General features: G+C 51.2%; 9 protein-coding genes across 9 annotated transcripts; 3 read left to right on the top strand and 6 right to left on the bottom strand.

The window, feature by feature from the left end:
• Nucleotides 1-4,092: 4,092 nt before the first annotated feature.
• LOC100906583 (uncharacterized) lies at nt 4,093-6,107 on the bottom strand. The gene is made up of 4 exons (XM_029110762.1): nt 5,997-6,107; nt 4,995-5,912; nt 4,346-4,875; nt 4,093-4,246 (listed from the first exon to the last, which is right to left on the bottom strand). Exons 1-4 carry the CDS (start codon nt 6,105-6,107, stop codon nt 4,093-4,095), a joined length of 1,713 nt encoding a protein of 570 aa, XP_028966595.1.
• A 4,458-nt stretch (nt 6,108-10,565) lies between these two features.
• On the top strand, nt 10,566-13,279 carry LOC100902683 (tubulin gamma-1 chain). The gene is made up of 9 exons (XM_003740863.1): nt 10,566-10,721; nt 11,078-11,216; nt 11,341-11,503; nt 11,589-11,887; nt 11,993-12,156; nt 12,257-12,435; nt 12,537-12,818; nt 12,936-13,007; nt 13,093-13,279. Exons 1-9 carry the CDS (start codon nt 10,673-10,675, stop codon nt 13,111-13,113), a joined length of 1,368 nt encoding a protein of 455 aa, XP_003740911.1. The 5' UTR covers nt 10,566-10,672; the 3' UTR covers nt 13,114-13,279.
• A 685-nt stretch (nt 13,280-13,964) lies between these two features.
• slim (scruin like at the midline) lies at nt 13,965-17,713 on the bottom strand. The gene is made up of 6 exons (XM_003740864.2): nt 17,352-17,713; nt 15,902-16,096; nt 15,609-15,781; nt 15,262-15,501; nt 14,617-14,877; nt 13,965-14,502 (listed from the first exon to the last, which is right to left on the bottom strand). The coding sequence occupies exons 1-6, from the start codon at nt 17,395-17,397 to the stop codon at nt 14,296-14,298; spliced, it is 1,122 nt and encodes a 373-aa protein (XP_003740912.1). The 5' UTR covers nt 17,398-17,713; the 3' UTR covers nt 13,965-14,295.
• Nucleotides 17,714-22,209: 4,496 nt separating this feature from the next.
• Nucleotides 22,210-26,492, bottom strand: LOC100906439 (neural Wiskott-Aldrich syndrome protein). Its single transcript, XM_029110761.1, is given in 8 exon segments — nt 22,210-22,268; nt 22,401-22,598; nt 22,682-23,054; nt 23,131-23,433; nt 23,578-23,837; nt 23,945-24,044; nt 24,163-24,402; nt 26,346-26,492. Coding segments are annotated over 8 exon segments (1,680 nt in total).
• Nucleotides 26,493-29,021: 2,529 nt separating this feature from the next.
• Nucleotides 29,022-30,969, bottom strand: BBS1 (Bardet-Biedl syndrome 1). The gene has a single exon (XM_003740886.2). The coding sequence runs from the start codon at nt 30,843-30,845 to the stop codon at nt 29,022-29,024; it is 1,824 nt and encodes a 607-aa protein (XP_003740934.1). The 5' UTR covers nt 30,846-30,969.
• Nucleotides 30,970-32,290: 1,321 nt separating this feature from the next.
• lwr (ubiquitin conjugating enzyme lesswright) lies at nt 32,291-33,868 on the bottom strand. Its single transcript, XM_003740866.3, has 3 exons — nt 33,410-33,868; nt 32,873-33,075; nt 32,291-32,693 (listed from the first exon to the last, which is right to left on the bottom strand). The coding sequence occupies exons 1-3, from the start codon at nt 33,555-33,557 to the stop codon at nt 32,565-32,567; spliced, it is 480 nt and encodes a 159-aa protein (XP_003740914.1). The 5' UTR covers nt 33,558-33,868; the 3' UTR covers nt 32,291-32,564.
• Nucleotides 33,869-35,828: 1,960 nt separating this feature from the next.
• On the top strand, nt 35,829-37,067 carry LOC100902977 (purine nucleoside phosphorylase). The gene is made up of 3 exons (XM_003740865.1): nt 35,829-36,000; nt 36,084-36,705; nt 36,803-37,067. The coding sequence occupies exons 1-3, from the start codon at nt 35,962-35,964 to the stop codon at nt 37,003-37,005; spliced, it is 864 nt and encodes a 287-aa protein (XP_003740913.1). The 5' UTR covers nt 35,829-35,961; the 3' UTR covers nt 37,006-37,067.
• Nucleotides 37,068-42,330: 5,263 nt separating this feature from the next.
• Nucleotides 42,331-46,306, top strand: LOC100902540 (tubulin polyglutamylase TTLL4). The gene is given in 10 exon segments (XM_029110765.1): nt 42,331-42,702; nt 43,115-43,313; nt 43,477-43,745; nt 43,821-44,013; nt 44,137-44,639; nt 44,722-44,779; nt 44,782-44,956; nt 45,081-45,201; nt 45,349-45,383; nt 45,647-46,306. Coding segments are annotated over 10 exon segments (1,821 nt in total). The 5' UTR covers nt 42,331-42,636; the 3' UTR covers nt 45,849-46,306.
• Nucleotides 46,307-55,770: 9,464 nt separating this feature from the next.
• On the bottom strand, nt 55,771-62,682 carry eya (eya transcriptional coactivator and phosphatase 2). The gene is made up of 10 exons (XM_029110760.1): nt 62,656-62,682; nt 60,096-60,187; nt 59,217-59,495; nt 58,964-59,090; nt 58,484-58,847; nt 58,175-58,401; nt 57,086-57,287; nt 56,784-57,000; nt 56,450-56,672; nt 55,771-56,218 (listed from the first exon to the last, which is right to left on the bottom strand). The coding sequence occupies exons 1-10, from the start codon at nt 62,680-62,682 to the stop codon at nt 56,138-56,140; spliced, it is 1,839 nt and encodes a 612-aa protein (XP_028966593.1). The 3' UTR covers nt 55,771-56,137.
• Between the last annotated feature and the right edge of the window lie 107 nt (nt 62,683-62,789).

Raw genomic sequence — 62,789 nt, 5'->3', positions numbered from 1 at the left:
GGGAACCCAATTCCGAAATCTATAGGCTCCGATAACGAACATCATTCCTGCCGGGCTGGCCCTCGTGAGCAGGTTTCCTCTCTCACAAACTCGAAAACGATATGTGAAATCGAGTCTCCGAGGTTGCGCCATGTTTCTTTTCCGAGCTCGCCGTTTTGATGATCGGTTGTCTAGAAACAATCGCTATTTCTGTAGCGGCTCTAATTCTTCGACGTCTAACGGGTATAGTAGTTGAATCGGTCGGGTAAGCGTTTGTCCGCGACCAGTTAGGATTGTGCACGAGCGCCTACGTGAGTCAGATCCGGCACCTCCGTGCATTCTGAGGATTCTCACCAGCGGCCAGAAACCGCGGGAGGATTTGTCGTCCTTTAAAATGCAAATCTCTCCGACTCTCAATGATCGTTGGTTCACCGGTTTCCTGCTGTGTGCCGATCGTAAATGGGTTAGGTACTCTGTGCGGAATCTCTTCCAGAAATCCGTCAGAATTTGTGCTGGAAACTCCATCGCTTGGAGAACACAACCGCTCCTATGTCTAGCTTACGCTTCGGCTCGAATGACATTTCCGGAAAAAATGTATTCCCCTCATAACCGTACATCAAATTTGCCGGTGACAGCGCTTTGATCTCGCTCGGATCAATCGTCGCCGGAGTTAATGGTCTCTGGTTGATGATTGACTCCACACCGCACAGAATAACCTCCAGGTCTCTGAGGTAAGGCTTTGAACTCCCGATTACCCGGTAGAGACATCGCTTAGTGGCCCCCACCATTCTCTCCCAAAATCCGCCAACCCATGGTGCTGCCGGGGTTATGAATTTCCACGACATGTGGGATTTCACGATCCAGTTTGCGATATCGCCGTTCGCTATGTGTTGGTAGATCAGCTTGATTTCCCTGTCTGCCCGACGAAACGAAGCTCCGTTATCTGAGAATAAATTCTTCGCCGTTGGTCGTCTGGCGAGGAATTTCTGTAGTGCTCTGAGCACCTCATAGGTTGAGAGATCGTATGTCATCTCTAGATGCACAGCCCGGGAAACTGCGCATGTGAAAAGGAGGATGTAAGCCTTCGTTTCCGCGCCGAGTTCCGATCTGCAGTGGAGAGGCCCGGCAAAGTCTACTCCGCAAAAGAGAATGGGGGTGTTGTCAATCCTGAAGAGGGTAGCGGCGGCGTGATTTCTGCTGCCGGCATGGCGGTAAAGCGCTTGCATCTCTGACAAGATTTCAACGCGTCACTCGTGAGTTTCCTACCCTTCAGGATGAGGAATCTGCTCCGAATCTTCTGTAGGGTGAGTGCGACTCCTCCCCAATGCCAACATTGTAATGACTCTCCTCCCATTGGAGGTGAGCGATTGCCGTCAATGCTCTGCCTGACAATGATTTTCGGAGCAGATTCAGCTTTTCTATGACTGGGGCCGGAGTTTGGTCAACAAATACCGAAAATAGTTGTTGCCATTCTCGGAACTTCCGCGGGTCCCGCTGAACTTGGGAACCTCCCGGGCGTTTTTACCCAGCGAATAACCAATCGTCGGCAGAGATTGACTGGGGATTCCGATTGCCGCTGTCGTTCCCGGTGCCGGAGAGATTGGCGAGGGTACTGGGGCATCCTCCTGTATGGAGAGTTGCGGTCGTTCGTTGCCCGTCTGCGGCGGCCCCACGGCGTTTTGTGGCGGGTTTCCAGCATTCCGAATGTTGCTCTCCGCTTGCCGATCCAAACTGTCTGTATCCATGAAGCTATGTAAGAATCTTGGCGTAGATTCAGAACCGGGCGGAACCCGGCTGTTTGGGGTGCTTTCCAGAGCTAGTGCCTGGTTTGCTGTCGGTCTATCGCGAACCGGTGCTACCGAAACTGGTGCGACTGAAACCGGTGTGACCGAAGCCGGCGCGGTTGCGATATCTGCCCGATATTGCTCTATGGTCGCCTTGATGTCTTCGAAGACTTCCCCATAGAAGAGAGCCCTATCTTCGTCATCCGGGTACTCCTCACCTAGCTCTCCACACAGCCTCTGGATCGTGTTCACTACGGTGGTTAGCCGAGCCTCCAGTTCTGCTGCCAGACGTGAGACTCGCTCTAACTTTCGGGTCAGTATTAAGGGTTTACTCGTTAATGATTCGAGTTGGTGTGTGACTGCCAAAAGCTCGTCTACATTACGGTAAATCACCTTCCGCGATTTTTTACTCTCCACGAGTTCCGAGTCTAAACGGCAGTCGTCCTCTGTGAGTTCCGCCGATGTACCTTCTTCGGGTTTCATCTTCTCACCGTGGTCTGCCATGATACTGCTGCTCCGATCGGGCCGTCAACCCGAGCCTAAGCCTACCCTACTCGCTACGGTGATCTCAACACCGATCGGAGATCCTGCTCGGCCGGAAACCTGAACAGGTGAATGCGCTGTCGACGATGGAGTGGGGAACCGATTGGATGGAATAGGTCGAATAATTCCTGATTCGTTAATTGTAGAAATTGAGCAAAGCACTGAGAGCTCTGATTCACTATAGCTCCTGAACTGAAGTTTTGGAAGTCTCTCTGATGACCCAAAACCGCACTTGGCTGCCGAGCTTCGCGTCGAGCACAGCGAAAAGATGAATTTCGGAGACTTATTTCACTCGGCCGGAAACCTGAGTGAAATCCCTCAGAACCCTTTCCGTGTGATGAACGGAGAGCGGGTATGACCAGCGTCCTGCGATGCTGACGCTACGGACGCCTGGTTTTTCTGATCCCAATGATCAGAACAATTGAAAGATCACCGGACTCCTATGAAGGACGTCGGCCGTGAAATTTCCTTGAAAACCCCTTCAAGCCGAGAACTTGAGAGCGGGTATGGAGTGTGCGTGTCACGATGACCGATCGCTGACCTACGCAGATTCGCTCGAAACTTCTGACACCAAATGTTACCAACCCGCCACGATCAGATGGAAAACGACTTCTATTTCGTTTCACTGGGGTGGACACCAGGGGCAACTTTTATTTTAGAATAACCAGAGCTTGACGGAATCGACCGTGAATCGATTCTCGAGCTGACACTTTCTGACCCGGACTAGTGGCCCGAGGGCGCTGTGTGGATATCAACCTCCTCACCGTATCCTCCTTCCCCTAGAAAGCCCGCGAACGGTTTCCCTGAGTGGGCTCCTATACTTTCCGAAGTCTGTCGTACGTTATACCTAGCATCACCGAACGTGGGTTCGTGACACATGTCACAGACTAGCGATATTCTAGATCAGTGAGGAAATCCTCGAGTCGGGAGGCTGCGATGCCTCCAGGCGTCGCGGTAGAGACCCGCGCGGATGCCGAGTGCTCATCGCATAGGAAGGATCTTTCATGGATAAATAGAGTTCTCCCACGGCCAATGAGACGCCATCATCGTCGAGGAGGTTCCGAGTTCGATTCACGACGTCGCCCCATAGTTCGGGAACCGATGTTCTCAACTGACTGAGAGTGAAAGTCATACAACGCTTATGCTCAATGGGTTTCAAGAGGATTCGATAGCGACTCCGCTTGTTCACTCCCTCACCGCTCATCAGGGAGCAGTCAGAAAAATTGAGGAATCGCGAGATCATCGGACAGTCGCGAAGCACTCAGAAGGTTCCTTCCAATACGGAATCGTCAGAGTCCGCGCGTCGCTTGACGGACCGTCAGGACGGCTGCGCTGACGGCTCGATCCCGCGTCGAACGGCAGCGGATCCCCTTTGGTCCCCGTATGTATCCTTAGCACTAGCCCTTCGAGAGCTGTGGAATCCCCCATAGGATCCTCCAGCGACCCGTCGCCGTGGACCACTTCGGGAACCTCTGCTCATGACATCCCCATGTAGCCAAAGGCACATCCAAGTCGAGTCTGAAAGAAGCTATCGCCCCCCTCCCTGTACATGGTTTCGTAATGCTGAAGTATTGGAGCGGGTGGTCATTTTTGATTCCAGCCCCATAGAGATCCGAACCCGTTTTATAATAATAATTCTCCTCACGGGACTGAATGGTTGAGAATGCCTCTCGACACTTCTCTTCGTCCGCTTCCGTGGACTTGGAGCGAAGGATCCTTCATGTGTGCATATATGTATGTGCTTCTGTATGCGGGCATGATGAATGTATTGAACTCGAATGCGTACTCACTTAAAATTTGTCAGTAGTCTGACATCCATCATGTCGCATACAACGTCTCTCAGGTCTTCGAAGAATTCGAAAGGAGTGGAGTCCATATCATGGATGGTGGTCATGGAATTTCGATAAATGTTCGGACAGCTAGAAGCCTTGAGTCGATACCTGGAATGTGATCATGAAGCTAAGCTGAGTCAGTCCACGGCTGTGGCCTGTCGTGGTCGGGTCGATGAGGGAACATACACAAGAAGACAGTGACCATACCTTTTAATGTTGAGCATGGCTCCTCGATAGGTAAGAGAGCCCCGCTGCAATCTCAAGTTGCGTAGATAGGCCGCAGAGTTGGCCCTGTCTCTTGGAAGTAAGGGCAGTGGCCCAATGCTAGCCTGTCTATTCTGGCGCAAACTTGAAGATTTCTTCGTGCTCACCGTAGCACAAGCTAAACTACTCCTGACGACACCATTATTCGCTGCGCCCGGATCAAGAGAGAGAACGGTTTCTTTTCTTGCGCTGGGAATGGTAGTGGTGGCATCGCCTGGTAGCGTAGCGGAGCTTTGAGATTGCATTTCTAACGTTTCATCGAGTTTCGGGATTTTCTTCTCCCAATCATTTCGGAAGAGGGTGGAAACATCCTCCAATACCCGGTGCTCTTGGATGGTTTTGAATAACGGAGAAGACTTGACAGTCAAGTAGGGGTCGTCATTTTGGTTCAGCACGTCATGCCACAGGTTCGGATATAGCTCTAGAAGAGACTTCAAGTGACCTTTTTCTTTTGATGACATCTCCGTGAGAACCTGGAAAAAAAGTAGGGATACGGCTAACCCTCACAAGCTCGATGCTCGTGGATGATCATGATGACGCACATGGTCCATGAAGGCGATCACAATATACTATCTCGTCCGCCACGACCCACCTGCACGGGTAGTTTCGGGGACTCATTCGAGAGATAGGTAGGCAATTGCAATAAGGAATGATACATCCGTTTGCCGTCGTCCAGGTGACTGGCAGAGTTCCATTGGCTTGATACGGCGCTGTGATTGTCTTCTTCATCGTCGCTTTCGTTTTGAATATCGAGGTCCCTCATCAGGGCGCCTGAGGCAACCATATTCAGGAAGAATCCAGCGAAGATGAGCAATGTTCCCCTCCAAGTGTATTCTGCCACGAGCATGTAGGTCAGCGGGGCGAATATGAAGGTGCCAACGCCGGAGCCGCAGACTGAGAGCCCGGTCGCGAGGCAGCGCTTCTTTTCGAAGTAGTATGCGACGATCACGACCGACGTAACGTAGCAGAGAGCGAGCCCGAACCCCGCGAATGAGAACGTGACGTATAGAAGAGCGAGCGAGTTGGAAAAGTAGGAGAGCACGAATCCCAATGACGCCAAGATGGAGCCCATTATGCAGACACGCCGACATCCATAACGATCCGTGAGCCAAGAGGCAATCGGACCGGCCAAGAGTGGCATAGAGAGGAAGAGACTGGCTACCCACGCCGCATGGCCTCGTCCTACTTTGAAGTACAGTGTCAAGTCTGGCAGGAAAACTCCGAGTGATGACGAAACTCCATCTGAGATCAAATTTATAGCGAACGATGCCAACACGACCATCCAACCCCATCCTCCATCGGGTGGGAGCCGTTGTTTCTTGCGAGTTCCCGACGACGACGACCGGCTCGAAGATGAATTTTCTGAGTCGTCATGACGTATTCGCGCGAGACCAGGACTCCGAAGCGTCGACGGTGATAGCGACTTCGATCCCGTCCTGGGACCGAGGCCGGTCGCCTCTGGCCTAGATGCGGCGGATGCCCCGAGGGCTTCCGACGCGATGTTCGACTCCTGGAATCGGCCGCAGCATGAATCAACGACGTATGGCTCGTATTCAAGTTGATACTGTTGAGAACCACGACCGCCCAAACTCACATTCCGGATTGTTGCCGGAGCCTCTAGATTTCCTTCATCTTGCCTAGATAGTAGCTTGTTTAGGACAGCATGATTCGTATTTCGTCTATTTGCTCCATCGAGTTCCACCATGGTGACGATAAACTTCTGGAGGATCGACTCCGCTTAAGGTATTTTGATGAAAGGTATTCTTGACTTGTGATGCCTTTGAGAGATGGAAACATACGATTAATAATCTTTTGCGATCCCGAATGCGCTCATTGATCTTGAGCTTCACGACCTTACCGAATTGTGTGAGCAGAAAAGCGAGCCTGCTAGAATGGGCAATCCTCGCGGACCTCATCGGCAAAACTTCTCGATCCCGTTTCCTGAAGGTGACGTCGATGGATGGGTCCTGCGCGACTCCGCTCCTGGCCCGCATCAACATCCAGTGTTTCCCTCGCCCACACTCAGGTCTAGATACACTTTGATCACACGCACCATAAAATCTGCAAGAGAATGAGAAAAGTTCATTTGCATTTTCTGGCTGCCAGGATTTCGGAGCGGTAGGTCTGAAATCCCGGGAGTCATGCCTAATCCCGAGGGCGATTCTCTTCAAGATTAGTTTCCATCGGAGATGGACCGACCAGCTGAGGCTCGATGCCTGGACATCAGTCATGGTAATGCTCCCGAGCGAGGATACCGCGATCGGCGATCGCGAATTGACGGGCACAATCCAAGTCTCGATTCCGGGGCGGACATCGGATCGAGGGGCCCGGAATTCACTCGAATTCGTAGGATCAAGTGGAATGATTGATTGGATTAGACCAGAACCTCGAGGACGACGCGATTCAGAAAGAGCTCCTCTGGAACTCAGCCCCCATCTATGGATCATTCTATGCAGGGGAGCATGCTTCCATAATTGAAAGGGCACGTCCCCATATATGACGGGGATCCCTCTACTTCTGAAGGATTGGGTGCCATAACCTCCATTCAGAGGGATCACGGTATGATACTGACAGCAACTTCCGAAGCAACGCCACCTCCCACCCGAGCGACGAGGCGTCGGCGTCACTTCACGGACCGAGGCGACTTTGCACGGAGTTTGTTTGCACGAGAAGAGACAGACGTGCCAATCGATCGACCTCCCCAGACAAAAGCAGCAGCCGGAATAAGAGGACCTATGTACAACGGGATCACTTCCGAATCACATTCTTCTCCGGGGACAATCATGGACTCTAATCAAAGTCGTGTCTCCCATTCAGAGAATTATTGTTCTCGCATAATTACACTTATTGATTTGATTGACTTTTGATTGCTAGAAGCTCTCCTCATTCATTCAGCTTCTAGTAGCAGGTAAATGAGCCCATCGAAGCCCCGAGCGCCGGGAACAGAATGAAAGATCATTGAACTAGACGTTTCGTCGTTCCCGACGGTCCGATGATTATCGTTCTTCCATGCTTCCGGAACAACATCTGATCTGAGCTCAAGTGGTGATCAAGTTGCAATATACTACCACTTTTCGAGGCGGATGGCGGATGGCGGATGGCGGATGGCCGCGACCCTCGTTGAGCTCCCCCGCACGATTAGAGAACGTTGAGCTCGAGACGAGAATCTCGGGAAAACGTGCTCCATCCGGCAAGCAATGCTCTGCCGATCTATGCCGATATCTCCGACTAAGTCAAGGGTCACCAGAAGATGAATCTCAAACGCGAGCATGCTTGACGATGGAGCGTACATACGTAGCAGGCACGTCATGGGGAAGGCACCTTTCGAGCTCGGGACTCGGATGCGGACATATGCACAGTCATTCAGAGCGTTCAGATGAGCCTGTGAGAAGCGACATGCCGCACCCGATCAGAGCGGAACTGTCTCTAGTACAATGGTTTCATCTGAAGTCGCCACAAAGACAGAGCTCTCTGCGACGTAGAAGCGCTTGGCAGCCAGCGAGCATCTAGTGGGCACAGCTAAAAGTGTCTGATACCGTCGTTACAGCCCTGGTATCGTTACCTACCCTCGAATTCGACTATCGCCGGAGCTATGAATAAGAGGAACTAGAAGTTCCGAAACGACGCGCATGGGTCCATCTAGGCGTGGGCTTGACGCGGCGAAAGTTTGCAGTCAATCACTCCAAAGCTGCGGGGACATCACTCCACTAATTAATGTAACGCGCTCAATAGCCGTGACGAAGGACGACTCCTGAATGAGTGTTTCATTGGATCCTTATCATCCCGTCAGTTCGTGGTTGTAAATCGATCATATCTCGCAATATCATGTACGCACTCTCGGAAAGACGGGATCCGCGGCATTCACTATGTTCAGGTACATAGTTGGACTGGTAGTCCCCCGACTGAAACCGGGTTGCTTCCTGCGGTCTTTCCAGATGGAGGAAGCCCATCCTACAATGCGCGCTGCTCTCATCGCATCGGCGATTCATCCCGACCCGTTGAGTTGTACACTCTATCCCAGGTAGGAACTCGGGACTCGCTAGTCTTCAAATGAGGGAATCCGGTGAATTTTTTTAATTGGCCAAGAAACTTAAGCGAAAAATGGTACATGCCCCAACGCCCCCGCGAATAAAATATTAGAATATCATTTGTTCTGTCATCGATAGCCGCTCGATAAGTCAAGTGAAACTGGAACCGTAGGAGTTGATCTTTGGACCGACGGAAATCGCGACAGCGCTACGCGGAGCTCGCCGACGATGGGCTACTCCCTGAACGTGCTCTCGCCGGCACAATCTGACCATTCCTATCAGTTCCAATGTAGGCACACTCTCCTAGAGGAACGTCAATGCCATGAAGGTTCACTCTGCGGAACCATGAACTGGAAATCTCTCGGTCAGGCTTTCTACGGAAGCGGCGATCTATCGTTCTGATTGTAGATGCGTTTTATACGGAGTTTGATTTCTGAGCGAGCGTCGCCACGGAGAACGGTACCTTCGAGTCGCTTGGATGAGAGATAGCATTATTGGATACCATGAAACCCAAGGAGCGTAGAGCACGTCATCCGAGTAGCAAGGGAGGAATAGCTCCCGTAAGTCTAGGGTACAGAGATAGAGGAACTGACTGACTGGAGCAAAGATCGCGCATACGCGTCGCCGCGTGTGACTCACCTCATAACTACGTGGAGGATCAGGACATGGTGATGTCCACGAACTCGGAGATCAGCTTTTCCGTTCCCCCGGGAAATTCGCTCGAGATTCGTCTCCCGATGCCTTCGGGCACGATCGGAAACTACCGTTTCCCTCGGATCTCGCAGTTAGTAGTCGACTAGCAGGCTAGCTGGCTGTAGTAGTCAGTTAGTTGAAGTCGGAAAGCCTCCGGTCGATCAGTAATCGAGTTCACAAAACTTCCAGAGACATGAGAAATCATCCGAGAACTGGTAGATGCAGTGGTAGGAGCCGTAGAAGTAGCTGCGGCAGCGATGGCTCAGCCGCCCTACAGAGCACTGATTCTGGGAAAGGGAACCGAAGCAAAGCGAGAGAAGAGGAGAACCCACCACAACGAGAGGGAGGAACTGTCTTCACTCTATCTCGTATCTCGACCTTCCGGATACCATGCTTTCCGGAGTATGCTCTCGACTTGAATAAATTCCGACCGTCCCGATGAAGAAAAGGCAACTTGAGTGGGAGAGACGCTCTCAAAATCAAGTCGTCGTCGATCCGCAGGAGCGCCTTCCTGCATCTTAATTTTTTCTGTCCGTGAGCCGCACAGATTCGATTCCACATATTCCGCTAAAACTGCGAAAATAGTACGTAAAGTTCCCTGTGGGTACGGACGCTTTTCAGACGTACGCTTGTGGTGCTCTCCGTGGACGTTGTGCGTCCGATTCCCGAGGATAGTACTGGTCGCGAGTTTTATGTCGAAGTGCTAAGGAACGAAGACTCGCCGACAAGGGGAATTTGGACGGACAGCCCGGGAGCTTTGACGCGAGATGCATTTCGGAAGTGCATTCCACGATCCAGAAATCTTCCCATAGAGATGCAGACTTATATTTCCCCATATGTATCCATCCTGCTGGCGGGGCTTCTGTCGTAGAGGGGCTCATATTGATTTCTGTCAACCGCGAAAGCTTCTCTTGTCGACTGCTCTCAAATGTCTCACGCTGGACATATAGTCTTCTTGCCAGTAAGACCCCACTCACGCGCGACTCCACTCCGGAGATGTAATGGAATCACATCATTCGGAAGCTCCGGTCTCCCATCAGAGCCCAGCAGAATTAATCGAAACCGACTGGAGCTCAGTTGTCCACCCACATACTCAACCCCCGTCGATATTCGAATCATTCAGAGTTGAGAAGGGCAAGCCCTGCGCTTTCAACCGACTCTCATTCGATCCTCTTGGCTCTTGGTCGCCTGTGGAGCTTCACGAGGCGAGGTCTGAAGCTGGCGTAGAGACTCGAGGGTGTTTCATTTCATTCCTAAATAACTCGTTTCATAGTCGTGCATGAATTTTTCGAACCCATGTAGCAATTTCCTTTACCTTCGCTTGACGAATCCCCATCATCGGATCGGATGTAGTCGCGCGCGCGTTCGGAAGGGGAAGACTCCTAGCAGACGATATCCCGAGAGAGTTTTGGCGCGCGCTTATAAGTCGCGGCGACTTGAACTCCGGATCATAACAAAAACATCTCTTCCCCCACGAAGAGTGCGGAGAATCGAGTTTGCCCAAAAACTGAGAAACATTCGTTCTATCAGAATCTGTGACGAATAACAGATGTCACGGCAAGTCGTGACCATCCAAGCTGGCCAGTGTGGCAATCAGAGTTAGTATCGAATCGGTCAGGGGTACGAGCGCTCGAGTTCTCGAGGAGCTAATAACCCATCGACCCAAGATACGAGATATACATACAGTGAAAAGCTCTCAGGAGAGCCCCCCGAGGTATCGGACCGCTCTTCCCGGGCTTCGAACCAAAATATGTCTCATGGGTCGAAACTCAAAACCTGCCCAATGGTTCGAAATATCGGCCCGCCTTCCGGACTCATCCACAGATAATCTCATTAGACAGGTTTCACTTTATATATACGAGGGTACCTTACCCGCTTCAAATTCCTGCGTTCGGAACTTAAGATCAAATCGACGCCTATTGGGGGATGCAGCTGAATGAATAGTCCCTTTCAGTTGGATTCGAATTCTGGAAGAAATTGTGCCTGGAACACGGAATCTCTCCGCAAGGTATCGCGATCAACCCTGACGACAACATCGGAGATTGCAAGGATGTTTTCTTCTATCAGGCCGATGACAACCATTATATTCCGAGGTTAGATAGCCCGAGTCACATTAGGATATGACATTCTGGGCACTCTGAGCAACCCAGACTCGAGACGACCAAAACGCATAATACTTAACGGGCCTTTCCCCACCTTGACTTTTCCCTCCCATAGATCCGTCTTAGTAGATCTGGAGCCTCGGGTGATCAACACGATCCTCAACTCAGAGCACGAAAGACTCTATAACCGCGAGAACATATACGTGAGCAAAACAGGAGGTGGCGCGGGTAACAATTGGGCGTCGGGCTACAGTCAAGGACACCAACTCAGAGACGAAGTGAGCAAGGGGCATCGGAAGCGTGGCTGGGTGGACGTGACGCGTATGTTTGAGAACTAATTCGACTTCCTCCGCTTCTCCGAAGATCGTGGAAATCCTCGAGAGGGAAACCGAGAATGTTGATTCGCTTGATGCGTTCGTGCTGTGCCATTCCATAGCCGGCGGCACAGGATCCGGTATGGGCAGTTACATAATCGAGCAAGTGAAGGACCGTTTCCCCAAGAAGCTCATCCAAACCTATTCGGTGTTCCCGAATCAAGACGACAGTGCTGATGTCGTGGTGCAGCCCTACAACTCCATGTTGACTCTCAGACGTCTGATTGAATTCGCCGACTGTTGCATAGTTCTTGATAACACGGCATTGAACAGAATTGCTTGCGAAAGGTGAGCCTCATCGAGGATGCACTCCCCTGAGCGACCAAGTCCTGAAGCTGAGAGCTAGCTGATCATGGGAATTAGTTAGTAGAATGATTCTAATCTCCCTTCCAGACTCCATATACAGAACCCATCGTTCGCGCAGGTCAACAACATGGTGTCGAATATCATGTCGCTCTCAACTGCTACTATGCGTTTCCCGTCGGCGCTCTATACCGATATCAAATCATTATTGTTCCCGCTCATCCCGGTTCAGAGTCTACATTTTCTCATGACAGGTTGTCCCCCATACGGAGTTTGTTCGATTTGACAGCTGTTATCGGTCTCGATCGCAACCCTTCTTCGGGACTAAAGCACGGAGCTTTTAATCACCCCCAGGATTCACGCCCTTGATGATCAACGACCAGGAACAGGCTGTCCAACGAACCACGGTCCTCGACGTCATGAGAAGACTCTTGCAACAGAAGAACATGATGGTCTCGACGAACTTCAGCGGCAATCAGCACTGCTACGTGAACTTGTTGAATATCATTCAAGGCGACGTGGACACATCCGATGTGAGTGATTCTGATGACGTCATTATGTGGTCCGAACAGAAATCAGCCGCGATTTAAGGATCATGCTCCTTTTGTATTTTGCACGCTCATTTGCATTACAGTTACATTCGTCGTTAACACGCTTACGTGACCGCCGATATGCGGCTTTCATTCCCTGGGCACCAGCCGGCATCCGAGTCTGCTTGTCGAGACGGTCACCCTACGTCAAGACGCCATTCAGAGTTTCTGGGCTCATGTTGGCCAATCATACGTCGATATCGTCCCTCTTCTCGAGAACCATGTCGATGTACGACAAACTCATAAAAAGAGGCGCATTCATTGAGCAATTCAGGAAAGAAGCTGGTAACGTCGACGTCATGGGAGAGTTCGCCGCTGCGAAAGAGGTAGGTCAGATACTTATTCTCATCCATTTATCTAATGGTGGGAGTTCTCTCCGGGATGTCATTCCTATGTGGGGTGTCACCGTCTTCCTAGCAATGATTCATCCGCCTTGCTTACAGTCCGTCAATAGTGCTATCGAGGATCATCTGGCAGCAACCAAGAAGGACTTCAATGAATACTACAAGCAGAAAGTGAGATAGGTCCTCCCCCTTGATCTTCCCTGTTCATGGATCACTCCGTATGAGGGTATCTACTAACTCGTTTTCATCTCTACAGTACACGTCGAAAGCTGCTTGATGGATCAAGCCTCCGGAGAGAGTCATGCCCTATATCAACGGCAAGGAATTCGTCGTCGAAGACTCTCACTGAGGCATCAGAAAAAGGACGCAGGCACTGGGCTCCCTGATGAATGTCGATACGGAGGTAGTGCGGAACGTTGACGACCCGGATACCGATAAGAATTCCAAAAGTATAGCTTTACCCCGAAAATAAACTCGTGCGAGTTGTCAGCTCCTACGGTCAATGATTCCTTCTATCGGCGAGACACTCGTTGAGCCGGCTTCCTTAGCTTCAGAACTAGACTCCCGTGATCTATGTATCGCTAGTCTCTCGGGTACCATCCTCCACGGCCGACTCATCCGAATCCCGCTGACGTTCCCTGCGTCGAGCTCTGGATACTCGGTGGTATTCAGATGAAAATTCGCCCCCACCCTGAAAACCCGATCCCCGACGAGCCTGTCATGGATAGTACCGAATCTCACGTAATCCGGGGGGATGAGAATTCGCAAGACTTCCGTTCGCAAATCATGTTTCTCTCGCTGCTCGATGTTCTTCGCCATCTACATATCAAAGTGGCTCTGCTCTCTATTTGTCTTCAGTTGGCCCCGAATCCGGATCCAGATAACGTTCCCTGTCTCGGCCGTCCCGAGTTTCCAAACAGACTCCGTCGATTCGAGACCAGCGGTGGCCTAGAGCTCCTGAGGAAGCTTGAAGTAAGCTGGATATGGAGGATCTCGGGATTCGACCGCCTCGCTTTCGCGGCAAGTGCTGACAGAACTCGAAGTCTTCGGGTGAAACCTCATAGGGGACAATCCGTGAGACTGAGTCTTAATCATTAGTCGTCTTCGGACAATGCAAGAATCATGTCGTTCCTCTCAAAAAGTCACTTTACTGCTCTGTACAATTCTTCTTCCACCAGGGATGATGAACTCTCGCTTCTCGTCGAGTTCGAGCCTCAAGAGGCTTACTTCGAAGATACATAGAAACATCGGAAATGGCGCGACTCGTAATGACCCCTAGGCTTCTAATGACTCCGCTTGCGAGCGATTTACACATCTCGCTAACGGATGAATGTGGAGAATCAATACCGACAAAGGAGACGCGATGGTTCTCCGAATCTACGCTCGATCAACGACGAAAAAAAACAATCTCTGGTGATTCGATTGCGGTGACGATGGTATCTTCTGAACCTTCTTTCGCTCACGGGGTTATCCGACGAGCATATTTCCGAGGCACTCCCAACCTCGTCAAGTCGTCAAATTCCGTCCCGAAGAGCGAAGGCTTAGCATCCAGGAGTATTTGCACGCACATGTCTTGCAGAGAAGGTACCGTAACGTCTAACACTGATAACTTGTTGGTCCTCTCATTCGATGCCAGCACGCCTCCGAAAGTGTACATGCGATTGCCCTGGAAAATGTGGGACTGAGCTCGATGCGCCGTATACTTGAACACGCCATCTGGGGCTCTATGGCCTGTGCGAATTCGTGCCCAGTGGACTTAGTTAGTGGGATTCGGACTTACGGTGCTTATTGCCGAGGAATGGAAGAATACTCCTTCCGGTAAGGATCGGTCGAGTCGCATCCATCTCATCTCGACCAAGTTCAGCTTCCAAATGTCGTCGCAACATCTGTGATCGCCAATGCCGCCTGCGATTACAACCCAAGTGCCGCAGGTCGATTGCACCACGCTGTGGCACCGTCTTGCCCCTGGGTAACCGTTCACGGGGTCCGGGAGCGTCCCCTTCCGCGTCCACTTCCGCGTGGTCAAATTAAACACCGGTAGCTGAAAACAAAGAGTGCTTCGAATTGCGGCACTCCTAAGCATCTCGGCAAGAATCAGACAAAACAACATCGTATTGATCCGAGATGGATCGAGGTCCGTTGAGGAGCTCAAGCGAGCCGCTACCTAAGATCCCAGGCTGAACGTCCGGGTCGCATCGCGGATTTCCGCGATGAGATCGGGACCAGGACCAGCTGATGAATTTTACAGTCTGGCTCCCGGAATCAGGCTGGCTCCCGGATGAGAAAAGCCGCCGAACTCTTCCCGGAATGGAGCTCACTCTACTGGGGCGCACGTTCCTCTGACGGGGCACGAGAAGCGCTAAGCACTCGACTGCGCCTCGGTCACTCTCAGCCTATGAGGATATCGTGGATCATTCATACTCACCATTGAAAGGCCATACACCAAATCAGGGGTACCACCTCCGAAAACGAGAATTTCATCATCATGGATGATTATCTCCGCTCGATATCTGATCTCTGGGACATCATCCAGTGGATCTAGCGAATCTTCTGCCAGCTTCTCCCAGCGGAATTTTCGTAAATGCAACCGATGTACTTCAATCGAATAATTGCTGCCATCGGTTCCTCCGACTACATACAGGCAGTGCTTATTGACTGCAACCGCCTGAAAACATCATCAAACATTAGTTAGTCGTTCCCTTCGCAACCGAGATCACCGAGCGCTGTACAGCCTCGGCATACGATGGCGATGAATGGCGCGATGATAGTTACCTGCCCGTATCTGGGATTCGGAGCCTTCCCCTCGACCGGTAGTTTCCTCCACACAACGGCTCCCTTTTCATTCCTCTTCGCTAGACTACAGTAATAGACGTCCCCATTGAGACGGTGACCAAAGGGGAGGCCTGTACCACCGTAGAGGAACATGTGATTGTCGAATAACACGACTGGAAAAAAAATCGAGCGGATCACCCCACAGAGCATACTTCGGAATTCCCCGGAATATTCGACCAGAGACCGATATCGTCATCCGCGACGAGAAGCTCATCCCATCGTAGACCACGAACCTCCACTGGAAGCAACCTCCTTCGGGATTGAGCCTGCCACAGGGACCTTTGTCCACTCTTTCCTTAGGCAGTGGAATCTCCAGAGTTCTTTCACGATGGGATCATCGTTCCCCTTCGGTGAATAGCCTCCAAATGAGTAAACGCATTTGTCATCACATATAATACGATGTCCTGAAATTTCCGGCGGTAGATTTCCTGGAAAGAGAATCGAATTCGATTAAGACTAATTCGGTATCGCGACGAAATTCTCAGATCGCTCCGCAGGAAGTTTTTATACTTTCCATGGCTTAACTCATCGAGAACCTCGGGACATCGAGTTCGAGAGAACGCATCGGAAATTTTCGTGGTTCGCAACTCCGCGCGCCACATAGGTGGAGATTCCAAACTTCCGCTGGTGTCAACCGGCCACTTATTTCGCCGAGCTTAGCCCCTCGATTGCCGAAATCCGTGACCACGACTTCAATCATGCATCCGACGTCGATGCGGAATCGGCTCGTGGACTCTCGTCGACCATGGAGAGTCTTTCGGATCGAAGTATTACGAATCATGAGCGACTCACTACTAGGCTTTTCAAAAAACCGCAAATCTCATGAAAAACGCGATTATTGACTGCGGCTACTCGCTGTGTCCAATAGAGTCCCATCTTGAAGAAAAACCGCGATTGCGGTTAATAACCGCGGTTGCGAAGCCTACTCACTACCCGCAAATATATCTTACAGCATCTATGATCCACATAGCTCATCAGAAAATATACAGCTGCAATCGATTGTGAGCTTCTGAGCGACCTGAAGCCGAGCGATGGAATGTCACCATCGTGCATATTCCGGCCCGGGCAGCCATCGATCAGATTCGGAAGGCTCTGACCGGCTACTCGGCTCGCGCTTCTTCCTGGCACTGGTCATGGATCGCTAGCGGCGGAATCTCTCATTGCCGGGCTTACCAAGAAAGGTGATTCGCTCGCTTCCCTGGGGCATCTATGGATCGAATATTTTATATCCTCCATCGATCACTCCGAGCACAGTGTGTAATCGCTAACCACTCAGAAGAGTTGTGGATGGGATCCCAAGCTGAGAGACCTGGCTTAGAGATTTTGATCCCACCGAGCGGGGAAATCTCATTTTTGGACAAATGCTTATAGAATCAATGGCTACGCCTCAAAATCATCGATTGGCCGAAAATCTGCGATCGGCCGATCGGAATGACTGTCTCCGAGTGAGCTCCGATCTCGAGAAACTTCGATCGAACCCATTGAGCGTTTCCGTGCGCCTCACGTCCCTCGAGCTTCCTCAAAAACGAAGCGGACACATTGAAAAACCTCATCGCCCCTTAGTCTCCGGGACTCTTCGCTTCCCCCGGAGTCTAATTTAACAACTCAGTCCGCCTGTTGAATGTGTCGCTCGTGTTCACGTCCTGGAGAACTCTAAATTAACGAAGATCTGCAATCACATACCTGCACAGAAGATGGTTCTCGTCTTCCCGTCGGCATTGCCCATCATGTCAATCGAGAGAGATCTCGCAGATTCCTCCCCGTCAGCATAAACGCCTATTCAAGTTGTAGAAGCGCGGATCACCGAAACTTTCCCGTTGTTGTCGTTTCTGCATGTGATTGTCGAGGACGAGACTATATCGGCTTCGTCGAAAACGATGCGGTTCTCCTTCTCGGGGGGCGAACAGGGTTCCTAATTGGCTCGCAGGGCCTATCACGTCTATCCGCAGGTGCCCACGTATGCTCGCCGATGCCGCCAGAATGCGTACAGCTAAGCGTCCAGCCACCTGGTAATTTGTGCTTGTGGTGTTGCTGCTGAGAGAGCCGTATGTATTTTGTTGTCAGTCGTCGTAACAGCAGCAGACATGCAATATTTTAGTACCGGTGGGGGCACGGGCTCCTCAGGGAGGTGGAAGGTACCGCGAGCGTCCCGCAGCTAAGGAGGACAGACAGAGATAATGACAGGTCACTAATTTAGACGTAAGCGAATCGCAATTGTATTCTGGTGGACGTGGAGACGGGACTCGTTCCACGGAAATCATCTTGATGACGATGATCTTTGCTGAAAAGAGACAGAGCATGCGAGTCCTCAAAAAGCTCGCTTTCTTTCTCAAATGAAGGCTGCGGGCTGTGGCGTTGAGGTAGATGATCAAAGCTCTCTCGCAGAGATGGATCTGCGGGACCATGTGCTCGCGCTGTCTCGTCTTCCACGAATAAGCTCGGCGTTTCGGAGTTTCTCCCCATATCACCATTCAGCACGTAAAAAAAGGCACCTTTAACCAAATTATTAATACACTGCGAGTTATTATCGAAGAGGCCCCTGGCACGGGGAACATCGAATGACTTCGTGCTACCCGCAGGAAAAATGGAATGATGGGACGGCTTCAGAGGCAGCATAACGAATCTCTGACATCAAAGCTGACAATATCAACTTGGGCGAGGGCGCTTCGGCGGCATTCAGCTGGACCTGCGCCTTGCTCCCTAGGGTGGCATCGGATGCTGTATGGCGGCCGACATGGGACGGCATGCTAAGCGACCTCAATACGCCTACAGAGGGAATTCTGTGATGATGATCAATTCTGTAATCCCGCCGAGCGTCGCCACCGAGCTCGAGCTGGGCTTGCCAGGCTCGCGCCGAAACCGCCGCGCTGGCCTTGCACAGACCGCCCCATGCGTTTTTCCAGGGAAGAAGCTGTCAAGGCACCCTCGCCTCGGCAGAGCGACGGATCTTTCGTATCTCGCAAGCAGGCCCGGAGACCTCGAGCTCGCGCTGGATCGCTTGCGAAGTGTTAGTATATCGACTAAAGCGAGCCAGTCCAGACGATTCCGGATGGAGATCCTTTGCAACAGCTAGCGGTTAGTCTGTGGTTGACCGCATGATATGAGCCTCAGAGCCCGCAGCGATGTGATCCATCAATGAGAGAGACCATGGTGGATCAATCTTCCCCAGCCTGTGTGGCTATCGGACACTCTGTAGCTCACCCCCGGCAATGACTTGCCGTGGTCTCAAATCAGCCAGAACGCCGGAATCCGGGACTGACATGCGGAGGGCCTGATATTCCGAAACAGACATCAGAGCATTCCAGAATGGCGTGGCACAATCGTGCCGGACTTGGGCGCAGATAATACAAGACATATTTCGGTGTAATGCCGCCATAGAGGACTCGCTCACGAAGGACTTCGTTTATTGTGGGCCAATATCCCCGGTCATGACACCCCGACTATTTTTCGACATGGTGGACTCTCGCTCATGGAGGACGCTTTTTGCCTCTCCCTCGAGGTCTTTTTAATTCGGGAACCCACCGTACATAAAGTCAGAATTCATTGCTAGCGACGAGGATAGCTTCACATGTCCGGCGATGCGGCTTGGAGCTTGCTTTCCACTGAGCGAGCATATGTCAGCGGGTGGCTCCGGGCTCTTAAGAAAACGCTCTTTTAAGCAGACCGCGCTATGTCGAAGCTACACTCCATGCAACTCCTCAATCCAGGTAGGGGTCGCAGAGCTCTAGGAATTGGGAGTGTTCCTCGACCGCGAGCTCAAGTTTCGCACCCACACCTCCGGAAAGGCTCTGTCTTCTCGCACGATTCGCTGTCTGATTTTCCGCGCTCTCATCGTCCCAGCTCTGTTTCTCCGACACCCTCAACAAACCAAGACTGACGCACCGTGGTGGAATCTGGCGTGTGCATCTATGGGCTTGTGCATCATCCGGGAATGGTCTACAGGTGTGCCTGAAGGCGAGCACGCCCGAATGGGATCCCACCGGCTCCATATCATACACGGGACTCGGAACTCGGAACCGAAGGTGCCGTGAGCTATCCTTCCTCGTCTGTATTCATCTTGCATGATTCCCGACTTGGTTCGTATGTCGCTCCTCTCGGTCATGCTTATTTCTCGACGCGGAAGAAGTTTCGGAGTCAAGGAGGTTCCTCGCCAGCTTGCGCGTCTCATTGTAAGCCATACCCCCAGTGAAATGCTTCGCGATGGTCACGAGACTGAAATCGCAGCCCGGAGAAGTCGATTCGATCGCCCTGGCTCTCAATGAACTGACGATACCCAGCATCGACGTGTCATTTAGGCTTCGCCCATACCGTATGACTAGTGTGGTGGTCTGGTGACGGTCATACGGTCTGGACCAGAGGTGGACTGGTGGTCCGAATGACCGTCTGACGGCTCACTCTCACTGAGATCATCATGTTAACATTATTGTCCGCCTCGCCAGTGTAAATTATGGAGGCCATAATATTCTCATCGAGCAGCGGCGGTTCGGCGAGGCAGCCTTTGCTTTTGAATATTTTCCGCTTTTCCTTCATATTCCCATTATCAAGACCCACCTGTGTGTATCGTTGATCGATGACCTCAGTTTTTCGAATTGAGAGCATCGACCGATCCTGGGAATCGAAACCGGGATACCTTGATGCTGGCGACGGTGACCTTGAGAGGCGAGGTTCAGGTAACGGAAAATGCCATATTTCTCAGACTACATCCTTTGTTTTTGTTCTCTCGTTCTGTACCTTTATAGGTACATCAGTCCTGGGTCAAGTCTCACGGCGATCAAAGGGCTCTTCATCATGGGACATCGGCAATAGTTCCACTCGTTCGAGAACTTCGGAGAAGAGGACCAATGATTTCTCGCAGCGACGTCAAGTGGAATGAGCAACTGAAAGACGCGATCCGCGGAGGAAAGCTGCTAAGTTTCTTGAACTCGAGTTCCGATAAGAATCTTGTCATCGATGCAGCCCTCTCTACCGCTCCTTTCGCATCAATCGAACATGAATCATACATCGTATTTCATCGCCGAAATTCGGTGTCGACGCGACCAGAGTAGAATAACTAAATCCGTTTTCTTCAGGGTGAAACTCGAGGCAGTTCCCTTGTTCGGAACGACCACTTCTACGACCGCTTTTGAATACCAGTTTCCTCTCTCCGATCGGACACACGTATTTCGGCGTGTTATGGGTCCAGCTCATGATTGAACCTTCGTCTTTTTTTCTAGTCTGAGTTCTTGGCCCTTAAGAGCTTCCCCGAATCCTGAGCAATGATTTCCTCGAGGGAAAAACTCTTGATTAGCTCCCTCCGAATACCGCCCCTTCTTTCCCTCGTCGTATTCGGAATTCCGTGGTGGACTGAATGGATTCGTAGCTGGTCGATCGCTCGGGACTTGTTCTCATCCAGGAAAAAGAAATCGTCCCGACTTCCAGACTCTCCGGTAATTTTATTCCATTTGTAACGTCAATGAAGCACAGCTTATCCACGCAAGGAATTCGATAGCTAAAATATATTTACTTTATACACTCGGATAAGCAGGGACAGGACCCCGACAAGCTTCCCACGATCAGTCAGACGACTGGTTAGTGCTCGAAATGCAGGAGTTTGCAGGAAGGGTCGGATCACCAGGCTCGAGAACCCATTTCAAGCTCCAAATCAAAATTTTCGCTGCTGAGGCCGTGCGCGCCGTCAGGGATCTCCCCGCATAACGATTCGATGAAGCATGGCTCTGTGGAACATGAAGCGGACAGGAACAATCCTGACGCTGCATTCATCTCAAACAGATGATTCCTCCGCGCGGCGATCAGTCGCTAGTTCGATCGCCTATCTGTGTACGGATCGATCTGATTAACACATTATGTAATATATATATATATATCTCCTGCGCACATGTAAGAAGTATTGCACTCTCTCGAACGCCAACCAGCAAGGATCAACCAGAGACTCTATACACACATTGCTATCGGCAGACGCTCTGTGACACAAAGCTCTATATCGGCGCACTGTACATTTTTGGCAATGGTCAATGATGTAGCGACCGGGAACTACGATACACCAACTTCGGGAATCCGTATCGGACCGAGCACACGAATGTCAATCCATATCCTCAGCATCACGGAGTCACCAGACAACGAGGATCGGAACAGAGATGTCCGACCCGCTGTCTCTCTCAGAAAATTGGCGAACGAAAAAAGCGGCACCTCAACGATGAGGATACCGTTTATTTCCCCTTTCGGACGTCTCTCGGTGCGAGCGCCTACTGTGAGCCGCGCGTCGTCGTACCGAGTGAGCTACTTTTGATCATCCAATTACCATTGTCTCTCCGCATGTAATAAATTATTTCTGGCTCCGGGAGAGAGCCGTGGCCTGCAAGTGGGGTGTGGGCGTCGCGCCCGGCGGGATAGGAGCCGATGTCGGTCGGGAGATAGGAGAAGGAGAGCATGACGTTGAAGCAGAATGGTTAGAGGGTGAGCGAGAAGCGCCTCTCTTGCGTGTCGGGGAAACCAGCGGTACACGCACTCCTTGAAGAACCGTGAGCGTCGGGCCTGCAGCATACTAGTCGTCCCACTCCTCGTCGTCCAATGCATCGCTATCCGAAGTTTCACTGTCGTCGGCTGGCGAGGAGAATCGAAAATCATTGATTTGGTCGGAAAGTACTCTTCCCTCGCTTCGGAGGACAGGTGGCGAATAATGGCGACAGCGTATCGTTATCATCAATGATACTACTTTCAGTCAATTTCACTCACATTGAGTTGCTTTGCATCTCAACTCCATTGCTCGGGCGAGAGCATCGGTGAGAACATTGACTTCTTTCTTGAACTTCTCGTTGTTCGGGACGTCTGGTCGCTGGGCTCGGCTAGCCACGGGTCGTAGATTCTTTCCGGCACGAATTTGCTCTAACAAAGCATCTCGTCCGTCACCGCTTGCAGGTGTCGAATTGGAGGCTGCAAACGGAATCATGTTATTGACTCATCATCCGAAAGCTCTACACCGCCTAATTGAGCTTCCCGTGATTCCTGGAAATTACCTTTATCGTTTTCAACAGGTTTCAATGATCTGCCTTTACGAATCTGTTCTAGGAGCGCGTTCCTCGAATCACCACCTCCTCCACTCCCATCACTGCCACCCGAGCTCTTCACGGCACCACCTCCACCGTTCAGATTCGGCATCGGTGGGCAAGACATAATGACCGGCGGGGGCGGTGGGGGCGGTGGGGGAGGAGGTGCGGCGACCGAACCTGATGGGAGAGGTGCGACACCCGATCCAGGCGGTGGCGGAGGTGGTTGTGGAAGTCGCACCGGCTGAACCGCCTGCATCTGCTGCTGTTGCACAGGAATAGGGGGCGGAGGTTTATGTGAGACTGAGGGCGGAACCCGGCTAGGTTTCGGGGGGCCGATGACCTCCTGAAAGATGTCAGCATATCAAGAACGTTTCTACCCCGGGGAGAATCTCGATTTTCTCATACGAAAGAGAAACGGACAAGGGAGACCGGTGCTCTCACCCGTTGGCATGCGCGGGAACCGGAGGAAGCTCCCTCGTGGGCGGTCGAGTGGAAGGAAGGGGAGCCGCTGGTTTACTATCAACCCTCGCTGGCGGAGGCGGGGGTCGTCGTGTGATTGCGTTGAGCGTGTCTGTGCTAATTTTCTTGCTGTTCACAAGGTGTTCTATCACTTTCTGGACATCTCGACGAACAGCGGGGTCTTCCATTTGTTGTCTTGAAATGCCTGCACGTTCGTACTGGTTCGGCTCCAAGTCGTAGAACTTGCTGTCATCGAAGCCCTAAATTCAATGGGGGAGGAGGAGTTCATTCCACGTGCCAGCGATTCAAATACTACCAAGTGGCTTTCTGATCATATGGACTTTCTCGACGGGTATCACGAGAAGAGTTAGCGCTCCCCGAGCATTCGGATCTGATAAACGAACCCTATTTGACACAGCTCCAGGGACCATCTCCAGGCCCACATGCTCAAGATGGACGAAATTGGTTGGTTGGCTGATATCAATCTTGGAAAGCTTCTTCTTCTTCTCTCTCTTGAGCCTCTTAATTTCTTTCGTTAGTACTGGAGTGTTGTTCGCATTGTTGATCGAGTTGTTGTTATTGTTGTGGCTGAAGTTGTTGTTCATATGAGAATCGGACCGAGCCCGCGGTCCGGAGGGGAAGTTGGCATTCGCTCGCATTTTCTCTGAAAGCGGAGAGGATAATGAGACTCGAAGTGACATCGGAGTCCGCGGCGGAGATGTCGATGGCACCGTCTCCGGACAAGAGCGAGAATAGATCCGGTAGACTCACCCTCGATACGAGCCCGACGAAGGTCGATCTTGTGAACGATAGCGTCTCTGAACGCGTTTGCTTCGTCCTCATTGGAAAAGTTCAAGCCAGCCATGCAGTGCTGCAAAATAGCAAAAAATTCACTCGTACAGGAAGTTCCGCGAGCGCAGATCGTAATTCGAGCGAGATCGCGATTCTGTCGGCGAATATCAGGGATCGCTTTGTTTCTCCATACTCACGTCTGCCTCGAAGACATGAAAATAGGGCATTTTCACTTCATATTCGATCTCTATGTATAACTCTTGCTGCCAAACGAATTTCCTCTCATCCATGTCGAAGAGACGGATGAAAAACCCCTTGGCCGCATTATCTTTTATGAAACAAACAACGCCAACTTTTTTCAAATCCCAGTGATCGTGTCCGCCCCGCGGGACAGAAGGAGCGCTACAATACAGCTGAGCGACGCCCGCAGCTTTGATCTGGAAACACAGATGAGAGATTTCAATGTTAGTGACTCGAAATTTTCTCCAAATTTCGGCTCGTCTGGTGATCTCTAGCCAACGAATTGCTCATGACTAGTGATATCGCGACGAGGATCCCTTGTAGGCCGCTGACTTTCCCTGAAGCCCTGCAGACGAGTATTTTCCAATAGCAGCGACCGTTGTGTCTCCAAGTCCCCGGAGCACCGTCCGCATCTAAAGTGGCAACTCATCCATTAGGACCTCGAAATGCCGCTCAAATCGCATCAGCAGACACCAACCTTGGAGGTCTTATATTAGCGAGGGGTCAGTCAAGCCTATCGTCAGTCTACGGCACCAATTCGCAAACTTAGCGGAGCGAAGCCGAAACATATCGATGTCCAAGCTGGTGCGAATGACAGGGAGGCATGGGTCTAGATCCGAGGGTGAATACCCATCGATATCCAATTAAGCGTTGCGCGCCGACTGAATATTGGGTCTGAGGAACTGAGGACTCGATCCCAGCTCCAACCCTATGATTCCATCTCCACATCTCGACGCCCATGAGGGGCAACGCGCAGCCCAGTCGAGTTGAATTCCTTATTTTTGGCAGACCAAGCCTCGAGCCTCACGCGCTCGCCCAGACATGAGCAGAATCGTGAATGCAGGGAACTTCCTGTGTGGCGACCCAGTCCCCTGGAAGCACCGATTCCATTCAGCGCTCAAATAGAGCAGGCAACATGATTGCGAATGAAGTGACAACATCCACTAATTCCGCAGGCTCTTACGATTATTGTTCTTGATAACGCCCACTCAGAACCCGCGAAAGGCATCGACGTCGGCGATGGATTTCGCCAAAAGATCTGCGGTCTGCTTTCGAAAACGATACTACTGCTCAATCGACCGCCTGACACTTCCCGAGGGGCAACGGGTGATTCATTCCGGAGGAGACTTCATTCCGGTCTCGACTTCTCCACACCACACAAGTGTACATATATCTCTCGGAACACCTCATCGGCGAAGATGTTGGATATAAGATGAAACTGACGGGCGGTGCTGTTGGTTCGAGTCGAAATGTCTGTGGATGCGACATGACTCCGTCCGCAAGCGAGGCATGGGTGTCCCGATCGAGAATATGAAGAGCAGACCGCAATTTTTCATCTCTCTGCTTCCGACCTGCAAAGAATACTGCACAGCCGCAAGAGACGGCTCCGGCGAAAATCAAACGGGGTCGTGGTCGACCAGAGGCACGACCCCAAGTCTCAGACGCACTTATTCATCGGCTTCACTACCGAAGTCCGTCATTGGACTACTCTCGATATATCTTTATGAATGTAATAATCTGTACACATATTGGTATCGCGAGGAACCGATTTCGGAATCGTCTCTGCCATTTTGCACCGACGTTGGCGAGTCAGTGAGTGAATGGTCTACAAACAGAGTGACCGGCTCGGTGACGGTGACTGCTCGGTCATGTCACGCCACGGGAGTTGCCGCGAATTCGTCCTAGCCTCTTCAACCATCCCAATGGCAAACGAGTCCGTGGCACAAGGAAGAGACGGGGTTGGAACATTGCTTCTTAGATCAAACCGTTCACCAGCTCAATCTGTCTGCTGCGATCATGGAGCTCCTCTCGCTTCCCAACTCACGAAGAGACGTCACCGCCGTCGCCAGTCACCAAGTTTCCTCAGTCACAGTTGGCGAAAGTACTTGATCTCTGCTATAAAGCCATGTGGGAGAATCTAAGGCCCAAGGATTTCGTCGCTCGGTTCTTTGGCTGGGAACTTCGTCCAGAGCTCAAGAGTCGAGAACGTTCTCCATGATTTTCTACCACGGATCCTTGCTCGAGCCTTCCGAGCTGATGACTCTGGATCACACATGACTTCCGAGAGCTTTATGCGAAATTACGGAAGCCCTTCATAGGCTCACTCGTTCTGCACTGCGTATATAGGAAAATCTCTCACCTGATAATTGTTCGAGTCGCAGACATGTCTCAGGGTTTGATTCTCCTCATCCGTGAGAAGCTTGCAGCCTCGGAAATCGACGTTGATTTGACGCACTCTTCGGTCGTGCTGCTCATGATGGCTGTTCGACGACATGTCAAGAAGCATGGCGGCAAGCTCTCCCTGACGAGGTTCGGACGGGTGTTCTACGCCGCCAAGCCGCGAATTCCTGGATCACTTTTCCCACTTGGAGCGATTACTACACTGACATCACATCATCATCACTATCGCACTGTAACCGGACTACTGCTCTTACAGCAGTGCCCCTAGACGAGAATGATGGTAGATGTGGTACTGTGGTTCCTTTGCGGCGGACTGTGATTCGAAACGAGAGATCCTTCGGGTACCGCTATTCTTGGCGCGGGAATTCGAATATGCTGATGCGATCGCCGGTATAGTTGATGTGTATACAAGTACTATGTTCACATACACCAACCTGCAATGAGAGCGCGAGCGGGAATTCGACCGCATCGGGGGACACGGAACAAACTCTTCAAACGACTCCAAACAGCTCCGGATAGAGACGAAATTCCCATTCACCCTCAGGGAAATCTTGTTTGTACGCCAACGATAAGATTTCCCGGGTTATTTTTGAGATTCTTGCTCTCGTTGAGAGCCTACTGAACCTCAAGATAAGGAGGAGCTGGTCCGAATGAGCTCAAAGAGAAAGAGGATTACAAGCGACCCCCGTAAGTGACACTTTTGGACGATGGCTGGAGGTCATTATTCCATCGAGGGGATCTCCCCACCAGATTCGAAATCGATCCTGGCCGGAAACTCTGTTCGGGCGAAAGTAGGGCTCTGTTGGGGCACAACGCAGCAGAGTCAATCACGTGTCTGAAGCCGTTCCAGCTCTGTGAAAGGCGATGGGAAGTTGGGCTACGTGGGCCACCTAAGAAAATGGGGATCGGTAGCGCTGAAGGTCTCTCCCTCGTTGACAGAAGATCTACTCGGATATCAGAAGATGGGCTAGGTCAACAGAGCTTTTCCCCCATTGTGCATCGGAGCTTGGATGACCCCCAATCTCATATAGGTTCCGTAAGGTCCAGCGCCACTCGTCAATCATGCCCGAGGTTCCTACGGAAAGACATGAGAATTGGACGAGCTTGGACGAATTGGATACAAGCAAAGACACGTCTATTTCGGTCTCAAACCAAGTATGACGTAACTCCTTGGTGTGCATCGTGCCCATCCGTATGTTGCCCTCGGGAAGATCTTCCTCTATCGGCGATTCCCGTGGAAGGCCGCTGCTGCTGAGCCGTTTCTCACATGCCGACTTCTGGATTCCCTGAGCATTTCGAACCTGAACTTTTTTTGCAATCAGCGAAGCCTGGTACGATGCGGAGGCTCAGTGAGAAGATCTGCGACCCGACCCTGACCCGCGGAGTCTTTTATTGTAAGTCTCAGCTCATCCGCAAGCTCTTTCTCTCTTACGAAGAAATGCCGATATTGAATGCGTTTTGACCTTACAAGATACTCAAGGTCCAGAAGGCGCAGCCTGACCGCACTAGAATTTCCGACATGAAGCTCCGGCGGAGCACCTACAACCAAAGGGAATCTCCGTAGTCGACAGAATCTCCGTCCCCTGGAGCTGACAACCCCAAGAGACAGCTCTCCCGACTTCTACCAATTTCGGGTCGACTCTTTCCAGCATAGAGAGGACTCTTCGACGCTCAACGTTCTTAAACTCGCTACCATGACGTTTGCTGTATACGACAACGGTCTCATCGGTTACCTCTTACACACAGCTGCATGTGCGCTTCATACTTAAAGCCAATAAAACGTTCTTGGTTTCCCCGGAATCCTGGCAGCCCCACGCACGGCGAGGGCAACGTCGAGCCCGAAGAAATATGAGACAGCCTAAGGCCTCACGGTACGGAAGCTTCGCTGGAAAGTCCTCTACGTCCTCGGTCTCACCTGCGACAGTTGGTGTCGACGCCGTATTCGACTTCGTCATTCCGAAACGTTCGAGGATCTGCTCGGTATGAGCCTCCTGACATGACTCACGATATGCCGATAAGGATTTTGGAAGCAATCTTGAGTTCCTCAAAGGACCTGCGAATCTCCGACTCATACATACTTCCAGCCGCTCGTCCGTTAATCACAAACCTATGTACTTCTCTTTCTGAACGCGGTAGGGAAGATCTCTCCTCGCAAAACCTGCTCCCCCTAGGAATGTAACGGGTCCCGGCATCTCGGTGCTCGCTTGAGACCATGCCGACTCCTTACGGGCCGGGACACCCTATCGCTACCCTACCTGACCCACCGTGGAATCTTTCAGGCTCTCTGAGATCGACTCGTCATCGAGATCGAGCCTCCCGGGAGGGAACGTTGCCGTCAAATCGGATTGAATCTCCGGCCAATCGGTGGGATTGACGATAAGTGCTGGAGGGTTATCAAATTATCCTTCGACTGACTCGTTACTTTTCGTTGAAACAATACACATATCTCTCTATCGAGGCAGCCTCCCCTTTCTCTGGAGCTAGAGTCATGCCGCTCCGCTCTACCGAACGATAAACCGAGCGCTCTCGTCTTAAGCATTCTCCCCCGAAGTACGATGACAGTCCCGTCATCGGAAATATTCGACTCGTTTTATTAGCTTTACAATAATTACGTCAAGCACCCTCGAGTGAGGCTTCAGACCGACTGAGCGACCGGCATGCTGATGAGAGCGGTCACTATCGGGGAACTGCAGTCTTTGAGAGCCACAATCACCTTCAGTGTGTCGCTAACGCAAAGTTCGCTGACGCACGTTACGCGGATGCTCACCGAGGTAGGCAGACCGGGTGGTAGGTATGGTACACATCGGTACGCCCTTTCACAACGATAAATACTTGAGTCGTACGAGTAGGCTACCAAAAGATTCCTCAGGGGCGGAAAAGTGTTTTCCGAACAGGATAACGTGATGATCAGCGCGAATTCGGGTCCAAGACCTTGAACTCTCGCAGTAATTCTAACTTCGGGGATTTTGGTTTCGTCCGCTCCATTGAATCCCCGCACTTGTGTATTCCCCGTAGTCTGCATCGTGTTCAGATAGTGCCGCGCAGCGATGAGTCTGATGCGATGAAAATCTTGTTGGAAAACGCGATGCATGATAGAAGCGCTCTCACGTTCCCGCATGGTTTGATCGACGAAAAGTTTTGTTTTCTTCGGAATGATGAATTTGTTCCCCGCGGTGATTGCCGGAGCAGATTTGCTGCTCTCTAGCGAGCCTATAGTGTCAAATGTTTGATTCCGTCGTAAAATCTTGACTGTTAAGGCACCGGATTTGGTCACGAAAACCAGGGCGTTATCTTCACGACCGAATCTACCGAACCTTACCGCGGTGACCGGAGCGCCGGTATCCACGATGTCTACAACAGCTTTTTCTTTATGGAAGTAGATTTTCGAATCCTGACAACACACTGCGACAAGCTCAAGGCCGAGGGTTTTGATCGTAACCGACTGCATGGCCACTATAGCATGGTCCAGGGAGATCGTCCACAGCTGAGCGTATTTGTTTGGCCCTTTTCCTTGCGTTGAATAGCACCGTAGACTGCGGTCCATACAGCCGACATAGACACAGCCCAACGACGGCCGAGCGCAAATCCCGACCGCCTGACTGTGCAATTCGATGCAGAGCTTAGCGGATTTCTGACCTCGTTTCAGACTGTATATGCAGCCGTCTCGACATGCGACCAAAATGCGATAGTCGACATCGAATAGACCTGTGATGTCCATCATGACTGGTATGGAGGGCACTACCATGGATGTCAGCACGGTGAAGGCGTCCGGCTCGAGAATATAAATGTCTTTGTTCTCAGTTCCGAGGACAATACACGTGAGCGCATCTTCTTCATGCATCGATTTCTTCATGGCGGACAGCGTTGTCAGGACTGTCTGGCGCCGAAGGGGCGAATCACCGTAGGTTCGGACAAACGTCTCAGCCTCGCTCATTGTCGACGTCGTCAGGAAATGTTCCGATTTCGCTGACAGCGACTCCCCGCTCGCCAGAACGTTGACGAGCAGATCTCTGAACACGTTCAGATCGGAACCCTCTTGCAGAACCATATTCCAGGCTTCGAGCTCGGCTTCGGCCACTTTCAATGCTGGCAGCGTATACTTGTAAAAGGGCCGCATGTTACGGTACACGTAGATTGAGCTTCCAGACGCCACGGCGATCGCAGGTGTTTTGGGTCCAGGCAGATTCATGTAGAATGGGGCTATGGCGAGCGGCAGGTCCACCAATGTGTGCTCGGATAGCAGACTGGTCCCCTTGTACACTCTAAGCTGCATATTTTTCCCCCATTCCGCTCCCATATCGGCTATGAGCAATTTGTTGTCTCCATCAGCGAATAGATCGGCCGAGCAGATGTTCGGAGTCACAGTGTTGAAGCCGGCGAATCGATCGTGGTATGCTGTCAGCCAACGATCAGCTTGGAGGACCGGCTCGGAAACACCTCTAGAAGCACTTTCTTCCATTGTATCGTGCTTCTCGCTTTGCCACGGAGGCTGCGATATTTCGATGGCTGACGCTGTGCACGAGTTCAAGCCCAGACTGCGCGGACCACGCAGGAGTTTGCCAGTTAGGCTGCCCAACAGCAACCGATCCGCAGGACAGCGTTGCTATGGGGACAGCATTCACCCCCGACACAGCACTTGTGGCGGGACGAATGGCTGCACACCAACTTTCGACAATCGAGGCTAGCCCATGGAGTCGGAGCACATGATGTCGACTCGGTAGATTTCCATGATTGGACCCAAGTACCCGTCTCATTCGTCTCATTGAGGGTCACTTCGAGCCCCAGTTTTCGATCGAGAGACGGGGTTTCCTCTCGAGGCTCATGCTCGGGATTCGCGGGATGGACTACCTGACCTACGAGCGTGAATCTCCAGCGATAGATAGACAGGGACTTATGTGTCTCGGAGAAATGCCTCTTGAAAAAAAAGACAGACGCTGTTCGCATGGAGCGGCGCCGGCGGTTGGATTCTCCGAGGTCGATCGAGACTGTCTTAACTTAGCATCGGAATATCATTTGCGAAATTCGTCGTAGTGAGGGGGAATTTTCGTAGGCGGGAGTCAAGGCTTCGAATCTCTGAAGTCGTTGTCTCTCTGGGCGCTCGGTCGTGACCAGTTTTGGAATTAGGGGCTAGATGGGATTGAATCTGTGGATATAAATGGTGACTCGTTTTGATTTTGCAGCCGCCGATCTCCCGAGTCCATGGCCATCCGGTACGCCTGTGCACATAATATACCTATTCGAATTACTATCATTTTCCCACGCGCTTCAATAATAATGACCTGCTGTGGGTCGCGACTCGCGACGAATGCGGCTGGCCTTGCCGCAGCATGCCGATCATCTCGCCGTCTCCGCAGTAGGAATCCCCGGCAGTATGCTCTCCTACGAGTCCTCTTCGCCCGCGAAATTGGAGCCGAACATCATCCTTCCCCAATTATTGGAAACCGCTCATATTGATGCGGAGGAACTGCGCTCGAGGTCAATTCCTTCCTCATGGGGGTCTGTGAGTGGGGACCCAGTGGAATATTCAGAGTCAGTGGATCACAGGCTCTTCCACACACTACCTCATACCGAAGAGTCATACCTTTAGGGAGCGAGAAAGGGCAGCTTCTCCCAGCGCCTGATTGCGTTAAGATCTTGTCGCGCATTCTCTTGAGGGGAATGCGGCGGAGGGGGAATTCGGATGTCGGTGTTTCGCTAGGTAGGTATTTACGCTATTCTGCGCGTCGATAACACCCTCGGAGGGACTCAATCCGTATTGTAAAGACACGTGATCTCCATCCCCGGGGAAGGTCCTCCATTCCCTCCCCGTGGTGAGCGCTAGACAACGGCTTTCCGTCACTGAGATCAAGGAATGAAACGCATAAAAAAACTAGGACCCTCTTGGTGTTCGGTTATACTAAAATCTTCCGCTTGAGATTTACTTCAATTTCGTATACGCCATCACTTTCCGGCAGAGAGTCCCGTGACCATTTCTGAAAGTCGTAATGCTTCATTCCGAACGATGGAGGGAGGAGGGAGCTCCGGTTTTCGGCCGCCTGTATTCATAAAGTTTACAAATGTACACATCGATGTCGGTATCTCTCTGCTGGGGAACATTTCGAAGCCGTCGATTCCTCTGATTGAGCCGAGCTTATTTGGGATGTTGATTTCCAGGTTGATGCTCTCCGCTGCTTAAACCCTAAGCAGTGGGGGCCATTCTCTCCGATTGGGCTCTGACGCGGCGCTCGTACTCCATTTTATTTTGACAGAAGATGGTATAAGCCTCCGCCTGCGCAGGGTCCTTGATGTTCGGATCATTCAACAAGTCCTACGGGAATAGAACACGAGATTATCTCTGTGTTGAATCGCTCGGGTTGGAGCATTCCGTTTCGGGAACCAAAGATTCCGTGTATTTTTCAGCGATGATACGTCTTTGTGATTGGTTATGGCATGAGCATTGAGTTAAGCTCATTCTTCTTATACTCCCCAGCTTCGCCCAATACAAACCTGGATCCCGACGAGAATCTGTTTGATCGTAATGGATGGTCTCCAGTCCTTTTCTTCATCCAGGAGGGAGAGGCAGACCGTTCCAGAGGGATAAACATTGGGATGGAATAGAGGAGGGTCGAATTTGCATTTCGGGGGAGTTGAAGGATAATCATCCTTGAAAGTCATGCGGAGTTTATAGAGTCCTTTCTCCCATGGGGTTCCTGGAAGTTCAGTCGGCTCCTGATTAGGCAATGTACGCTCCTGGTAGTACAGGATCAACACGATTGCCGCGATGCCTAATTTTCCTCGACTAGTTTTTGTGAAGCAATGTTCAGACGATTCCAGGGAACTTGATCGGGCTGTAAGAATGAGCTGGGGAACAGCTTCTGGCATTGAACTGCTCGGAGCTGAGGGGGCTCGAGGAATGGGGCCGCTTCGGCCTACGAGACTGACAGCACGATGCCAGCGGGATGACAAGCTGATATATGAAGAAAGATGCCGTCGAGATCACTCAGTACCGCTCCACGATCTCATTCATTGACCGGGTAGACTTACCGGTCTTCCCAGGTATAGCGCAATCCCAAACCATCAAGTTCGGTAGGCCATCGGCGCCCTTCGACGGCTTCGCAACGAAACCAAAGGGATGTTCCTTTCGCCAAGCTTTGCGTTCTTCGGTGAGACGTTGATAAGCAATACCCGCCATCGCTGATTTCGGGGTAAATAAGCAGCTTCCAGATCAGGTCCTGCACACTCCGGAGGCAACTCTATTGATGGCTGTCGAGGGTAGATGGCGGTATACAGTTTTCTCACTGACTTAGCTGGTTTACACTTCTTGCAGACACGCACACGAGACACTCACACCAGAGCGGACACAGCCCGCTGAAGCGCGGGGCTCCTTCTCTGCTCCAGGGATCATGTCATCCCGCTGACAGTCGGCGAGCTTCGGGGATCCGGGTATCGTTTCCTCCAAGCAGCAGAGCTCAGAATACTGAGATAATTGAGTCTTGAGGCATCGATTCACGGAAATTTTGTCGACGCCTCAATCCCATATTCCGCTGCTTTAGCGTCGATCGTCCGACCCGCCGCTGGCAACCCTGACCAGGGCGCCGCCGCGCCGCCCTGAAGCCGATATTCTCTGAGACGAGCATCTTACTTCTTCGGCTTGCGATGTGTGGGTCGCTGGAACGATCCCTGTCCGAATCACGACACGGGATGCGAGCGGAGAGCTCGGAGCGAAGGATTTCGATCATGAGGGAAGTTGAAGAAAAGACACCATGATGAAGCTGATTGTGACGATGATCCCTGCCTAGCCTCTCTGTCGAGACGGGCGATCGATGCGCCCGTCTCCAGGACTCCGTGGATGACTCCCGGACCAGCGTACCGCTCACGGAAGCTTCCGGACCTCCATGGCAAGCCTCATTGACTCGGAGTGAGCCCGTTGTGTCGCCCTGAGTTGCCGGCTATCGCTCTTTCTCGATCGCTGGAGATTCCTTCGAATGGCGAAAAAGTGTCCCTCATGAATCCTTTGCGAGATCTCACTCGTATGATCCTTCCGGGACGGGGCGGGGGGTTTAACGATGGTCGGTTGCCAGGGCTTCGAGTATCTTGACTCGATGAATCGAATTCATATTGATTGAAAGTTCGCAGTAAATGCCAGATTATCGTCATTTTCCGCTTGGCACGTGACGTTCGAGCAGCTGCCTCGATGTTCACACTGCAGACCACTCTTGGCAAGATGACCCCGCTCCGAGCTCTGCTATGGATCTGCATGGTGACAACTCTGGTCGTGGCTAACTCTGATGGTAAAGCGATTCCGGTGGAACCTTCGTTCCAGTCGAGAGGATTCAAACAGCGTTCAATGATTTTTCGTCCATTACAATTGCAGTTGTGAAGAAAGGCGATCCGAATTTCTGTGAGCTTTGCTGTCGCTCGAAGCGAGCGGTTTCCCGCTATCGCACCTACGTCTGCCCCGGCTGTGACTCCTGCGTGGTGGAGGATGCAAGTGACTCGGAAGAGTCGGATGAGAGTACTGAAAAAACGAGGTCGAGGAAGAGCGAGACAAACATGTCGAAGTGAGGCTCCCTTCTGCCTCTCAAATGAACTCGAAGAATGCACTCATGGCCCGGAATCATCATGCATGTAGAGATACCATATATACAATATCTTCTTCTACGATTACTGAATTCAATATACTTTCCTTGTCCGGTGAATCATCGGCTTTGAATGAGTAATTGTAATAAATTGCTGCTCAGAGGGTATAGATAGATACCTCCAGCATTGAAGACACATCCGGAGAATGAATATTTTATACTCTGAGAATATTATATTTTTTCTCGGTCCTCGTTGATCGCATCAGCGTTTCGATAATAATTAATCGAATTCACTTGGGTGGTCGTATTGAAGTTCTGTCACCCAGATTTTGCGAGTATGTACTCTCCTCTGATCAGATTGGGTGTGTTGAATTGTCGAGGAGGAAGTACCTACACGGCAAAACCTTGGGACGGTTCTGCCTGCTTTCCCCTGTGTAGGTAGTTCAGGAAATTTCGCCGCGGAAGGTGTCGCGTGACCGTTTATAGTGGGAGCGTGCAGGAGTTTCTGGTAGGATCGTCCTCTGACCCTATTAGATCGTCGACGGTGAGTAGCAAGCGGAAAACAAGCGGAAAATCTCACTTAATCGATACTCGGGGAGAATGATCTCGGATAAAGAGAGAGCGGTGGGCAAGAGTCAACTTTCCATAGTGGTGATTCGATCCCTATCTTTGTTTACTCTCCGAAAGCGACAGGCACCTTATCGAAATTTCTGCGACGTCCGTCACGATTAGATAGGTCGATCAGGGATTACCGCAAGCTCTATATCTCGTCGCCGAGGAAGACCTTGTCATCTAGTCTGAGATGTCGCTGATTGATAGATCCGCATGATCGATAAGCTCGAGAGGCTTAGGTTCAGCTTGAAACGCGCTACTAGAAGTGCAGCATTCTAGGCCTTTATCGAGTCTCTAGGACATCGAAAGCGCACTGTGGCTTCCCCGAACGTCATCAAGGAATCCGATTCGAGTGTCTGAGGCGCAAGTGAGACAAACTTCCCGTACCAGGTCTCCGGCGAGAACATGTACGATTTCGAGAGTGAACCCCCTTATGAAGAAATGGTAAGAAGACAAGGCCGCATCGGACATTCTCAGTTCAGCGCCTTCTCGGGGCTTTTCCGTCATGAAACCAATATTCTTACCAGGAGCGGATGGCGGAGCAGCTCATGACTCGTACGAAGCATCGTCCGACGGTTGGCATCATATGCGGCTCCGGCCTGTCGTCCCTGGCGGATCTTCTGGGGGACAACGATATAATTCCATATTCTGAGATTCCAAACTTCCCCTGTAGCACAGTCAAGGGCCACAGCGGACAGTTAATCTTTGGCAAACTGTCGGGACGCTCGGTGGTTTGTATGAAGGGGCGAATTCATCCTTACGAGGGACATCCGATGTGGAAGTGCGCGATGCCCGTCAGACTGATGAAACTCTGCGGCATCAAATACCTCATAGTGACAAATGCCGCCGGAGGACTGAATCCGAGCTTCAATAATGGTGATATCATGATAATCAAAGACCACATTAACTTCCCGGGCTTGTCTGGGAACCACCCTCTCCGTGGAGTGAACGATGAAAGGTGGGGCCCGCGATTCCCAGCACTGAACGGGGCTTACTGCGTAGAATTGAGAGAATTGGTTCGGAAGATTGCTCTCGAGAAGGGGGCGGGCGACTTCTTGCGCGAAGGAGTCTATTGTATGCTCGGAGGACCGAATTTCGAGACCGTCGCGGAGGTCAGAATGCTTCAGCTCTTGGGAGGCGACTGCGCCGGTGAGTCGACAACAATAATTCTGGAACATGGATGCGGGTGGCGCTCGAATGAAGCTGAATGTTCTACAGATCGGACCTGACTGATCTCTCTTCGCAGGAATGTCCACATGCCATGAAGTCATCGTAGCGAAACACTGTGGTCTCGGAGTGATCGGACTTTCGCTCATTTCGAACAAAGCTGTCTCCGATTACGCAGCTAGAGAGTACGCAAACCACGACGAAGTACTAGCCACCGCGCTGCAGCGATCCAAACTGCTCGAGAATATCGTATCGGGAGTTGTGGCAGAGCTTACTGGCTGATCATAATAATTTGAGCGCATCATGTATATCTCTTTGGCGGGGGGGGGGCAAATAAAGTCTGCATCATCGACTCGAAAGCCTCATCGCTAGTCCCGCTAAACACGAGATTTTTCGGTCGATCGAATTCGTTTTCCCTTGAAGTATCGTGCCACAGTCCGGAATGATGGAAATAATCAAGCTCGCCAAACAACTCAAGCTAGCTGATTCGTCCTCGATATCCCAGTGTGACAGGATGCGATCCACACGAATGGGGTTCATCTCATCGAACAAGGGGGGAAGGTTGAAATTCGGGCCGATTCCAAGGTGGGCGTTATAAGTTCGCGAAACGTCGCAGTTATATTCGGTAGTGAGAGAGCAAGTATGCTTGACACACCGGCGGCTGCTAGTCTGAGGGGCATCTCCACCGTCTCACGTCTCATCACATCGATCCTTGGACATAACGGAATGTCCGGTCGCACACCATCGTCGAGTTCGAGCGTCGCGGCAGTTCCGATAGATCAAATACTATTGACGTATCGGAAACTTCTTCTACTACCTACTCGGTAGTAAATTCATCTTGGTTACTGACTCGGAGCTCGCCGATGGAGACCCTTCCACCATGGGCTATAACTCGGATGCAGCATCATCTCACCAAAGTGATAAAGGTCCAGATCGTTCCGCAGATAAACACGCGAGAATCGCAATGCTGACAAAGTGTCTGCAGTCTAGAATTTCGATCAAAATTGAGCATTGAGCAGCTACCAGAAATGAATGCAATTGATACTCTGATGATTCAGAAGATGGAAGAATCCCCACTCAATCTTGACGACATTACACGAGGGACAAAGATGTTAGAGCCTCCGCGTCTCCTCGTCAGTATGCTCACTGGGTAAGGGGAGTAGAGAATTCTCAAAGGTATTCAAAGCTGATCTGGTCGAGTTCTCTTCGCTCGAGAATTCCGACATACTACCATACATACTATGAAGCGTCAAAAAGTCATTTAGAGAACGAACGCTCTCTGGGCTGCGCGGAAAACACTCTGGATCACGAAAGGAGTGTGGGCCAGACATTCAGTCCAGAGCGTCCAGGACGGAGACCTCTTCTGTATCATCTCCTAGTCTTCCAATATTTTTTGAGGGAACTTGTCGAATCAAACATGTTAAGAAGGTCGTGCATTGCCGCGGAATCATGGCAATGATCTTTTCCCCGCTTGAATCTAGCTCGCTGGATCATCCGCGAGTTCCTAATGCGACAAAATGCAATTCCCTCGAACAGTGCTCAAAGATTACTTTGAAGTCGAATTCCCACATAGGAGTCTGATACATATGTCGAATCCATCATACGCTCACGGGCTTCCTCTTCGAGACTTGAAAGACTAGCCTCCAGCTTTCGCTTGTGGTCAATCGAGGGTGGGTGATCAAGATCGTCCATCTGGACTCCCAAAAATCCGGAAAGGGAGGAAACCCGGACTTGGGAGCCTCTTCGAAGTAGTCCGCTCGGACTTCCTTGAGGAGAGCAATGAACGCATGTGGTTCATGAATATGAATGACGTCACAGCGGAACAGCGACGCATGAGGAAATCTATCACAAGGAGAGGAAAATCAAACGTGGGAGCTCTACCAGACGAGGCGAGTTCATTCAGCGCTTCACTTCGCAATGGCCGTCAAATTGTTCAGAGATACTTTCGTCAAGTACTCGAAACTGAGTGAAGAAGTTCCATTCGAATCATCCAAGTGAGTTTGAGGCTGAAGATCTGGGATTAAGGTTTTTCCGGTATTACTGCGCAACGGTGCCGACTTAGACAGGGGACGTGGCGCCTGGTGCGAACTCCGGGGATGCCGATTTCGTCGGCGAGCGTGCATATAAACCTACGCGCATATAGCAGGAAAGAGCATGTTATAGTTCGGGAGACACCGATGGATTTTCCATCGAGCAAAGCTCGGTCCTTATCAAAAGTCATCACTTATCAACCATGAGTGATGAGTTATCGCGGGGTCGCGCACGGCGGTGTGGTGGACGGTTTTAGGAGATCGCCTCTTCGAGGTCAATCTTATTCTTCGCAGAGTGGGGCTCATCGAACGACTCGTTCTATCGACACTCCGTTTCGCTGCGCAGCCGGAAAATGTTTCCATCGTGTTGGACCTCACACAGGAGGATTTCGACAGGTGAGTGAAACGCTATCCTCATCGAGACGGAATGTGGGTGGACGCACTGATGAGGACCGAGGTCTTGGACTCCGGAAGAATCCAGGCATTACGTCAATGCCGCCCGGATTGATATGATCTTCCGTCAGACCCTTTCATGCCGACGAACAATCCCCAGAGAAGTGTCACCCGAAGAGGTCGTGGAAGCAGATGCTAACATAGCCTGGCGCGTGCTGTCCCTAGCGACGCAATCCGGCTCAGCAGAGGTGACTATTCAGCTTCTCCAGAGGTTCCCACCGAGAAATAGGAGCGAGATGCAAGAGATCTATCGGAGATTGCGGGGGGCTCTCTTGGGCTGCCTTGAGTACATGTGAGTCAGATCGTTTCCTTTGTGGGTATCCCACAATATCATGAGCTCCGAGGAAGACAGAATCCACGGTGAAGCCTTTTCCAGAGAGCGTCTGAGCATTGCCGGAGTGCGACTCCGTTTTTTCGGGGATCTCGAAAAACTTCCGGAAGAGATTCAGATGCTTATCACAGACGTGGAAACGAAAACCAGCTCCAACTCTGCGTACGTGTATACGCCCCTTTCTCGTAATTTATTCCGATCAAGCGCTTCATGGTTATCCATCATAGAATATTGCTGTTCTAGGAGAACAATCAATGTCACTCTCGGTGGAGCGGCGCTCCACACTGCTGCTTCGACCATATCGGCTCTGAGCCACGCTTTGGTCAACGAGCATCTTCGTCCCGAGTATGCGGATATTTAGCGAATGAACTCTTCTGAATTCCATATTTGCGCCCGCATTCTCAATGAAGCCTCTGGATCTTCTTTCGAATACGATTGCAGAGATTTCACGGTCGAGTTCGTCAGGTCGGCTCTGACTCGATCTTCACCTCCAGCGTCTACCATATTCATGAAGTCATCGGATATTCTATCCTCTCATCGTTTGTTGTCACGATTTCTGCCTTTGCGGATCCTCCTGAATTCAACAGTATACAAGCTATTTTTCAAAGACGCCTTGCCGGATCTCGTGTTTTGGGCGTATGGTAAGGCCCTTCTACTACATCAACCCATAACCGTGAGTATTGCGGAGATTTCTTCGGAAAGACTTCGGAAACAAGTGCATCATATGCTCGAAAGAGGCTCTCTGCCAAAGACTCATGCTGGTATAGCCTTATGATATCTCCTCTCCAGCGTGAATCGATGGGCGTCCCAAGAGCATGCCCAGATGCTCAGAAAAACATCCTTTCGGAAGTCCGGCAGGAGGACTTCCATTCTTCTCCGAATCGATCCCGTCGGCAGGTAGAGTCATTGAGCCCAATCAATTATGCAAGTATCTGGGAATGATGGTTGGAATTTTGAATATCACATGACTTCGATTTCAGATGCTGAAGGAAATGAAGATGTGTCAAGCGAGCTCCCCAGCTGAGAACAGAGTCCTGCCGCGTATCCTCTAATCTCACGTTCAAGCTCGATGAGTCTCGGAGAGAAGAGTATGCTTGGATCAGATCGAATGACGATCATGTGGCATGGATGGCGACCCGCAGAACTCAGATTACTTTCTCCGCGATATCGACCTGGCAGAATGAAGATACCGACTCAGGGGAACTCCATACCTGTCATGAGTCAAGGAAGCAGACACCTGGTGCGCTTCCTTTCGACCCTAGTTTTCGAGCCAGTACACATCCCTGGATCTCTCTAGTAGATTCCGCGAAAATCAATTGTGTAGAGCCTTCATCGAGGAATGAAGCCTGGAGAATAAAAACAAATCAGTCCACCACAGAACCCCACTGTCAGTCAGTCATTGGCCTATCTCGAGGAATGTCGCTTGAGTTCACAGACATGACACCTAATCCTCAGAACAGTCTCTAGTACCCCGAACCTTCGGGGAGGAAATCCTGTTGGGAGCGATTCCTAGATACATTATTTCTGTTCATTCCGAAAGCAGCGTGAGTTCAAGCCGGGCGGCCAGCCAGAGCCGGGACTATCCTAGCATACCGATTTGGAGTCGCGTGGAAGAGGATACTGCAAGAACACTGTTCGAAAGATATCACTTTTCCAAGGAGCGATCGAGGATCGCACTCTCCAGATTGGTGGGTATCAGTGCGCGAAACTCGCTGCGCACAGGTCTTATTCGGGCTCGGATCCAGTCCCCGCGCATAGCCTGAGGATCACTACAGAGTAGCTTTATCACAGATGATCGAACCCAATCCTCCTAAAAGCTTGATGCCTGGATGTTCCTCATCATGAGAGCCGTCCGGCACCGAACCTCACTGAAACGAGGATTTGCGCGAACTTGGGTCTAGCCGGTTCTGCCTAGGCAGTCTAGCCGGTTCTGATCCAAAGTGGATCTGACTCTTCCAGGTTGGACTACGCAGCCATACTTTGGAGTCCGGCTTCTATGGAGTGGTTCACATTCCAACACCTGAGAGCAAAGGTGCTCGGGAAGAACAAGGGCAAGTACTCGGGTATCTTGTCGGCAGCAGGGATCGAACGAACGCCGCATCACGCCTCACGCACGAGCGGTGGGACTGTATTCGCGCGCGAATAAGGCGTCAGACCCCAAATCCCTCATCAAGGGCGCTTCTTGCGTGACCGCGGGGCAATACGAGCTTCCTCTCGGATCATAGCGAATATTGCAGACGTGTTTCCCTTCTTAGAGTCTGTACACCATAGGAGGGATGTATGAGGCTCGCCGAGGACACGTGTATGTTCGCCGATTGTCCGAGCCCCTTCGAAAATTCCTCCGAGAAAACGGCACAGGAAGCCCTCCAAGGGCCCGATACACGATCGGTAGCCAGTAGAGTTAGTTTAATAGAGGAAAACGATGCTGGGAATGAGGGGGGAACCCGCCTCAACCGGGCCGGGAATTCGACAAAGATCATCAGCATCATTGGATGAACCCTTTCCCATTGATTGCTTCCACTAGGCTCAATTTTTTACCCCGTATTTTTTGAGCGGGATCTCTCGTTGACCCAAGATACGTACGACTGTCCGTAATACGAGGTGAAAAACGAGCGTGCGGAGGAGGGGCAAACAACCACCATCGCTCACGAGTCTCCATACTCCCTCCTTGAGGTCGGTGGTCGCCAAGAGCCGCGTGGTTCGTCTGTAGGTTTTTAAGTCATTGCTGCGGGGTGTGGAACGAGACAGAGTTTGTTGCAGTAGTGAGGCTGGGTGCATGTACGTTGTGCGTATGCACACATGCAGTTCAGAGCAGACTCGCTGCTGTGGCTGCTGCTACTGCCGCTGGAAGTTACCGAACCGACCCAGCGGTGACCGTTAAGTGCCTTCGTGCTGAAGTGACTTCCAGTGCCAAAGCAGATATACGGCGGTAGATCTCTCTCGTTTCCTGGTCGACTACCGCCAATCTTCGCTCGAGTTATCAACGTGATCGCTGTCGTCTGCCGTTTCAGCATCGTGGTGTGCTCAGCCGCGGTTGCAACGGAAGTGGGCTGAGCTCCTGTGGGAATCACCGAATACAAATAGAATTACGCCAGAATCATGCCCGTTCTGGAGAGCGTGTCGAGTGCGACGGGCGATGAATCTCAGGACGGCATCATATTGACTGTAAGTTGTTTTTTCACCGTGGACGCTATTGATCCGAACTTCATGGCCGCTCGCTGCGTAAATATACCGGGGAAGCGCGGAATGAGGTTCAGGTTAAACTCGGGGAGTTTTCGGCGACCACCGCTTGATCTACCACCGGAACTCGAATGCGACTCTGGAAGATTGATGGTTCCGAGAGGATGCTTACGACTCAATAGAACCGGCAAGATTATTACCGTGTTTCATTTTCGTTACGGTGTCTCTTATCTCCGTTCACGGCAAAGATCAGTTTCGGAGGAGATGCCTACATCAATCGTCACGGATCGCTCAGCGGAATACGCGAATGCGACGCAAGGCTCCGCTTGGACCGAGATACATCATTCCTTGCGACGCTCGCACCGAATGTTTTCATTGGATGGCCTTACGTTTTCAGGAGAATCAAGTGTACCCGCTCCGAAAGAGTCTCTTCCCAGTAGTCCCACCGACTATCCGGTTCTTCTCCTTGACGGAGGAGCACAATATAGTCCCACTGCCAGTGAGTGTTCGAAATCAGCTCAAATGGAAACTCACCACCATAACCCCGACTCTGGTCAGGGATATCGTCCGACGATCCGGCTTCAAAATGACCAAGGGTGAGTGCTGGACAGTCTGATTCCGATTCAGATAATTCATCTCGATGGATCCTATGGCGATTGCGCAAAGTATGACCTGTGCATGAGCGGACGAGAATAGGCCGGACGAGCATGAATCATTGTGTCCGGAGAGCTCACTCAGCTGGAATCCCTCGCGTTACAGATGAGCGAAAATGGATAGCGATGTGGGGCAAGCACATGAAGAGCATATTTTATTGTGGAATGAACCTGTACCAGAAAGTCAATCACTTCCCGGGGAGCTTTCACCTCGGCCGGAAAGATAAATTGCACATGAACATCTGTCGACTGCGGAAAGATTCGCCTATATCATTGGACTTCGTTCCTCAGACATTTTTGCTCCCCATAGAATCAAAGAGTTTCCACAGAGCCTGGAAAAAGGAAGGCTCGGTTCACCGGTGGATTGCGAAACCGGTACGCTATGACATGATTTCGCTTCGATTAAGATTACGGCTGTCGCCTGAGGATAACAAATGTTTTTCCCCATAGCCTGCGTCTTCGCGAGGGACAGGCGTCTTCATCGTCTCCCGGTGGAGCCAAATCTCGCAAAAAGTGGGAGAACCCCTGGTGATTCAAAAATATATCCATAAACCTATGTTGATCAACGGAAACAAATTCGACTTGCGCTTGTACGCCTTGGTGACATGTTGGGATCCGTTGAAAGTTTACGTATACAAGCAGGGTAAGTTTTCTCGCGATCATGCCTTTTTCATGACTCTGTGTTGGATGGGAGCGAGAATGAGCATCTACATTCGTGGATAGCTAGGCATATAACAGTATTATGTCAGAGTTTCTTATTCCTCAGGGATGGTTCGATTCGCCACAATGCCGTATTCGGACTCGGCTGATAGCCTCGGGAATACCTTCATGCACTTGACGAATTACTCCCTAAACAAAATGAGTTCCGAGTATTCAGACGAGCAGAAATGGACTCTCGATGAGCTATGGTCGTATCTAGAGAAGAATCGACCCAACGCAAAAATTGCGGACGTGTGGAGTAGTCTAGAAGACGTGATTGTCAGAACGTTGATCGCTGCAGAAGATCCCATCATGCGCATGTCACACACTTATGCCCCATCTCGTTATTCATGCTTCGAGTTATTCGGCTTCGACGTTCTCCTCGATTCAGATTTGAAACCGTGGTTACTCGAAGTGAATATCTCCCCCAGCATGAAAGCGAGCTCAGAGAATGATGCTCGTATCAAAGAACCTCTAGTCAGAGATCTGCTGAACGTGATTGGACTTCGTTTGCCTTCCATGGAAAATGTACAAATCGATCCTACCGATTACGGACTCGACGAGGATGATGTATGTGATGACAGAAATTTGGAAGATCGAGAATTGATTCCTCCCTCCCGACGTCGAAGTTTAAAATCACTTCTCTCCAAAGGTGGTTTTCATGTCCACGAGCTTCAGCCGCAAGCAATTGACCGTCGCGGAGTTGAAGAAAAAGAAGTTTTTACCTGTGATCAGCTCGAGTTGCGCGATGGAGCTATCCTGGAGAAACTGCTTCCGATCGACTTGACGACGTTGACGGAATACGAAGACGAGTTGGAAAGGGTCTCGGAGAGTAATTTCATACAAGTGATCCCGTCTCGCGAATATGAACACTTGGTGCCCGATAGGTTTGTGGAATCTTCCGGCTCGGGGGTCAACAATAACGAGCGAGTTTCATGTTACCCTTCATATGGATCCTCACAGTCCGAAGTGCCGGTCACGAGCTCCACATAGAAAAATCCAATTTTCCAGATACATGAATAAGCTGCTCAATGCTTGGGAAGCCCGCTACGGAGAGAATCGTTCGAAAGGGAGAGCGCTCCTGCAAGACTTGTGTCGCAACCGAGCCCATCTTCTACCCTCTGACGCCGAGGTAAGTCAACTATCTAGTCGAAAAGAGCGAATGGCCCTCCCGAAGAACTTTTGCAAGAAGGCAGTAGCTCCGGGAGGGACTGGATCCGTCGGATCAGGACTTCGCGGTAGTTGGGCTCAAATTGATGGTTCTTGTTCAACTTCTCAGGGAAGAAGGGTGGCAGCGATGGTCGAAAAGAAGCGGTGAGTAGCTTTGCTCGCTTTGAACACTGTTGCTTCGAGCAGGCCGAATCCCGAATCTAGCTATAGCTGCCCGAGTTCGTAGTGTGCAACCCTCTTGACAATTTGAATCTTCTCTCCCAGCGATGTCACCCTAGAATCCTTGAGCCCTGAACGAGAAGTGACAGCTCTCTAGCTCTTCACGCTGGAGGCCTCTCCATCAGTTTGCCATGGACGGGGAATCCATGACGACTCCTGGATTGAAGTAATCGCTTTTTCCTTTCCAGGCAGACACAATGGAAGAATAATCCCACGAGGCTGACATCGGCGCGCAAACTCCGAACCAACATAAAGACGATAATAAATCAGAGACGTCAAGCGCGGGTAGTCTCTCGCTCGATCAGCAGCGACTCTTTCGTCAGCCAAGACTCATCTGTCGACGGAATTGCGGCTCAGCAACTGTGCGATGATGAGAAGTCTCTCTTGTGAAGTTCTGTACATACTGTACGCGATTCAAGCGTGTAAAATCTGATGATCTGTTAAAGCCTCATTTTTGAGGGTCTCGGATTTCCCTGCTCTCGGAATATTGTGTTTTGAATAGCGTAGTTTTTTCCAATTCCCCATCAAACGGACGCACAGGGGTTTTCCTAGACAACCGCAGTTTTATACGAATCCCGCGAGTCAATTCCTTTCCGCGGCGAGCATATCGAAGTTGCGTTGGATCAATGGTTCTCTCAACGCTACAGCTCACGATATCAAAGAAACCGTGGCGCCAGAGACTGGAAAAAGGAGGGGGGAGTATTACCCATTACGAATGTTCACGAGTCGTTTTGCCACGTGAAACGCTCAAATCACGTCTACTTGTTAGGCACGCATTGCTAGGTATGTACATAGGGGTGGCATAATTGGTGCAGAACTGCGAGAGCTGTTTGTGAATAAATGCCTCTCACGCTCGAAATGCTGATATCTCTCTTCATTCACTCCGGAGCGATGCATACATCTGTTATGCCTCGCCGCAATCCGTTTAGCGGAACACAACATCTAGTGCGGAAGAATGAGGAGCTCTCGTCGTGTCGGCAAACGAAGATCATATGGTTTTCATTTCAGCTCACACTTCCCCATCCCGGTTCTGATCGGAAAGGCCTGGGGCTCAGTCAGAGTTCGTCGCGTTGAGATGTGATATCGCTCCCAGGTCATCTTGAATGACCAGAACCGCTTCCCTGTACGTCACGGGTAAACGTACTCTCCAAGCGGTGGTGTATGTACGTCTTATGTGCATGCCCGGTGATCGTATGATGAATAGTGCATCCGTCCACTGTAAGGGGAACAGACACGGGAAAGTCGAAGAAGAATCCGGAACCAATTGTTTGTAATGCGATGTTTCACTCCGAGAGCCGGCGCCGGAGAGCGAGCTCGAATGGCTGATACGCAGAAATGATGTCTCTGACGGAACGCTCTTGAAGCCTCGACACGCGTGGAAGCGGGCCGTCTTAGAATCTCCATCAGTGGAGACTGAGCGAGCCGTTTGCGCTGAAACTTGCGGTGGGGTTAGGATACATGCTGTCCCTCACCATGGGGAAGAGCCATCATGTTCGGTGTCGATTTTCGTCACGAACACTGGTCGATTTCACTGGAGGGGTAATTTGACACCAAGTTCCCTCACGAAGATGCTGACAGCTTGGGACTGTGACGTGATTCTCATAAGCTATGACGGAACGACGAAATTGCTCGTTTTCGAGAAATTGAAAGATATATGCATGTCTTCCGAACAGAAATCAATTTGTGACATCAAAACCGAGCCTGCTCTTCCTGGGTGAGACATTAGCTGTGATAACTCGAGGGCTCGGGAAAAAAGCTCTCATCGCCACCGAGCCCATCTATCTGACAAGTAAACATTCTCTTCCTTCAATCCGGGTTTAGGACGATGGGTATGTTTTTCGAAAGTCCCAAGCTTAACTGAGAATAGTATGAAGTATTAGCGTCAGTCAGCTTATGGTTCGCGGAAAACCGAATTTTGAACTTTTCCATGGAGAGGAGTCGTCGAAGTTGGGGATGTCGTGAGTCCAATTATTCCTGCTGATGATCTATGACGAGCAGAAACGTCTATAAAATCAGGAGAAAAGGGAAGTATAGCTTTCTCACGGTCCGAATCCTGACCCGAAGGAGTTTCATCAGCAGTACGCCGAGAGGCGGGCTCTCTTATCATGCCGTTCCAAGCTCGAGGCCAACATACGGGAAGGTTTGAAAATTCCCAACTTCGACGACTCCTCCCCCATGGAAAAGTTCGAAATTCGATTTTTCGCGAACCATCAGCTGACTGACGCTAATACTTCATACTATCCTCAGTTAGGCTTGGGACTCTCGAAAAACATACCGATCTCCGTAAACGCGGATTGAAGAAAGAGAATTTTCACTTGTGACGCTTCCTCCCATGAGAGGTTCTTTTTAGAACTCACGTCGCAGAGTCACGGAAGATGACCTCACAGACTGTCGGGCTCTAATGAGGCATAAGATTCCGTCGTTCTCTGGAATGTGCTCCTATCGGGGTCAGCCACACTGAATTCGATACCGTATAATTAAGAATTCGTACCCAGGCGCTGACGAAGAAAAGCCTCGTTCTCTCTGTTATCCGTCGATTCGGTTGATCTGCGATTCTCCACAATAAAACCTCGATGACCTCGGGAAAAAAATACCTATCTTCTTCCGATAATATCTCCTTCGGGACTCTTTGGGAACATCGGATGGGGTGCATTTTTTCAACGCGGAATCGAAGGAAGACGAAAGCAGGAGGAAGGACACCTCAATTCGATCCCGACGACTCTGCAGATATCAACGTGGACCGACTCGTTGGAGATCTATAAACCAACTATTGCACTGAGAGTGAGCAATGATTCACTTAAGACCATCATCTGCATTATCGTCACTCGAGCACGGGACGATGACGAATTCAATGAGGGTACCATCCCCAGTCTCTGGCACTTGAGATTGAAGAACGTGGGACTGAAATGTGCGGAACATGCGAGAAGCCCGGAATCCCTCTAAGGCCTGAGGTGGACAAGAAGCAGCGATCATGCCTGTTGCTGGAATATACGGAAACCGCTCGTCAATTTTCGTGCTGAAGAGTTGATTCGTGCGAGGGAGCGGAGAGACCCCCCGCTTCGGCGGTCCTGCGAGGATCACCCTGGATCCCACATCCCGAGTGCGAGATGAAAATTGAAAAATACGGGACCTTTTCTTTCAGTGTCTACGTCCCTCGGGGAATAGTCAGCAGCACCCTGACTCCTTCTCCCTGCGTCGAGTCGTTGACGAATATGTAGTCCCTGCTCCACTTATATTGCAATTTGCGAAGCTGAAGCCGCGACGCTGCTCTGAAGAGGCGTCGGGACATAAGACAATGAGAAGCTCCCCTGCTGATACGGCTGGAGCTTTTCTAAAATTCATAATGGTGGCTATCGCGCGTACTCATGCAGCCCGTCGGAGCAAAGTGGCTAGTGGCAGCTAGCAAAGATGAGATAATTCGTGCAAAGCCTCTCAAGCTGGGACAAAAACCTAATAAGAAGTTCCTAAGCGAGTGTGTGGGCCCTCTTGGAAGGAATAATTCTTTCCGGAGGAAAAGTAATTTAAAAAAAAATACTTCCCTCTTCCGGAAGCCCTGCTGCACCTGAGCAGCCAAGCGGTCCGTCAATGTTCTTATGGTTCGCTCGGCTAAACCATTACACTGCGGATGGCCCGCCGACGTTCGAATTTGCGAAGTTCCAACGCTCTGAAGATAATCAAGGAGTACGGATCCCCGAATGCAGGTCGCGCTGTCCGTGACGATCGTCCCAATCTGCCCGACAGTGTTAATCATTGTTTGGAGAGATTGCACCACGAAGCGAGCTGAGACCCGACCCGCGGCGAACAATAATTTGACCACTTTACCTTCCCGGATCTGCACGAGGACTGCTCCAAGGCCAGTACCGCTCGCGTCCGTTTGAAGCCGGGTCTCTAAATCGTTACGGAAATGAGAGAGGATCGGTTCCCTCGTGATTCGTGATACGGTCTTCGATCTCAACGAACGCCCTGTGTTGAACGTCCCCCAAACTCTTTGTTCAAAACATCGTAGAGCGGGGACGGGAGGCTCGCGAAGTTGCTACAGTGGCGACGTCCTCCGGATCCGGTGCGATTCCCGCCGGTGTGATCCGGTGTCCGAGATAGGTCACTTCGGTGGTAGCGAACACGCATTTCCACGCTTTCAACTTGAGCCTGGCCACCTCAATGGCGGTGAGGAATTCTCGGAGGTCGGAGATATGGGTATCGAAGCCTTTTTAGACTAGATTATCACGTCATCTCATGTAAGTATACCGGTGTCATCTTGTATTTGAGGGGACCGATTACCCTGTCCATCAACCATTGGAAGGTAGCTGGTCTATCCGCGGCGGGGGATAGACATCTCTTTTGGTCACAGTTTTCTGTACTCGATACAGAATCTTATCGTCCCATCTTTCCTTTTTACCAGAACAGCAGGCAAAGCTCAGGGACTTGACGAAGTTTCTATGATATCATTCTCCAACATCTTCTTGACTTCCTTCGAAATCATTTGTCGTTGTATCAGAGCTACCCTACGAGGGGGATTATCATCGTATCGGTCATCTGCTTGACGCTGCCGCACTGACAGATACTCCGGGCTGTGCCCGAGAGAGAGAAAGAACGCTCACCAGCGTAAGGATTCATTTCTCGTGATATCCTCACCGAAACTCGGAACGACGCCGCGTGCACCTCGGTAGAGAATATCGACTCGGATCCCATATTCCTATCCAGCCGCTCCCGAAAGCTAGATTCTTCCACGTACGCAGCCACGGGCAAGACTCATCGATCCCTCAGATCAATTTTCCAATCGGAATCTCTGCGTTCTCATGACTGTAGAGCTGTCTCGGAGTTTTCAGTTTCGGCTGCCTCGCGTGAGGCTTCAATCTTGGGATCACTAGGTTCTGTGGGGTTGCGAAGTCGTGAAATGGGGCGCGGAGAGAAGTTAGCTCCCCGTCGAATTGACGGAGGCAGTCTCAGACGCTGGTTCAAGCCCTCGATGCACCCGTTCCTGACGAGTGACCTCTGAAGCTTCGTTCGTGATTACCGATGACAGTTGCTCTCGACGCAAGGATCCGAGGCGTACAGAGAGCTGTCTCCGTTAGATACAACAATGCAGCCCTTCGAATCCTGTGCGGGACGAGCGTCATACACCTGTAATCGGGGGCTCCGAGGCGGCTAAAGCATTAAGGTAATTCAGAAACAACTCATCTGAACGTTTCATTTGGCGGGAAAGCTCTCGAGAGCTACATTTGCATCCAGAGACCAGTCCCGAAACTGCCCTCCGGTTCTAAAATGAATGTGGAAAGTTTCAATAGGCCATCATCATTGAGGAGATGCATCGAGGACTGTAGTAAAAAGCGAGATGAGAGAAGCGTGTCCTCAATCGTCGGGTCTGCAAACCATTCCACCGATGAAGTTCTTCGTGTCTTCCGTCGGACACGCTGTCGAGCCCGTTCACACCCATTCCGAGCCCCGAATCAATGATTGTCTTCATTCTTATGGAAAATGAGGTTACTCGACTAGAAAAAGTACGCTCTACTCATGCTATGATTCGACATTCTCTGACCGCCAGCCCTCAGGGCCGCTAAGGAAGACTCGAAATTCAGGACAGGGTACCTCCTAGAGGGATAAACTTGCCAGAGCAGGTAGAGTGAGCGTCTGTCATGCGCTCCGTGGGCTGCTGATTTTTTTCAATGTGATCTGGCTCGTCGGGATTTCCTATACGATCCAGCTTCGGTCTATCGGATCAACCTTCCCCCGATTCTACAGGGCAATTTGGGTTTCGGTACCAGGATCGGGTATCAACGTATTAGGGGTATTAGGACGGTGAAATCTGATGGATGTGCAGGAGCCGCATAATCGCGCACGCGAAGGTACCTCATGTCAACAGATAGATTTGGAGTCAGAACATGACTTGCGTCGCTCCGTTACAAAGGAAGACCGCCACTCTGTGCGATGAATGCTCGGAGATTCTGTGTCAGGGCAGTAGTCCGGAACCAGGGGGCAGGTGGACACGGCAGACCCTGAGTTTCTCCGACCGGGATTTGAGAGACCCGGAGACGCGCTACAGTACTTTCGATAGGGAGCTGTTGGCCGTGTATGTATCCCGCATTCCGTTATATCCTGCACAACGTATTTAGGAGACCCATCATTATCTTCACTGACCATGAACCTCTCAACTTCAGTATCGCGAGGCCGGTTTCCCCCTCATCTACGAGACAGCAGCGTCATAGACCTCATCATAACCTTGCTTTCACAGCCGAATGCAATGACATCGGACTTCATCCAGCACATTTCTGGATATGGGAACGTGGTCGCCGACGCTCTCTCGCGACCCTGCGAAGCAAATACTCTCCTTGGGGAGAGAATATGCAGGTCAAAGGGATGGTGGAACGTCCTCACCGCTAGTTGAATGGGGGGGGGCGTCGAAAGCGCGGATCGAGACGCCCGCATGGATCCGGGGACTTCCTTTGGTGCTGCTGGGTTTGCGCACCGCTTGGAGACTTTGGATGCCCCACGGCTGAAGTGGTATACGGTTTCCCTCCGGTTCCCGGCTGAGTTCGTGGAGCCTACAGCTCCAGAGATACCGACCGAGCGGCTGGAACAGCTATGAAGCCTCCTGGCTGCGTTTATGCCAACGCCCCCACGCGGGAGGCTCAATGCTGCAGCCGATTCCAGCGTCATGGGACCCGAATTTTGGCGAGCCGCTCATCATGTCTTCTCGCTTGCTGACTCCTTGAAACCCTCTGTCTTACAGCAATATGAAGGACCATATCTCGTCCTCGAGACTGGACAAGAGACCTTCAGGATCTCACGAAATGGACTAGAGTATCGAGTCTCGGTCGGTCGATCGAAGCGAACCCACGTAAATGACAGGCTGGGAGCGTCTCCGGAGCTGGATTCGGGCAACGAGACGCCCGAGGCGGGAATCGTGAACCCTCTCAGACGTTCCAGCCGCAGAGTTCGCCGGCCTAGGCATCTCGGAATTTTCGTACCTCGAGAAACGTGCTGGCGAGTTTCGGGGGAGGTTCGTATCGCGGTTCGCGACCGCACCCAAATCTTGCAATCACCGAGGAACAGCGGAGGGTGAATTCCTTTGGAATTTCGCCAATAGCTCGAGACAACGTGTCCGTGTCCATTTGAGTAGCTCACGCTACAACAGACTGTCTTCCCCCTGGACCTGAGTCGACTGCCCTCCCCCTGAAGACAAAATTCTGGACTCGCCTCTGCTACTTGCGAATCAGGATCTTCTTGTGAGAATGGCGGAAGGTGCTCCGGGAGTCTAGCACTCGTGAATTACGATTCACAGGGTTCCCCCCGCTGGTTTCGAGTTACCGAATTTCGCTGCCGCCAGGGTTTTGATATCTGACTCGAAATAGGCGGACTTCTACGGAGCACCGTGCGAGTTCTCCACGAGTCAGCTGGATTGCTGCCCCAGGAATTAATTAGATCGATATCATTTCCGTGATCAATTTTTTTTATTCATCGAGCAAGCAAGTACGAATTCGGGACGGAGCTGGCCTTTTCATTCTCTCAGGCCATCCGCTATCCGGACCCAGTGGAGGAGAAGTACAGCGCGGTGATTATAGAATGCGCTTGATGAGCCCAGGATGGGGATGAGCGCCCTTAATTTATATCCGTGGAAAATGACTGTCCGATTGAGGCTCAGAATTGAGGCTTGATAAGCGGGTAGGGGAAGGGAAGCTCCCCCGGATCATGGATGCCGCAGACTTCCCCGAGCCGTGTGCAAATATGCGCTCCACAGAGAGCTTCAACTCTCTCTCCCCATCGATTAGCTGGAATGGATTGAGAACTTATGTCCCCGGATTCAGGGCAGGTCTCAGGATTGTCGACTTCTAGATCGTGCGAAGACAGCTCATACATCCGTATCGTGAGGCGTGATGTCATAATAAATCGGAGCGCTACTATTCGCTCAACGGGATGGCGAAGCTCCGAGAGCGGAGAGTGTATGTATGGAGCATGATTAGACGCTATAGGACCTCGAGCCTGAGAGCCTCGCTTTTGCCCCCTGTGATTACGCGTCCGTAATCGAAGTTTTATTCATGGGATGGAGCATGGAAAAATCAATCAATAACCCAGGGCGAGCAAGCGACCTCGGTCCCACTCTCGGAAGTATTTCGGGGGCCTGCGGTTTGAGATCCTCGCCGGCTTTTCCCACGGCTCCATATGGCAATCACCATCCATAGGTGAGTCAAAAAATTCAGGAGTGGTAACGGCGGTTCTTGGGAAGTCATACCGCACTTGCATTGTGTCCTCGGGCCAACTCCGCACCGCCCGTGACAGGATATTCGACTCCCGAGAAAATCTTCATTTGAGAGAATACTTTTTGAATTCTCTCAACGGTGAGCGAGTGCATAGAGAGCGACAATCGTTCTTCTTCCTCTAAAAGGGCCCGTCGGTGTACAGCCATCTTCCGCCGGTCGCCTGTCCATCCGCTGTCCGCGAAGGACCGGATCGTCCTACCTTGCACTCACACACTGATAGAGCTTGTCATGGGAGAATAACAGCGGGAGATGCCCGTCTCCTCCGCCTCACCTTCGCTTCGGGCTGCCGCATCTGGTTTGAGGGAATGCCCGTCCACCAGGAGATACACATGTGTACATCGCGTCATCGAGATGCCCGCGTCGATTGAGTCTGTGTCTGTACGCTTGTCTGTCCCCGAATTTCTACAGTACTTTCTAGCCTTTGCTTGCCCCGTCTGAGGATCTCGCTCTCCTTCCCCGACGAATTCATCGCGACTGCGGGTTTCGCTTCATTTTCGGGGGAAGGAGTCATAGAGATCAACAACTGACCTTTACTCTTTCCTTCTGTCACAATCTTCTCTCTCTCCTGTGTTCATATTTTCTTCCAGCACTGAGATGAGCTGCTCCTCCTCTCCCGGGATGATTGAATGTATGACCATGGATTGAGCGCTCCAATAAGTTCCAATTAACTTTCGCTGACCCACATGAGGCTCAACTTCACTGCGGCTTGTCGTCTTCCCCCGGGAGGGTGCGCCCATTCGGATCTCTCTCTTTCTGAATGTCTATGGATTTCCCTCTTCGTCTAGCGCTGGCGGATGCTTAGCTGTCTGAAGCTGACTGTATGCCTGACATTGCTCGTCACTCGTGGTTGACAGCAGAGGACAAATTTTGATCCATCACATTTGAGAGCGCTCGCTCGCTCGTTCGCTGATTTGAAGAGTCGAGAGAAGAAGGCAGTTGTCGATCGCGATTGTGTGGAGAACATCTCGAACAACGAACTCTACTTGAACAAAAAACACACATTCTGATCGTCGCATGTGCGTTAGAAACGCTGCCGATCAACGATTTTCATCGTTTTTTGATGTCGGACAGTCGCAGAGCTCAACTCGAACCCCCGCCACGCAGCGGTCTCCTGAGAATACACCCATATATTGATTCTTCCGGAGACACGATAGTGATATTACCGAGAAGGATCCCAAGAATACCACGAGACGCATATCCTCGGTGTGGGCTGGGGTGTCGTGGACCGATGAGGGGGGCAGGCAGCGCCTGGATACGGAGAGATTCTCGAGAAAAAATAGTGCCGTGGACTCCATCTTGAGATTTATTTCCATGCGTTCAGATGGAATTTTCCATCGACTACACACGACGGAGAGAGCTCCGGCGAGATCTCCCGGAAGTCTTTTCCTCACAGAGTGAAAGTGTCTCGTAGCCCCACTTCTCATGGAGGGAGTAGCATTCTATGTTTCTAAGTCGCCCAAGTGGACTTGAGTGGTTGCTTCTCATCTGAATGTTAGTCTCGATGATAGAACCGTGCGAAGATGATCAGATCTGACTCGACTTCGCACGCTGGGATGAGGACCCTGCACTTGGATTCAGTCGACGATTTCATCGGTAGAGTCGAGGCGATTGCCCAGACGAGCTTCCCATCTGATCGTCCGAGCCCATCGTAGTGACCCAAGAGGATGACGACCGCTCTGGGCGCGATTCTTCGGATGCACCCGAGGATGCGGTCGGGCCTGCTCAGTGATTTCACGACTGATGAGTTTTCAGCATGCACCGAAATAATGGAACGCTGAGGGGAGTCGCATGATTTTCGAGAGGTTGGATAGAGGAGGATTAGGAGGCATGTATGTTCAGGGAAGGAGTCCACTTTCCCGATTCGAAATTAATTCATTTAGTTCATGCACTTATCTTAAGGCAGCGACTGAGTTCACTCTGAACAAAACCAAGAATCTCTACTATATTGACTATAGATTTAATCGACGCTCACGGAGCTACGTATCTCCTGCGTTCTCACGAAATTCGAACTATTGCGCGTTTTATCACAATTGCGTAACCGGAACGAGACTCTGTGATCCGAGGTCCGCATCGACAATCATTCCAGACGACCCTTGTAGTTGAGCGGCTCCTCCCTTCTATATCTTCTGAATCTCTTTCCCAATGTCACTATTGTAATTTTCTCTAGGATATTTCCCTCCGCGGAGGGAAAGGTTTGTCACCTCATGGGAGCATTATCTCGCGGTAAGGGACGCTGTGACTCCCCGAACGCCTTTTGGATTCATTATTTACACTGACTGCCGGCCAAGTCTGCCTGCTAGCTTGCTTGCCTGTCGATGTACCGACCGACAAGGCTAGCAGAGATAGCCCCGACTTTCCTCGAAATTTTCTGCTTAGCCAGCGTGGTGCGACGGCGCAGCATAGTTGAGTTCGAGGCCATGTGCCCTAGAGATGTCCAACGTCGAGAGTGTAGTACAGTGTCTCAAGGTCAGAGCGTCTCGCGACCGGCCAGAAAGGGATGCTCAGCTGAAATGACACGAAATGAACCATGTGAGATAAGAGACACTCTGGATCCTCTCGAGCGTCTCGTCGTAGAAATCGCGGCTCGTCGCTCCGTGGATGATGGTCCTACTAATCGGACGGTTGGTGCAATGCATCGATGCGGCGATGGGACCAGTACATGCAGCAGGACCCCGGCGCTCCGTCACCGTAGAGACCAGCGACTAGAAATCAGAGGTTCTCAAATCGAGCACTCACCGCTTTGCATGATCTTTCGTCGTCGTCTGAGGAGCCAATGACGACATAGGTACACTTTTTTCCGAATTTCGTCAATACCCTCTCAAAGCAGCTCTCTTTGCTGATTTTGTGAGCGGAATATACGTTCTCGATAGGAAAAAGTTCGCCAAGTCCGAAGATGAGAACCTTCGAAAGTGTGACAACCAATTGATTCGATGAGACTAGTACGTTGATACACTTGGACCTGGAACGTTTGAATCAGAATCCAATGAGACGTTACGATCATCTCTCAAATAGTTACATTTCGGAGCTTTTTTGAAGATGAGAATTTCACGATATATCGAGATATGCTTGCCTCCGATTAATGAGATCTATGCACATCTGTGCGTGGGTTAGCCACTTGTCGGTAGCATCTTCAAGTTTCTGTCGGAGTTTTAGCCATTCTTCTACGCCGCCTTCGGATCCGTTCAATAGCTCCCCGACATTGCCAGCATACTGCTTGTACACTTCTCGGATTCTTTGATATCGATTGGCCAATTTCCGCATCCATTCGATCCCAGCCGGACGAGTTCCTGCGTATTACAGAGAGCCGTTCAGGTTTCGCGGACGTTCGATCGTCCGACTTGAGCAGAGGCACAAATGATGAGCCGCACTCACCGTTGAGGCAGAGACCCCCAACGAGAGGGATCAAGGAATTATTCGGATCTTGTTGCTGTAGCGCAAGCTGCTCGTCGCTAGAGACATCATCGACGTTCACTTGATCACATTCTTCCAGCTCCCGATAGTGAAGATGAGCATCGGCAACGAAATACATCAAATGCTGCAGTTTGGTTGCGTACTGCTTGGTCAGGCCCACATCCTATGGGAGAGACAGAGGAAAAGGATTTAGAATCTAAGTCATAGGCGGAGCCTCCGATTCACCTCTGAACTCTCTGTAATCTTTGCCCTCTCATTTCCCGCGGAATATTGCGCGGGTCCATTGCGGCTCCCCAGTCCCAGCATAGCGGTCCAGTCGAGAGAAGGAAGAACCCCCGAAAAAATATTGTTTGACGCGGCCTCTGCAAGACTCTCGGCTAACTGACGAGCATCATCGTTGGAGCGAAGTGTTCGCCGACGATAAGACCCTTCGTTCGCTTTCAGCTTGGCCGGAGCTCGTCGGAGGCTTGCTCATACCCCATTGGTGAAATGTGATGCTCGATGGGTGAAACTATACACCTCGACGGAGGCGGAGCGAAAAGACCCTCAAATCCTCCCATCCGTGCCAGCCGTCCTTTTCTGCAGCGTCCTCCCCTGCACAGATTGAGAGCGCGCACGCACCCACCAACCGAGGGATGATCGCTGCAAACCACGAATAGCTTTTTTTTTTCGCTCTGGCGTTCGAGTCTTTTTCTGCCTCTCAGCATGGTTCGCTGTTCATCTGAAGTGTCCTCCGCCTCGAACTCCTCTCACGACGAAAAATTCCGAGAGATTTTTCGCTAGTGATTTCCCCATAGAATAGTGATACGAAGTAATATCGTAGGCGAGCTTTTGTGGATGGGGCGAGGTGAAACAATTTATACCCCTCCAGGATGGAGGAAGATCGCGCTTCCGGATGATGGCTGAGCTAATCGCGGGAACTCCAATGAGGGGAACTTGAATTAGTGTCAGCAGTATTCCATACTCTAGCGGACAGGATCATCAGGATTCCGAGTCTACCAGAGCTCTCGGAACATGCAGGCTGAGCTCCGGAGCAGCTCGAGAACTGACCTTTCTATCATTGGGAGTGAATTTTCCATTTAAGAGAGCGTTCAGCATGACGACCGCCTCATCGAGATCCCAGATGAAGACCCGGTCCATCGGTTGTTCCGGTTCAGGGCTGAGACTTATCGAGTGTGTTGGCAAATTGTTCTTTCTGCTTCGCTTACTCGAACGGTTTCGTTTGAACATGAGAGGCGAAGGGGGGCTGCTCTCACCCGACATACCGTAAGTCAAGTCTGCATGGGAGAATACAATTTGAGGAATCCTGGAGTAATTTCATCGAGTTTCCTGCTATTGTATCATACGAATAATGCTCACCCGTCGGAGTGATTGCTGCAGGATAGGCGGGTGTTGCGGTGGAAGGGGTGCCCTGAGTGAGTTGACTGAGAGCGGAGGCATACCCGCTGCCCGGATAGCTTTGACTCGCTGCGGATCCATAGTAATAATTACCATATCCGTACGGACTGTAGTCGAGAGGTCCAGGCTGCGGAAAACCCTGACTAGGACTCGTCGCTGGAAACGACGTGTAAGATGAGTAAACTGCAGCTGATTGCGACGGAGCAGTCTGTGGACTCGTCGATGTCGAGCCCTGCGGGGAGCTGAACGCGGTCGGGTAATGGCTCAAGTACGATGATGTTGTCGGATGTTTAGTTCCTGCGAAATCAATCCGAAATTCAAGAGTTCGATCGCACACAGGATAACATTCGTAAGCTGATCATAGTGCAAGGCGGTCAGCTTGCTCATGTAGCATATTCTGTGGAAGTTGCACTCGAGACATACATATGATCGAGACGTACCGTAGGGAGCTCCGAGCGAAATATTCGTTGAGTATCCCGAATGGACAGCGTTCCCGTAGAAGCCATTGCCATGAGTCGGAGGATATCCGCTGCTAGCCGAATTCGAGCTATATGTTGAACCTTGCATACTGCGAAGAATTGGAACTCACATCAATCTCCGCGACCGGGTTGACTATCCGAGGGATTCCTCGCTCTTGGAAGATCGTGCAAACTATTTGGCGCTTGCCCTATGGAATTGCGGACTTGTGAATCACCTCGTATATGCTGTATAGGAGGTCGAGTCCTGGAAAGAGGGGAGCGATTTCTCCGAACTCGTTGACGGACTCGACGTTGTTTTCTGAACGCTGTCCGGAAAGTCTGAATACGTCCACAAAGAACTTTTTATGTCTGTCGCGTTGAGCAGTGGATAATTGAGATCCAGAGGAAGACTGAAAGCCGTTTGTTGATTGAAGTCCCCGACACCTGGTGACGAGTTGACCTCTATTTTCACCAAGGGCTCTTCACAATCTGCCACGGCTGGGTTTGCAGGACTGCTGAAATCGTAAGTCATACTTTGTTTGAAGAACTCTGCCGATTTTTGAGTCGCTTCCACCCGCTCAGATCGCTGGGAATGGCGAGCAGCTCCGCAAGCGTAATCCTTATCTAGCGATCGAGGAATGGAGCATACACGGAGAGTAATTAGCCGTCCCATTCCGGATCATGTACCAAACGGAAACAAGTCCCAGCTCAATTGCAAAACCCCAGTAACCCCCACTCCCCCTTCCGATCGTCCGCCTCTCGATCCCCCTCGAGAATCTTTGGCAAGGAGCGAGAAGCTTCCGTCATTGTTTCTCGCTCCTGATTCACGTAGATTCGAGACAATCAGTCAATATACGACGCTTGCATGAACGATTTCCGCATGGCAAATCGGGCAATGCCTGAGAAAAGCATAGCGAACAAGACTCAGCAAACTCATATTCCTTCTCGGATGCGTTACGAGTCGCCATTCCGAGGACTGGCTGAGCTCCACAGGAATGATAGCGGGTTCAAGCGCATGGTCGGATAGAATTAGTCAACACAAAAAGCGGGATCCGGTAAAGGGACTGGGGCATCAGGAGCAAATAAGCAGACTATTAGCGGGAGGAGTGAGATACCTTTGAGCAGCGGCACCACTGCTGTGGCCGTCCTGACCGGCTGCAAGACCGTTCTCCACGACATCGTGAGACGCTAGATGCGCTGATTTCGCCTACGAAAAATACAAGGAGCCTTCGTACATTCACCAGAGCAATTCAACGCGCAAGGGAAGCGGCGTTTCTAGCCCTGAATACCGGCAAATCGCATCTTCTGAGGAGCGGGCATGCTTCTGTATGGAATCAGGCACGTGTCCCCTGTGTGCTCAATACACTTCAATGGTACCTAATGTCGCTGGGAATGAGCAAGACAAAGAATCCCGGCTCAGAATCCCGTCTCGTCTATGAGTGGGATGGTCTCAAACAGCCTAGGAAATACGTCACAATCGTTCCGCAAGTAGTCGTGTTTTAAGGGGAAACTCAGTCGTGATGTATCGCGAGCATGTATCGTCACTGCCATCTCCGCCAACGTCTCCGAAAGAGTGCGTCGACGATATGAAACCGAGGAGGAGGCCTCAAAGGAAAAACAAAAGTAGATTCACCCTGGTTTTCCTCAACACTACTACAAGTGAGCGCGTTCCACTGTTGTCGTCACCTTCGACGTTCACGTAGCCAGGTGTAGCCAGCTCAAATAATCTTTTCGTTTTTCCTCGCTGATCAGTTCTCGAGGCTCGCTCTTCTCGGGGGAACCCGGGAGGGATATTCGCCCTCCAGGTCGAATATCCTCTTTTCATTCATCTCGTCGGCAGCACCGTTCTCGTGACATGACGAAGAGCCGATCCCCGGGCCATGATTGCTGCCGACTTGACTTAGCCGGAAACACCGTAGAATAACTTCGCCCCGATCGAAAATGCTGAACTTCGAGTACACGTCAATTCCTCATCGAATGAAAAATTATGAATCGGTAATATACATAGGCATAGAGATACGATATCATGAAGAGGAAAGGCCGAAGACGGTCCCGGCTTCAGACGGGCATCGTTCCCGAAATTGAACTCGGATCACTAGCGCAACCAAATTAAGATTTAGCCATCGAGATTCATTCTCCATCTTACTCTTGGCTCAAGCTCGTGCGGAGCCAAAGCCAAGGGGTCACGGAGCCGCTCATGACGATTCTTTATATATCCCATTCCGTTGTCTGTGACCGCATTGGAGTAATCGGGAATCCGCCCCTGACGAATCACAGTCCACGTCCGTCCAGAGGCTCACTCGGCGTCCATAGGCAGAGAATAAATGTTTATCGTGGACGAAAACAAGCAGAGTGCGAACAGGATGCACAGATCCTCGGGGCATTTCCAATGCCGGCAGATCCCTGCGCCACCAGTGGTGGCGCACCACCGATTGAAATGACGGCTATGAGTCGACGGCAAGCGAGTTTCGCACGAGTCCTTCTTTGATCCGCTCACGAATACCCCAGCTTGTTAGTTCAACGGAACCGGAAAAAGTCGAGAGCGCTGAGGATCGGCGCCAGAGATCCTAATGTATCTCGTCTCAGGCGATCTGCAGCGAAAAAAACAACCTAATACTTGAGAAAGCATATTAGGTTACCGATGTCAAATGCGCTCGGTCGGTCGTTCGGGCTGCTCGCTCAATGCAGAAAGACGATCTCGACGACGAAATGTTTTCGGATAAGTGCAACCGGCTTTCAATTTCTCCGGCGGAGAAGCGCCTCCTCAGAATTTCGCCCGTGCGGAGACAAAATGTATCGCGCCGTATTGAATTCCGACATCAAGCTAGCTCTCTGTCTGCTCCGAGCGAGTTCGTAGCCCGAGCGCACAAGGAATGGAGCGAAAGATCGCGAGCTCGTCGACCGAAGCGATTTTCCGGTGGATAACCCGAAGTTCCATCGAAATTTCGCGGAGAGCGGTTCGGCTCTGGCCCTCATGGCGGGATGAAATCATCGAAGACGTACCGAGTTCGTGATTGTAGAAGCGATACTGAAGTTGAAGCTCGGGAGAGCTCGGGGATCCCAGAGATCCGACCGAGGGCTGATGGAAGAAAAAATAATAATAATGATGCGGTGGTCACCGTAATCAGCCGTCTGGGATGTTTCGAATTCATTTGACATTCCTACCGAATTGACAGTCCGCCGAGACCAGGATCAAGTCTGGTTGCTCACACTGACATAGGATACTGAACCACTCAAATGAATACCAAGAGCATACTGGGTAGGTACTCACTTAAACGGAATGCGGGGAAATTTTTATATTGCTCGCCACTCTGATACCTGAATTCCTGCCGAGAAGAGTGCCCTTCTGTCGGGGGCTGCCTTCCTATGGGGCTATTTTCAGAACTCGATCTTCCGGAGGACGTAAAGAAGCATCCGCCGCGCTACGCGTCCTCTGAATCGAGATCAATCCGGTCCCCCGAGACGAAAACTCGGCGCGGCAGTCTGAGTTCCCCCGATCTAGCCTATCCGACTAAGCCATCTACGATTCCAGACGGGGACGCTCCCCGGGAGAGCTATGCCGTATACCACTTTATATTACCCCTATTTCGGACCGCACTTAGCCTCTTATCGCTCCGCAGCTATCTGAACGGATCGGCGACTCGCGGCGTGCAGGAGCTCTCCGAATGCACTTACATTGATGTAGTCACTATTAATTTGCATCAGTTGGGCTGTCTCCCCGGGTCGCCGAGTGATTTGGCTCTTCTCCCCGCTCCCCTCGTCATACCGGAGCCAGCGAGCCGTCCAAACACCCACCCATACATACCTAC

This window comes from Galendromus occidentalis, unplaced genomic scaffold (genome assembly GCF_000255335.2).
Source record: "Galendromus occidentalis unplaced genomic scaffold, Mocc_1.1 scf7180000077088, whole genome shotgun sequence".
Lineage (NCBI taxonomy): Eukaryota > Metazoa > Arthropoda > Arachnida > Mesostigmata > Phytoseiidae > Galendromus > Galendromus occidentalis.
This window is presented reverse-complemented; position numbering and strand designations above follow the sequence as displayed.

Coding starts and splice junctions, on each gene's coding strand:
- LOC100906583 (XM_029110762.1), bottom strand. CDS start 6,107: ATGGTGGAACTCGATGGAGCAAATAGACGAAATACGAATCATGCTGTC. Junction 5,913..5,996: donor CTCCGGCAACAATCCGGAAT/GTGAGTTTGGGC, acceptor GGCCGATTCCAG/GAGTCGAACATCGCGTCGGA. Junction 4,247..4,345: donor GCCATGCTCAACATTAAAAG/GTATGGTCACTG, acceptor ATCACATTCCAG/GTATCGACTCAAGGCTTCTA.
- LOC100902683 (XM_003740863.1), top strand. CDS start 10,673: ATGTCACGGCAAGTCGTGACCATCCAAGCTGGCCAGTGTGGCAATCAG. Junction 10,722..11,077: donor TGGCCAGTGTGGCAATCAGA/GTTAGTATCGAA, acceptor AGTCCCTTTCAG/TTGGATTCGAATTCTGGAAG. Junction 11,888..11,992: donor AACAGAATTGCTTGCGAAAG/GTGAGCCTCATC, acceptor TCTCCCTTCCAG/ACTCCATATACAGAACCCAT.
- slim (XM_003740864.2), bottom strand. CDS start 17,397: ATGATGGGCAATGCCGACGGGAAGACGAGAACCATCTTCTGTGCAG. Junction 14,878..15,261: donor TGGTGTATGGCCTTTCAATG/GTGAGTATGAAT, acceptor CTTTGTTTTCAG/CTACCGGTGTTTAATTTGAC. Junction 14,503..14,616: donor ATTCCTCGGCAATAAGCACC/GTAAGTCCGAAT, acceptor CACATTTTCCAG/GGCAATCGCATGTACACTTT.
- BBS1 (XM_003740886.2), bottom strand. CDS start 30,845: ATGGAAGAAAGTGCTTCTAGAGGTGTTTCCGAGCCGGTCCTCCAAGCT.
- lwr (XM_003740866.3), bottom strand. CDS start 33,557: ATGGCGGGTATTGCTTATCAACGTCTCACCGAAGAACGCAAAGCTTGG. Junction 33,076..33,409: donor CGCTATACCTGGGAAGACCG/GTAAGTCTACCC, acceptor CTGAACTTCCAG/GAACCCCATGGGAGAAAGGA. Junction 32,694..32,872: donor AGATTCTCGTCGGGATCCAG/GTTTGTATTGGG, acceptor CTATTCCCGTAG/GACTTGTTGAATGATCCGAA.
- LOC100902977 (XM_003740865.1), top strand. CDS start 35,962: ATGTACGATTTCGAGAGTGAACCCCCTTATGAAGAAATG. Junction 36,001..36,083: donor AACCCCCTTATGAAGAAATG/GTAAGAAGACAA, acceptor TATTCTTACCAG/GAGCGGATGGCGGAGCAGCT. Junction 36,706..36,802: donor CTTGGGAGGCGACTGCGCCG/GTGAGTCGACAA, acceptor CTCTCTTCGCAG/GAATGTCCACATGCCATGAA.
- eya (XM_029110760.1), bottom strand. CDS start 62,682: ATGCAAATTAATAGTGACTACATCAAT. Junction 58,402..58,483: donor TGCAGCAATCACTCCGACGG/GTGAGCATTATT, acceptor TCTCCCATGCAG/ACTTGACTTACGGTATGTCG. Junction 57,288..58,174: donor TCACTCCCAATGATAGAAAG/GTCAGTTCTCGA, acceptor TCTCTCCCATAG/GATGTGGGCCTGACCAAGCA.